The following is a 56021-nucleotide window of genomic DNA, read 5'->3' on the forward strand; positions in this document are numbered from 1 at the left end:
GTCACAATTGTTTAAAAACCGTTCTTTATTATTTGTTGCACAACACATTGAGAGAAATGAGAAGGTAGAGCGGGGGCGGGATTTGGTTAGAGGGGTGGAGGAGGAGGGAAAGGCAAGTCCAGAAACCAAATAAAAATTTAGGATATGCCAGCCTTCTGGTGCTTTGTACAATCCTCTGGGGTTGAGTGTGTAGGTCGCCGTAGCCTTCCCCACCCCTGTGTTCTTGGGCGTCTGGGTGAGGATGCTATGGAACTTGGGGAGGAGGGAGGGCAGTTATACAGGGTTGCAGCAGCGGTCTGTGGTCTTGCTGCCTTTCCTGCATTAGATCCACCATACAGCGGAGCATGTCAGTTTGCTCCCCTATGAGCTTGACCATAGCATCCTGCCTGCTCTCATCGCGTGCGTCCCTCCTCTCTTCATGTTCATGTAACGCTGTACAGGACTCTGCAATTGTTTGCCTCCACGCATTCAGCTGGGCCCTATCATTGCTGGGGAACTGCAAGAGCTCGGCAGACATGTAGTCTCAAGTTCATTTTTTTCCGCCTTCTAATCTGGACCAGCCTCTGGGACGGAGTAGATAGGGGCGTTGAAACATTTTTACTTGCGGGAGGAGGAAAAGGGAGGGTAGTATTTTAAAAGATAAATTTTAGAGAACAAAGGGGACACTCTTTCTCAGTGAAACAGGCAATTCATAGTACACAGCACATGTTCTTTCTGTACAAGGTTGTATTTTGCCTCTTACACTGAAGTGCCTGCCACTTTGGTGTGAGTAAGCCATCACATGCAGCTGGGCAACAGAATTCAGCTTGCAGGCAGTCATGGTAAGCCCTAGGGGCACGCAGGGTTCTGCTTCTTTCACATTCATTTCAATGCTTTCAAACTGCCGGGCCCCCTTTCTCATAGCAAGCAATGCCTGGTGGGTTTGCGATATAAAAGGAGGGCCTGCAGGCTGTTTGGGATGCATTGCTTCACACAACCCCCGCCCCCACCACATGGCTCCGATGCGGCTCTGAGCAGGGATGAACCCTTTAAACTAAACGCGAACAGCCCAGCACGGCTGGGTTTCCCCTCACCCCCACCGCATGGCTCCAATCAGGCTCACTCACCAGAAGTGCTTTCTCCAGGGTCATGGTCCAGGAGCATGCCTTGGGAGTGGGGGGCGGCTATTGGCTCCAGCGTTAAGAATAGTTCCTGGCTAGGGGGGAAAACGGATTCCCCACTTGCCGCCTTTGCACTGTCCTCCTCCTCTTTGTCCTCCAATAACTCATCCTCCTCGCTCCGTGCAACTCCCCCCCTTGCAGGTGTCCACGGACAGTGGTGAGGTAGTGGTGTCGTCACCCCCCATAATTGCATGCAGCTCACGGTAGAAGCAGCATGTATGGGACTGTGACCCAGAGCACCCATTCGCCTCCCTGGCTTTTTGGTACGCTTGCCTGAGTGCCTTGATTTTTGTACGACTGCTCTGTGTCCCTAGAGTAATCTCTTTCTGTCATGGCCCTGGAGACTTTAGCATATGTATTTGCATTCCTTTTTTTGGAACGTAGTTCTGCCATAACAGATTAGCCTCCCCAACATGCAATGAGATCCAGTACCTCCCATTTGGACCATGCTGGAGCTTGTCTGCAAATCTGGGACTGCGTGGTCTCTTGTGATGGTGGACTGTGCATGGTCGCCTGTGATGGTGGGCTGTGCTGATGGTCACCTGTGCTGATGAGCTCGCCACGGTGACAAACAGGAAATGAAATTCAAAAGTTCCCGGGGCTTTTACTGCCTACCTGGCTAGTGCATCGGAGTGAACAGTGTTGTCCAGAGCAGTCACAGGGGAGCATTCTGGGATAGCTCCCGGAGGCCAATAACGCCAAATTGCATCCACGGTACCTGTAACCCAGAACTGTGATCTCGATTTTAGCGCTACTCCACTTGTCAAGGTGGAGTACGGAAACCGGATTAAAGAGCCCTTTAAATCAACAAAACCAGTTTGGTTGTATGGATGGACTCAGTTTTATTTTGAATTAACTAGGCTAATTCCAAAATAACCATGTACTGTAGACCAGGCATCAGACTCCTTGGGACTGATTCTCAGTGACTTCCTTCCTGGCCTTTGGGAGGTGAGGAGAAAAGGTGGTTTTAAGCCATCGTTGTGCTCCCCATTTTCTGGGACTGTGCAGGGACCTGTTTGGCTCCTGATGTAATTTAGATCAGACTCTGCTTTATGTTCTGCTTCCCCTGCTCCCTTATTTGCCCTGTGCAGTATACTCTGGCCATGCCCTCTTCACCAGGGCAGGGAACAGGACCAGTGGAGAGCCTTATGTTGCAAGAGAGGCTCTTTGCACAGGGGGAAATGGGTGTAGTGTGAGAATCAGGCCCCTTATCTTTCCTCCCAAATGCTCTCCATTCTCTATCACTGCTAACAAACCCATTACTCAACCTTTGATTCCTCCCCTCTCAGGCCCTCACTGTTAAAATCCTTGTGCTTCTTCACTAATGTTACAGACTCCAGCAAAACACCTTTATTTCCATATTTAGAAGCTGTTTTGTGTTAATGTATTATCCTTTATTTCTGGTGGATCCCACAGTGTGTGAGGTGTCTTCCAAATGGAGAAGAAGGCATGATAACTGCCTTGAGGAACTGTGCAGTGTGAAGGCAGACCTGTGGGAAGACTGCGAGTAAGGATAAAAGGAGTAATATCCACAAGGAAGCAAGAGCTGTCATAAGTAATGAAAGCTACATTTTACGTAAAATAAGCATGTAAATATTTTCATTGCTTAATCAGCTATTAGGAGGTGATTTATACATATTATGGGAACAAATAGGTCTCTGACTTCCAAGGTAATCTCATATGAAGTTGTATAATATTCAGTTGTACAAGGAGTCTTATCGTTCATGTTAAATGTAGTCCCTTGGTTTGCTCTGCAATCACATGATTTATATTGAAATAGTTCTTTGACGGGAGAATTTCAAAATGAACAACCCTGGAATCAGCTCAGAACCTAATCTTGAAACAAAAGCAGTGAAGTTAAAACTCCTTTTAAAAAAAAAAAAATCCCTAACCCCACTTCACTCAAATCACACAACGGTTACAACCCTTGTTTGTGAAGACAGCCATTTGTCATTCAGAGAGGTGCCCTTTAGCTTACTTTCCAACAGTCTGGTCAAAAAATTAAAACACAGAGCACTGCACTGATCATTTTCTGCTAATTCTTAGAATGGCACAAGCTTGTATTCCAGAGAGAAGGATGTGATCAGCTCTGGAGACTTTTTTTTATTAGCTTCTAAAAACAGGATCACAGTAGCAGGTGGAGATTTCTTTTGCTCTTTCCTTCAACATTGTCATATGGGCAAGGATCCCTATCTAATCAATATCTAAAGTTTCTCAGAATCCCTGGGATTCAGGTGGGATCAGACAATAACCCCCTGCCGAACTAATCTCTTGTTCAATCATGAGCAAAACGGCAAATGAATTAGTTCTCTCTGTCCATCAAAGGAGCTGAGATTAAGAGTTAAGTGTGGAGAGGGAGGGAGAGAATTATAGTATTACGTGCTAAGGATTAAAGAACAGCTATCAGTCACCAGCAGCTGGCTGGAGGTGCACTTTGGCCCTATAAATAACAGGAAAGAACTGTTCTCAGCCCAGTCAGAGGGGATACCACAAGAGCAACACCAGCTGTGCAGCAGATATTCAAGAAGTTTAAGTGCAGCAGACATGGATGTGATCTTTGGTAGAAATAAAGAGGAGCACCCAGAGCCCATAAAGGCAGAGGTGAAAGGTAAGGAAAATCTCGTCCAAACTGGGTGGGTATTTTTGTGTTTTCAAATGAGTTAATCTAGCACTTGTTTCCCCAAGACAACACTGAAAAGGGGAACTGCTGGGTCTAATGAAAGGGAGACTATGAGAGAGAGGTGAATGGCTGTTTAGAAGATTGAGATCAGATCGAATTTCTATCCCCTATTTGCAGGACTTTTCTCACTTTATGGACATTTTTGGATGTATGTTCCTGTAAGTAAGTTTGAAAAGGAGTCACTGAAACTGGTGGTTCCCGACAAAGTCAGGTAGATTCAGATCTGGTGCCACCCCCCTTCCCCCCCCTTTCTTTGTCCTTTCAGTTTCTCTCTTTCTGTAGTCCGTCACTAGCCTTTAGTCACTTTCTCCATGTTGCAGTTCAGAGAAGTGGCTGACATTGTCATTTTCACTTCCTGGAGTCAGAGCGGAACACTGTAACTGTTTGTAGAACTGTTTCTAAAGACAAATAGAAAGGCAGACATAATTAATGCCAAGTGGCTTTATTACAAAGAGAGCAGAACAAACCAGAGAAAAGAACGGTTTTCCTGAGTCAGGATAATTTAAAGTCATGTGATTTAAGTGGGTGATTTAATGAAAAAAAATATATATATTTGTAGAATGCATTTTGGGTGAAGGTCAAGGTTCCTTCCCCACTCTGAATTCTAGGGTACATGAAATTCTTGGGTAACCTGCATGAAAACCCCACTAAGCTTATTTTTACCAGCTGAGGTTAAAACTTCCCCAAGGTACAAACTATTTCACCTTTTGCCCTTGGACTTTATTGCTGCCACCACCAAGCGTCTAACAAATATATAACAGGGAAAGAGCCCGCTTGGAAACGTCTTCCCCACCCCCACAAATCCTCCCAAACCCTACACCCTCTTTCCTGGGGAAGGCTTGATAAAAATCCTCACCAATTTGCATAGGTGAACACAGACCCAAACCCTTGGATCTTAAGAACAATGAAAAAGCAATCAGGTTCTTAAAAGAAGAATTTTAATTGAAGAAAAAGTAAAAGAATCACCTCTGTAAAATCAGGATGGTAAATATCTTACCGGGTAATCAGATTCAAAACATAGAGAATCCCTCTAGGCAAAACCTTAAGTTACAAAAAGACACAAAAACAGGAATATACATTCCATTCAGCACAGCTTATTTTATCAGCCATTTAAACAAAACAGAATCTAACGCATATCTAGCTAGATTACTTACTAAGTTCTAAGACTCCATTCCTTTTCTGTTCCTGGGAAAAGCATCACACAGACCAAGAGAACCTTTCTCTCCCTCCCACACCTGGCCCCTCCAGCTTTGAAAGTATCTTGTCTCCTCATTGGTCATTTTGGTCAGATGCTAGCAAGGTTATCCTAGCTTCTTAACCCTTTACAGGTGAAAGGGTTTTTCCTCTGGCCAGGAGGTGTTTACCCTTTCCTTTATATTTATGACAGAAGTCATTTCAGTAGATACTGTGTCCATGGTTAGTATTTTTGCCTTGATTTGATTGCCACATTTTATCTCATTCTAAAGAGTTTTGTGATGCAGCGAGGTGAAGAATGATTTATAAAGAGTGCTGGTTGTCAGAACAGCAAGTAGGCAAAAGTGGCACCTTCTGAATCAACAGATCTGCCCCTGGTGTGAATTCAGAATCATGTCTGCTGATGTTAGAGACAAAAACAAGATTTTATTGCTTTTCACTCCTGTAGTCATGGCTAACACAGATAAGGGGTGAGCTGGATTCTATGTTCTCTGGCTTGCAATCCTCAACCAGAATTGCTTAAAATCTCACCTGCAAAATCTTTATTAGTAGAGATGCAGTGCCTCAGAGGACCCAACTTGACTCTCAGATTCCAGGTTTAGGTCATGGTGCAGAGACAATGAACACAGAATCCCACATGCTGATTTTTAAAGTCACTTTTCAGAATAGAACACACTTAAAACAGATGATGGTCCAGTTACTTATTGATTGAGGAAACAAAGAAAATCTTTAAACATTCAGTATTTTTTTCAGTCAGCTATGCACACCTCCCCTTCTCTGTATTTTTCAGTGGCTTCTATTATCACTCACTCTATGTACTGACCTCAGTCTGCATCTGAGGCCTTTATTTGGCTTTCCTTCTTTCCAGGAATTTAACTCGCAACTCACTGTGCTATCCTATTGTGAAAGTAGAATGAATTATATTGAAATTATAATTCATTAAAGAAATGCTGCTTGAAGGGTTTGTTGAAATATAGTTGTCAGGAAGAGAAACATTAAGGAGTGTGAGGCAATGGGTCCTCAAACTAATTAACTTAGAGCTCCTACTGAACTAGGAGATTGGTAAACGTTAGTATGCAAATAAGATATGTATGTATATTTGTCAGTTTCTGCTTTCTTTTGTCTCTTATGTTAAATTGGCTTTGGCTTAGCTGTATAAATAAGTTATCTTGAGCCTCAGAGAGGGGCTCACATCTGGGTGCATCAGCAAAGCGCTTTGCTAATAAACAGAGTGGTCTGACAAATTATGTGAGTCCTGAATCTGACTTTGACAATTTGGAGGTTCCACCGAGATGGCAACCGTCTTCTCTGGGGCTGTGTGACTCCTGACTGTTCTTAGGACGGCCGTGGCAAGCCAGCACCTGGGCATTTGGCCCGAGCGGTCCTCCACCAGAACGGAAGGGTACATGACCACAGTGAAGTCTACACCATCGAACCTGTTGGTTCCCACTCTGTTCTGGTAGGGATCCCGGGATCTGACATCAGGAATATGGTCAGGTAATTATTTCTGTGTTTTGTCCGGACTGAGGACTGTCTTGTCTCTGTGTCTATCCGTCCTCCCTGTGGTGTGTTTGAGTCTGGGTGCCGTCTCCGTCAGGGCATCGGCTGACCAAAGGGTTCCTGTCCCCACGGTCTGAGTGAGTGAAATCTGCACAATCGCAGCCGCACCGCGCCTTGGGTAAAACCCTTGGTGTGAAAGCAAGGGCGATTGAGGCAGTAGCCTGTGGGCTCCTTTTGTGTGTTGCACAGGGCATCGCTCTGACAAACCCAACTTTCCTTCTTGTGTGATTGGTGTGTAAAGTCCTCCTGTATGGGTAACCAGGCGTCTAAGTCGGGACAGTTCCCTAAAGGAACGCCGGCTCAGTTTATGTATTTTAGGAAGAGTCCGGACTCCTGTAAATTTCTGGAAAAATGGTCTAGGTTAAGGGGGTCAGGTAGAGTGGCTACTACCACCACTACGCTTCTGTCCCCAGAAGCCTTTACAGCTATTCTGAGGGAAAATGGGCCCTTTTCCCACAGAAATGGTCTATAAGGGACTGCTGCAGGCAGAGAGAGAATCTGATCAAAATTGTTTGACGATTGGGTAATGTAATCAAAATCACTAAAGGATGTAAGGAGTTTCTATTGGAACTTAACTTGGCTGCTCCTGGTTGTGTCTAGTTGTACAAGATGGAAGTGTAATCGGGGTACAGTTGTGTAAAAGAGTAATCACTATGCAAGGGATGTTAGGCAAAAGAGAATTTTGTGTGTGTGTATAGTGCTAAAATCTGAAGCTGTCTCAGCTATTACCTGAGAATAAACTTGTAGCTTGGTACAGCAGAGAAACTATTGCAAACATGGTCTGTTGCACAAGAGGGGAAACTGAGGTACACCACCTCATGAATTTCATAAATGATCAGTGAGTGGGGTAATTCACTAGCCTGACTATAGAACAAAATAAGGAGAGCCTGGAGGTAATTATTCTGTTTTTCCTGCAATTAGCAAGGAAATTTGTAAAAGAAAGTGGTATTATTATGAAGCAATAATCTGTCCCCACCAGGGGGCTGGAAATTGTTTCTTTTGTTTTTAGACTCTACAAGCAAGCTGGCGCCAGTGGAAGAAAAATTCAGAATACCATGGATCTAGGTTTTGTGTTGTTTGTCTGTGGTGTTTGTCTTGTTGCTAGCATTGTTGTGTTTTAATGAACAGAAAACCTCATGACATGGGTGGGGGATGGCTTCAAAAGGCTGACCTTGGGGAGGTGGAAGGGGAAGATGTATATGGGAATGCAAAAAGCTAACTCAGGAGAATCCCAAAATTCAGCGGCCCCTGTTAGGATCTTGGGACAAAGACTGAGTAGACGTCTTAAAAGACAAACTCTGCAACCTAAAACTAAATTGGCAAAGGGAGAGGTTGATTGTTTCATGCAGTGGTGGGAAGAGGCAAATCATAGGTGGACAGAATCAAAACTTGCCTCTCTCAAAGATTCTGGCTTTTATCCCACCAGATGTAACTCATTTTACTGTTGTTGATTTGTGCTCTGCTTTCTTTTCTGTCCCGGTTCACCCTGACTCCCAGTTCCTGTTTGCCTTTTCTTAGAAGGGGCAACAGTACACATGGACCACACTGCCCCAGGGGTATACTGAAAGCCAGTCATATTTTTCCCAAGCATTAGCCCGAGACCTTGCTGACCTTGTTTTCCCGTCCAGGTCCACACTAGTCCAATATGTAGATGATCTACTCCTCTGTTCATTGTCTGCCTCTGAAACTGACTCTTTAGTGCTCCTTACTGCCCTAGCAAATAAGGGTCACAAAGCTTCTCGCTCTAAACTACAATTCTGTCAAGCTTCTGTCACATACCTTGGCTTTCTCCTCTCCCAGGGTTCCTGTGCACTTTCTCCCACCCTTGTCCAAGCTATCCTTCGCTTTCCCCGACCCTGCTCCCCACGCCAGGTCCGGAAGTTTTTAGGCATGGCTGGATTTTGCAGACAATGGATTCCCCAATATGCCTCCCTTGTAAAACCTCTCCAGGAACTCACTCGATTCTCTGTGCCTGACCCCATGCCGTGGCCCCCTGAGACCAATTCTGCCTTTGTTTCCCTCAAACAGGGTTTGGCTTCTGCCCCTGCCTTAGGGCTGCCTGACTATTCTAAGCCTTTTACCCTTTTCTGCCATGAACAATCTGGGTGTGCACTTGGAGTTCTCACTCAGATGTACGGAGAAAAGAACCGCCCAGTGGCTTATTTCTCTGCCACTTTAGACCCTGTTGCCCAAGGCTTACCCCCCCCCCCCGCCTGCGTGCTGTGGCTGCTGCAGCGTGCCTAGTCGAAATGTCTGATTCCCTTGTTCTCCGCTCTCCTCTTACCCTCCTGGTCCCTTGCTGACCTCACCCTGCTCCAAGACTCTGCCCCAGAAACCGAGAGAGAATCCTGGGTTGCCCAGGGTTGCTCTCTACATCCCGATTCCTTTTGGCGATTGCCTACTGGCACCTTTGTAGCCCCCTTTTCACTCTGCCCATCTCTGGCCGCCCTGCTACACGGTGTTTCGCATGTCGGAAAGGAGGGGATGGTCTCTGCTGTAACAAAGACAGGATGGTGGGCCCCCCATTTTAGCTCTTTTGCAGCCTGCCACTGTGCAGCCTGTACCATTTGCCAAAGCCATAATATTGGTAAACCTGTAAAAGTGGCCCAGGGGTTCCGGGGCCTGCCTCAAGCACCGTTCTTGCACAAATGCCTAAGTGTCAACAATATGAATTTATATTGGTTATGGTATGTTTATTCTCTGGTTGGATTGAAGCCTCTCCTTGTCGCAAGGCTGACTCACTGTCTGTTGCCAAATGTTTGTTAAATCTCATTATGCCTGCCAGAGGGAATTCCTGCTACTCTGTCCAGTGATCGGGGTACGCATTTTACTGGACAACTTGTTCAACACCTGGACTGTATATTGCATATCAAACACCTATTGCACTGTCCCTATCACCCACAGAGTGCAGGTGCAGTTGACAGACGAAATGGTGCACTTAAGAATAAGCTTGCTAAAATTTGTGACTTTACAGGATTAAGCTGGCCAGTAGCCCTTATGGACATGAGATCCACTCCATCCCAAAGGCATAAATTCAGTCCCTTTGAAATTGTTATGGGACGCCCTATGCGAGCTATGACTACCATTACTCCCGTTCCAGATTTGAACTTGACTCACAGTGCACTCCTTCAGTATTGCAAGGGACTAATGCAAGCTGTAAGTCACTTCCATTCACAGGTTCGAGCCGCCTGGCCCACGGAACCCACCTCCGACGCTTGCACAAACTTGAGCCAGGTGATTGGGTCTATGTACTGCGCCATCATCGAAAGCACGCCTTGGAGCCCCGGTGGAAGGGTCCTCATCAGGTACTGCTTACTACACAGACGGCTGTTAAACTATCTGGCATCACAGCGTGGATACATGCTTCACAGTGTAAGAAGGCACTATCCCCAGAGAACCAATCATCACCTCAGGACAACGCAGAGTCAATTTTGACTCCAGAAGAAGGTGTAGAGGAACAGTCTGCAATACCTTACAATCTACGCTCTCGTAAGGGTTGCCAGAAGCAGATGACGAACCAAAAAAAAAAAAAAAGAAAAGCAGTATCGAGCCTAGCGCCTGCTGGGCGTAAAACCGTGACTGCGGTTCCCTCAGTTGAGGCTGTCAGAACCAGAAGAGCCTTGACTCCAACATGCGCCTCTGCCTGTTCCTCGGCTGCTGGTATCTCACGGTCTGGGGAGACCACGATGACAATTCTTTTATCCAGCAGCAGGTGTGGATAGCTCAGACCCTTCATATTTCTAATTGCTGGGTCTGCAGCCACATCCCAGCCCACTCTCAAACTGGTGTTCCTGTCCTGGCTATCCCACTCAAGTCCCCAGACCTCACTGGAGGGCCTCATCAGTTTAACAAAATATGGATCAGCAATGACACTTGGGAAGCGGTGGGAATAAATGCATCTAAATGGATAAGTGTGGTGGAGGGAAAAGGTCATTGGTGTTGGGTGTGTAATGGGACAGGGCTGGATCTGGGGAAAAGCCTTTGCCTTCAGCATATTGTGGCCAATGGTGTATGGGATTATTCAAACAAAACTAAAAAGTGGCGGGCCGGGTATGGAGATATGAATTTTTTTCTCAACCTGGGATCAAACAGAGAAATCAATCTCATGTTCCCCCTACAGTAACCTTAGTGAAAACAATACAATCTTTCAATGTCATGCAAATAACACCACTCCTCGTAAGGAGAATTACCCTGTACCCTTTGGGGGATACTCCTCCTCCTTTGCAAACACCTATATGACAAATGGGTGCAACTGACCCTTCCCGGCCTTAATAGGCCATCACTGGGTGTGTGGGACCAGAGCTTATACCACACTACCAGCTAATTGGTCAGGAATCTGTTATCCCGCCCGACTCTTCCCACAATTCCGAGTGCTAGGAACCTTCCCTCGAGAACGCCTCCGCAATTTCAGGCGAAAAAGAAGGGACTTAACAGATGCCCAATGGTATGTCAATAACATAAGCCCCTTAACCTGGGAAGAGGCTATTGGCAGTTCCTTCATACCATTAGGGGGAGTAATACATCATGCAAAAAGGCTCCTAAGGTTACGAGCAGTAGTTGAAATAATGGCAAATGAAACCGGAGAAAGTTTAAGAGCCCTGGCCAAAGAAACAGGGGCAATCCGACAGATGGCCCTCCAAAACCGTCAGGCATTGGACATAGTGCTGGTGGCAAAAGGAGGGACTTGTGCTCTCATTGGAAAAGACTGCTGTGTGTATATACCAGACAACACCAATGAGGTAATAGATCGTGCTAGCCACTTAGAACAAATCACCATATCTTCCCCACGAAGAGCCAAGTTCTTTATGGAAGTGGCTAAGTAACCTTTTCAATTTCTCTGGCATAGGAAACTGGTTGTTTCAGGGAGCCCTAACTCTCTTGTTTGGAATCCTAATAATTTTTGTATGTTTTCAGTTACTATCCTGTTGTATTGTGTCAGGCATGCTACACAGATAGCTGCCCCAAACCAGAGTGCTAATTTGATGATTTTAAATATCACTGATGAACAAACAGATAAAAAATGATTGATATGTGGAACCCAGTCATTGTTGGTCATTGCGTAGCTTGATCAAAAGGAGGGATTGTGAAAGTAGAATGAATTATATTGAAATTATAATTCATTAAAGAAATGCTGCTTGAAGGTTTTGTTGAAATATAGTTGTCAGGAAGAGAAACATTAAGGAGTGTGAGACAATGGGTCCTCAAACTAATTAACTTAGAGCTCTTACTGAGCTAGGAGATTGGTAAACGTTAGTATGCAAATAAGATATGTATGTATATTTGTCAGTTTCTGCTTTCTTTTGTCTCTTATGTTAAATTGGCTTTGGCTTAGCTGTATAAATAAGTTATCTTGAGCCTCAGAGAGGGGCTCACATCTGGGTGCATCAGCAAAGCGCTTTGCTAATAAACAGAGTGGTCTGACAAATTATGTGAGTCCTGAATCTGACTTTGACACTATCTAATAACATGCTAATTTAACATGACTTTACCACTGTAATGTCTGATCACTTGCCAAACATTTATGGATTCATCTTCACATCGCTCAGGGGACATAGGAAAATATCATCTAGTCTTTGCAGATGGAGGGGAAAAATCATCTCACTAGGGCCCTGATCCTTAGGTACTTTAGGCATTACTCTGCTCAGCATTGCAATGTTTGACCTGCTGCTCAGTGGGATCTTCAGCCATGAGTTAGGCTCCATTCCTCCTAGTATAGCATCATAGAATATCAGGGTTGGAAGGGACCTCAGGAGGTCAAGTCCAACCCCCTGCTCAAAGCAGGACCAATCCCCAACTAAATCATCCCAGCCAGGGCTTTGTCAAGCCTGACCTTAAAAACCTCTAAGGAAGGAGATTCCGCTACCTCGCTAGGTAACCCATTCCAGTGCTTCACCATCCTCCTAGTGGAAAAAGCTTTTCCTAACATCCAACTTAAACCTCCCCCACTGCAACTTGAGATCATTACTCCTTGTTCTGTCATCTGGTACCATTGAGAATAGTCTAGATCCATCCCCTTTGGAACCCTCCTTCAAGTAGTTGAAAGCAGCTATCAAATCCCCCCTCATTCTTCTCTTCTGCAGACTAAACAATCCCAGTTCCCTCAGCCGCTCCTCATAAGTCATGTGGTCCAGCCCCCTAATCATTTTTGTTGCCCTCTGATGGACTCTTTCCAATTTTTTCACATCCTTCTTGTAGTGTGGGGCCCAAAACTGGACACAGTACTCCAGATGAGGCCTCACCAGTGTCGAATATAGAGGGGAATGATCACATCCCTTGATCTGCTGGCAATGTCCCTACGTATACATCCCAAAATGCCGTTAGCTTTCTTGGCAACAACGGCACATTGTTGACTCATATCCAGCTTCTCGTCCAATGGCTGCCTAGCCATTCGGTCCCCAGTCAGTAGCAGTGCATGGGATTCTTCCATCCTAAGTGTAGGACTCTGCACTTGTTCTTTTTGAACCTCATCAAATTTCTTTTGGCCCAATCCTCTAATTTTGTCTGGGTCCGTCTGTATTCTGTCCCTACCCTCCAGCGTAGCTACCAATCCCAGTTTAGAGTCATCTACAAACTTGCTGAGGGTGCAGTCCACGCCCTCCTCCAGATCATTAATGAAGGTACTGAACAAAACCGGCTCCAGGACCGACCCTTGGGGCACTCTGCTTGATACTGGCTGCCAACTGGACACGGAGCCATTGATCACTACCCATTAAGCCTGCCGATCTAGCCAGCTTTCTATCCACTTTATAGTCCATTGATCCAGCCCATACTACTTTAACTTGCTGGTAAGAATACTGTGGGATCATAATTCATGAGGAGAGAGTTTCGTGTATGGAAGGGATCTTCAGAATCTGGACGGCTGAGCAGGAAGCTGCCTAAACTAGCCTAGAGCGGTATGCTGAGGTGAGGGGTAGAGAGAAAAGAGGGGCTTAGGCACCTAAGTGGCTGACCTCTGCTTGGGAGCCTCAGCCGCAAATCCTCTCCTGGAGCTAGGTGCCTAAGACAGGTCATCTGCTTATGTAGCCCATGGACTAGCAGTTGAAACAGTGTGTCTGTCTCTCACCTATGTTTCCCAGTGCCCCAGGCTGCCTTTTGTGCAGAAGCTTTGCTGCACCTCCATGCATCAGTGGCTTTCTTCTGTTGCAGGGCGCTGGTAGGAAGCAAATGTTAGGTGTGCTCAGAACTTGCCTACTTGACTGGCCTTTGCTGGCAAGATAGGCTTTCCCCCGCCTAGTCTGAGAATCCTGCTTCAGGGCTTTGGCTTGAGCTAGGGCTGCAAGCAGCTCATTACCTGTGGAGTGGCTTCAGTGCATAGGCAGCTTTGCAAATGTTGACCGGTGGAAATTTAAAAACCTACAAGGTTAGGCAGCAGCTGAGCAGCAGATCTGAAAATGTAAGTGGTGCCAAAAGGGTGGACTTAAGATATATCTACACTGGTTAAAAATCCCACGGCAGCGAGTTGCTGTGTTGGGCTTGCTCTAGGGGACTAAAAATAGCAGTATAGATGTTCCCACTCAGGGGTGGGTCTAAGAGCCTGGGCTCCAGCCTGAGCAGGAATGTCTACACTGTGATTTTTAGCCCCGTGGCGCAAGCCTCACAAATCTTGTTACCCAGGGTTCTTTCAACCCAAAGCTCTTGGTAACTTTTACTCTGTGCAAGGTGGTGTCAGGAAATAAATCGGGGAGACACGGCCGTCCAACCGATAGATGGCTGGCACAAACAGAACAACACGAGTGCTTTCACTTAAAGCTAAACTTTACTTAGTCTCAAGCACTTATACACACGTCCACAACACCCCCAACCCTTGATAATTACCAAAGCTGAGTGTGGCTCTTGAGTGGCACAGCGGCAGCCTGTTTGCCGCTGGGGAACACAAGATGCATCCAGAGGGAGAGTCCAGTCCTGAAGAGTCCCACCACCTCAAACTTTTCCCCCTTATTTATACATTAGTAATAGAATGACATGTCCCTTAAAGCAACTTGTTAAGAAAGCAGTTTCAATGGTCAAGCGAGAGGTTCCTTCTGATTATCGATTAACCAGGTGTGGGTTTTTCCGGAGTTTGAAGCCTGGAGGCCCCAATAGACATTCCTGGGACACATTCTGCTCTTCTAAAATGCTTGTATCAGCAACTTCAACACAATTCTTACCAGGACGGCCGGAGGGGGCGGGGGGCATACTGTCCTCTCTGTGGCACCCAGAAAACTCCCTCCCCTCCTGCCTTGGTTAAACTGAGACTGCTGAATGGCCAATTTACAGCTTGCTGACTTGGCTGCTTTTAGCAATAAGCCATAGTGGTTTCAGGCACTTTACTGGTTTGCCAAAGTCTCCCCGTACAATCTGAGTCAGTTGACCCAGGCTCTGAGACGGGCTGACATGGGTTTATTTTGCAGTGTATCTGTATCCATATCCTGAAAGGTATTTAGGTGCCTATATACACCTTGAGGTGCTGGAATACCTTTAAAATATGGCCCTGGGTTATGTGTACAAGGTCATGCAGGAAGTTTGTGGCAGAGTTAGAAATTGAACCAGGTATTCTAAAGCTTTATACAATACCTTAGCCACAAAACCATCCTTGCCCCATTATATATGCCACTGAAAGAGTTTTGTCTTTGTTGTTTGACTCTCCAGATATCTTTAGAGTATTTTTAATCTGATGTGAGAACATGTTTTAATTAGGCCTCTCTTTTAACTTGAATCTAGATGTTCTTTGAATTGCAAAGATGATTGCCGTTTCTTATGTGAAATATCCAAGGGCAGAGCATAGCTTTACCAAGGCCAAATCCTCTGCCGATCGACAAAGCCCCAAATGCTGCAGAAATACTACCCTTTTTTTTTTTTTGGATGCATGGTAGGAAAGGCAGGTTAGCCTGATCCTTAGGGGTATGAGGGTTGTCTGGGACATGGCCAGTGGACCAAGTTCATTGCACAGATTCCTGTTCCAATGCCCCATTTAGGGTTGGGGGGGGCCCACAAAGGGCCACAGTCACCTAGACTGTCTTTGGAGACTGCATAACCTGAAGTGTTCTGTTGTGCGAATAAGAGCGTTAGATAAAATTCCTATTCCCAGATATTTATACTGGGCTACTTCAACTAAATATACTACTGAGCAAAAATGTTGTATTGTATCTAACTTGAATAGGCTGGATCTCTTACCATATGTCATTTCTTGAGTACTACTACTCCCTCTGAACACTCTCTTGTTCACTCTCTTACTTTATCATCTTCCCTTTCCCCATTTATCTTCTACAGTGCTCTTCACCTTTTAGGTAATTCTATGCATCTAGGGCCAAATCTTGCTCACCTTACTCCAGAAAGTAAATCTGTTCTCTCCACTGGGACTACTTGTGTGAATAAGGCCAATGAAGTTTGTCCCGTGAAGTTTGTATAGTCTGTAAATATTTTAATCATCAATTCGGCTGGGATGTTGGCAAGCCTTTCCGTTCTTGAGTGATTTCACAGCTGTCTCCACTTCTTCACGCAGTATTGGAAAGTCATCCTCCTCTGTTGAATCTGGGCTGCCTAAGACACTAGGATCTCCATTTGTCTGGTGGTTGTATAGATCAGAGCAGTAGTTTGTCCACCTATTGATGTCCCTTTCTTCTGTAAGACTGTTCCCTTCTTTGTCTTGATGATTTATGGAATTCGGAGGAGAAATAGTAATAGATATACTCACCAAGATCTGCAACAAGATTTGGCAGACCAGTGAGTGGCCCTCCACGTGGACACAGTCACTAATCATCTCTCTGTCAAAGAAAGGCCACCTGCAATTGTCAAAATTACCAGACCATAAGCTTAATTAGCCATCCCAGCAAAGTGATGTTGAAAGTCATATTGAACAGATTGAAATCACAAGCAGAGAGCATCATCACTGAAGAACTGGCTGGCTTTCATGCTGGAAGAAGTATCACAGAACAGATTTTCAACCTTCGTGTTCTATGTGAGAAGTACTTACAACACCAGCAGGACATCAGCCACGTCTTTGTTGACTTCAAGAAGGCATTTGACAGAGTATGGCACGAAGCTTTCTGGGAACCATGAAGTACAATGTTGGTGGTAGCTTATTCTTACCGTTAGACAACTGTGTGCCAAGGCCAGCAGTGCCGTTCTCGTCAATGGCACAATAGGAGAGTGGTTTCGCACCACGTTGGAGTCCAGCAAGGCTGCCTTCTTTCGCCCACACTGTTCAACATCTACTTGGAGTGGATAATGACTGATGCCCTAGATCACATATGCACAGTCAGCTCTGGGGGGAGAACAATCTCAAATCTTCGGTTCGCTGATGACGTTGATGGCCTGGCAGGCAGTGAAGATGAACTTGCCAACCTTGTGAAACGATTGGATGAAACCTCCTCAAAATACGGCATGGAAATCAGTGCAGAGAAAACCAAGCTGATGACAGACAAACGTGATGGGATCAGCTCACATATCACTCGGTGGACGAGCTGGAGACAGTGAAACAGTTCAAGTATTTGGGGGCAGTCCTCACTGATGAAGGATCCAAAGCAGAACTTCTGGCAAGAATTGCGCCAGCAGCAGCAGTGGCAAAGCTAAGGCCAATTTGGAGGAGTAAGACCATCTCCCTGGAATCCAAACTGAAACTGCTGCACACACTGGTCATCTCCATTTTTCTGCATGTGTGAGAGACATGGACCCTGTCGAAGTTTGACTCAGACTCACAATTTATCAGACCACTCTGTTTTATTAGCAAAGCTGCTCTGCTAATACATTTAGAAGTGAGCCCCCCGAGTGGGGCTTTTGTCTCTTAATTTATACAGTTTTTGGAGAACAAGTTACAGAGAAGTTACAGACAAAAGAAGATTTTCGTCACCACCCTTCGAGATCCCTGAGACCAGTCACGTATCTTCAATTACCTGCCACCCTTAACAATCTCCTTTAACAGCTTCCAGTTAACTTAACTAATTGCCCTTCACACCTTCCATTCTGATGCCTGCTTCTTAGACGTGCTGGCTCTATCTTAATTGCTTCTCCATTCAAAAGCTAACTGTCCCTACATGTGCTCCCTCAGATACTTTGTAATGTGTTTTGGCATGCCCTCTCATATACAATGTATCCAGCATGTCCCCTTATACAATGCTATACTTATACAATGTTATACTTCCACAATCCCCCCTTTTGGTCAAGGCTACGCCCATGACCAATGACTTACTGGATTCCATACATCAATCGTTCTTTTTCATTACTTTCACTGGTGACATTTAACAACATTAGATTAGCACTCTGGATTCCCCAGACCCTCAGGACACAGTAGCTGAGGATTAAGCTTCTCAAAGGACACATGTTGGAAGCAGGACCCTTTCTGGTTCCGACAACCCCTTTCGAGGGAACCGCTGTCATGGTTTTACGTCCACTAGGCAGCAGGCGCTAGGCTCACTACTGCTTCTTGTTTGTTGGGTCCTGCTGTCTGCTTACCCTCTTCTTCTGGCAACCCTTACGAGAGCGCAGATTGTAAGGTATTGCAGGCTGTTCCTCTTTGTCTTCTGGGGTTGAAGCTGGTTCTGCGTGGTCTTGCAGAGGTGTTTGGTCCCCGTGAGGTGGCGCTGGCTTACACTGTGAGGCGTGGATCCATGCAGCGATGCCGGATAATTTCACCGCTGTCTGGGTGGTGAGCAGTACCTGGTATGGACCCTTCCACCGGGGTTCCAAGGCGTGCTTCCGAAGGTGGTGCCGCAGGTAGACCCAATCACCAGGCTCAAGAGTGTGACAGGCAGCAGAGGTGGGTTCCGTCGGCCAAGCTGCTCGCACCTGCGAATGGAAGGAGCTCACAGCTTGCATTAACCCTTTGCAGTACTGTGAGTTAGGTTTAGGTCTGGGGCTGGGGTAATAGTAGCCATTGTTCGCATAGGGCATCCCATGATGATTTCAAATGGACTCAATTTGTGTCTCTGGGATGGGGATGACCGAATTTCCATAACGGCCAGTGATAAAGCAGCTGGCCAGTTTAACCCTGTGGAACTACAGATTTTTGCCAGCTTATTTTTAAGCACACCATTTTGCCTTTCAACTGCCCCTGCACTCTGTGGATGCAGCCCCCAAGTAAGGGCAGTGCAACACGTGGGTGACATGTAATACCTGGTTTAGATGTTGAACTATTTTTCCAGTAAAATGTATTCCCCTGTCACTAGACAAAGTGGCAGGAATTCCCTTGGTAGGGATAATGTGGTTTAACAGACATTTTGCAATAGACAATGAATCAGCTTTGCGACAGGGAAAGGCTTCAATCCAACCCGAAAACAGATTTCTTATAACTAAAATGAATTCATATTTCTGACACTTTGGCATTTGTACAAAATCACGTTGCCAGTGTAGGAAAGGTGCTTGAGGCAAACCCCAGAACCCTTGTGTTACTTTTACAGATTTGCCTACATTGTGGCTTTGACAAGTAACACAAGCGGCACAGTGGCGGGTTGCAAAGGAGCTGAAATGGGGAGCCCACCACCCCACCTTACTCATAGCAGAGACCATCCCCTCCTTGCCGACATGCGAAACACCATGTAGTAGGGCAGCTAGAGACGGGTAGAGTGAGAGGGGGGCTACAAAGGTACCGGTGGGCGATCACCAAAGGGAATCAGAATGCAAAGAGCAACCCAAAGCACTCCAGGAGTCTTTCTCTGTTTCTGGGGCAGAATCCTGGAGCTGAGCGAGATGAGACAGGGATGGTGGCATTACAGAGATGGAGAGGGGACCAAGAAACGCTTCTGGTGAAGGTTTTATAGTGGCGGCATGTTTTGCAGTAGCATCAGCAAGTGCATTACCTTTTGCCACCTCGGTGTCTGCCGCTGAGTGGCCAGTACACTTAACAATTGCCAAGGCAGACGGTAGTAAAACTGCATACAGGAGGGCGGCAATGTAGGGGCCATTCTTGATAGGGGTACCAGTAGAAGTAAGAAAACCTCGAGCCTGCCAGTGGGTGCCAAAGTCATGCACAACCCCAAAGGCATACCGAGAATCAGTAAAAATAGTAGCAGAGAGCCCCTCAGCTAGAAAGCAGGCACGGGTTTGAGCAATCAGTTCAGCCACCTGGGCAGAGGTCACAGAGGGTAAGGGCGCAGCTTCTATGGTCTCAGAGAGAGAGACCACAGCGTACCCTGCAAGAAGGTGGCCTTGGTCATATCTATAACAGGACCCATGAGTGAATAATACCAGGTCAGAGTTAGGGAGAGGTACATCTGAAAGGTCGGGGCGTGGGACAGTGATAGTGGAGACAGTTGCAAGGCAGTCATGGGGTTCACCATCACTAGGTAAAGGAAGGAGGGTAGCAGGGTTTAACCAGGAGCAGCGCTTAATAGTGATATGTGAGGCTGAAAGCAGCAAAAGTTCATACCTAGTGAGGCGAGCAGAGGAGAGGTGAGCAGTAAATAGAACAGCCAAGTTTGCATAGCAAGTCCCGTCCCAGAAGGTTTGCAGGGGTGGAATCAGAGAGGAGGAATGCATGCTCCTCAGAGAGGGGACCGACCTCAACAGACAAAGGTTTTGAGAGGGGAAAAGAGGTAGGGATCCCTGTAATGCCAACAGCAGACACAGATTTTCCAGATTGGGGAACCTCAGGCAAGTCAGTGGTGCGGACTGTAGAAAGAGAAGCTCCAGTATCAACAAGGAAAGGGAGAGAGAGAGATCATTTACAGTCAGGACACATTCTCCAGTAGGGGACAGAGGTAATAAGGGAGCTAAAACTTTGTGAGGTTCCCCAGCATCCCGTCATTGTTGGGGTGAAAAATAGGGTTGGGGATCAGCTAGAGGAACCAGCAGGGGGGTTCACTTGATTTCCCATACAATTATTAGGTCATCTTGGACACTCTTTTTTCCAGTGTCCAGGCTGTTTACAGTAGTTACAAACCCCAGTTAATCCAGCCTTCCGCAACCCCGTCCCTGTCCCCGTGTGGTCTGCTTAGTCCTGAATAATGCTGTATCTGCAGAGCCATTAACTTTTGGGAGGACTGTTCCTCCTTTTCTTTTAAAGTGAGGTGGCAATGCTCTGCTGCTGCCAGCAATTTGTCCATGGTTTCAGTCTCCCATCCCACACTTATTCATTTTAACATGCTGCCTGTGGCAGGGAGAAGACCATCAACAAATGCATGTGCCAAGGCCCCCTGCCCATTTACATCGGGCTCTTGTACTCCTGAATGTTGTAGGAAAATATCAGTTAGCCGGGACCTATAGTCGCCTGGGTTTTCTCCTTGCCCTTGCTTACAGCAACGTATTGCTGTCCAGTTTGTTTTAGGAGACCACACTTTGGGAATGGCTTGATGCAGGCGCTTCCAAAGAGCCATACACCGGTCTCTGTATGCCGAATCTGGGCCAGTACTTTTTATGGTTGAGTGGCGTGCCTCAGCTGGCCAGTCTGTGGCAGCCAACCATTTTTCATAATAACTGGTAGGAGCTAACAATTTACACAGTTGGAGGAGATCTGGCTCAGAGGGTTCATAGGTTTCACAGATTAACAGAAACTCCTCAGCAAATTTGACAGAGTTTTCCTGTGGTTTGGGAAAACTTTTATCTATAGATAAAAGGTCCGTACAAGTCCAGGGCTTATAATCCCATATGGACTCACTTTCTCCCATCTTAAGAGCTCGTAAGGGTGCCACAACTGTTTGATTAGAGTCTCTCATTAACCTCCCATCAGGTTCTCTTTTCCAAGAAGAGACATCAAGAGAATCTTTGCAGTCTGCTTTGGATTTCTTCTTCATAATGACAGGTTTCAGAGTAACAGCCGTGTTAGTCTGTCTTTGCAAAAAGAAAAGGAGTACTTGTGGCACCTTAGAGACTAACCAATTTATTTGAGCATGAGCTTTCGTGAGCTACAGCTCACTTCATCATCAGATGAAGTGAGCTGTAGCTCACGAAAGCTCATGCTCAAATAAATTGGTTAGTCTCTAAGGTGCCACAAGTACTCCTTTCCTTCTTCATAATATTTTGCAGAGCTGCGAGGCCAATGAGGGTATCTTCTTCACTTTCATTATCTGTAGTCCACTGAAGATTTTTCCTTTTCTGATTTCTTATTTGCGCAGGAGTATGGTGGGGGTCGGGTTTGATCCGGATCATTGCACAGGACTGGGCAAAGGGGAGCGCTCGGACTAGTGGTGGGAGAGACTGCGTCCAATTGAACTGTTAGTTTTTTGATAGAATTTAAGAGAGGTGAGTTTTGACTCAGTCCATCTACAATTTGCCTCTTCCCACCACTGCATGAAGCAGTCTACTTCTCCTCTCTCCAATTTGATTTTTGGGAGGACGAGTTTGCTTTTTAAAGCATCCACTTGATCCTTGTCCCAAGAACCTAACAGTGGCCACTGTAATTTGGGGTTCTCTAGAGCTAATTTGGACCATTTTTCAAGAAACCTACAAGAGTCCGGACCCCTCCTAAAATACATAAAATAAGCTGGAGTTCCCTTAGGGAACTGTTTTATCTTAGACTTCTGATTACCCATCCAGGAGGACTTCACACAGCACTCACACAAGAAGGAAATTCGGGCTCAGCAGAGCGGTACCCGGTGCAACACACAGAAAGGAGCCCACAGGCTACTGCCTCAACTGCCCTTGCTTTCACACCAGGGGTTATACCAAAGGCGTGGTGAGGCTGCAGCTGTGCAGATTCCACTTATTCAGACCATGGGGAGGGGGATCCTTTGGTCAGCCAGTCTCCGGACAGAGATGGCTCCCAGATTCACACATACACCACGGGGAAGACGGATAGACACAAAGACAAGACAGTCCTCAAACCGGTTAAAGCACAAAAATAATAATTACCTGAGACGTCTGATTCCAGAAGCTGGATCCAAGGACCCCTACCCGAACAGAGTGGGAACCAACAAGTTCAATGGCGTAGACTGCGCTACGCTGTGTACCTTTCTGTCTTGTGGAGGATCGCTTGGACTAAGCGTCCAGGTGCCGGCTGCCACGATCATCCTGCAAGGCAGTCAGGGATCACACAGCCTCAGTGAAGCCGCTTGCCATCTCGGTGGGACCTCCACATTGTCAAAGTTTGACTCAGACTCACAATTTATCAGACCATTCTGTTTTATTAGCAAAGCTGCTCTGCTAATACATTTAGAAGTGAGCCCCCTGAGTGGGGCTTGTGTCTCTTAATTTATACAGTTTTTGGAGAACAAGTTACAGAGAAGTTACAGACAAAAGAAGAAAAAAGAATTTAGTCACCACCCTTCGAGACCCCTGAGACCAGTCACGTATCTTCAATTACCTGCCACCCTTAACAATCTCCTTTAACAGCTTCCAGTAAACGTAACTAATTGCCCTTCACACCTTCCATTCTGATGCCTGCTTCTTAGACGTGCTTAGACATGTTTTGGCATGCCCTCTCATGTACAATGTATCCAGCACGTCCCCTTATACAATGCTATACTTATACAATGTTATATTTCCACAATCCTTATGGCAGAATTTGAACAGAAAATACAGGTAGTAGAGATGAGATACTTCCGTAAGATCCTGGGAATCTCCTACTTCTACCACCTCCCTAATGAAGAGGTCCACAACATCATCACCCAATGCAGTAGGTCATACGAAGACCTCCTGATGACTGTAAAGAAGCGCAAGCTGAAGTGGCATGGCTATGTAACAAGATACTCTGGCCTATGCAAGATCATCCTCCAAGGGATAGTACAGGAGAAGCGAAGAAGAGATTGACAGAAGAAGAGATGGAATGACAACATAAAAGAGTGGACAGGAATGGACTTCAGAGACTCAAGCACTGACACACAATTGTCAGGGAAGGAGACAATTGGTTAATTGCTCATAGGGTGCCCCAACAACCATTGCGGTTATGGGAGTGATGATGAAATATTTTAATTAGGATTCTAGCTGTTTTCGCTAAGAGAATGAAAATACATACAAGATCAGTGTTAGAAATAGTCTCTTTCACTGTGTGCAGAGTAACTCTTCTATTGTATACAGTATTGTGTACATACAGTAACAATGTCTTCCAGCTGAGCCCCACTTAATGAAGGCTGAAAGCAATTCCACCATGTGTTGTTAGAGACCTACTTAATTTAACTGATACATTATCTGTGTCTGCCTAGTCCCGTGCCTTGGGGAAACTCTGCACGAACGCATCTTATGGAGCAGGGAAGGTGTTTAGATTATAGGGTTGTTCCCCCCCCCCCCCCCCTTCCAGGTACGAATCCTTTTTGGGGGGATTGAGGTGGAAAGGGAGAGAGAGAGTTAGTGAATTTTTGTGGTTTTTCCCCCTGCAATTCTGTTATACATGTAACAAGAAATAAAGCTTTTGCAATCTGAAAAACCCTTGGAATATATTAAACATACATTATTTATCTACTCTCAGCCCTCTAGTGGCAATACTAAAGAGAGCCACTTTCTTCATATGGCTAACTCTTACAGACTAAAGGAAAGTACATGAGAAGACTAGAATAATAACATATACCCCCTCATACTTCAGCGATGATTTCTTATCTGGCTCTTGTGTTTGCACATGTAACAAGAGTTTTTATGCTGTCAGAGAGTCTAGACTTTTCTGTAGCTCTTGTTAGAACAGTCAAATGTGCATCTGTTATCTTCATCCATTTATTCTCCCTCTGCACAGAATTTCAAACCTAATACCATAGGAAGGTGTGTATGTTTGTACTGTGCCTAGCACAATGGGATCCTGGTCCATGACTGGACTGATTATAATATAAATAGTAGTAATGTGTATCCAGTATTAGTTAAATAAATGTTCTTGGAATGTATTAAAGGCGGGCCTGTTAAAATCGCCTTTTATTAAGGTTGCCTGACTCTTTCCATTATACTAGCTTGTTTTCAGTTGCTTAGAACTTTGCCAGACTTTACCCATTTGGACTGAAATTTTCCATGCCGGGTGTCTGCCTCAGGCTGAATGTGTTTTGAAAAATGTCAGCCAGAATTGTTCAGCCAGTTTTGAGAACAAGGCTGGTTGGACAAGACGTTCTGCGTATTTTCAAAAATTTTGGTGATTTTTTTTTTTAAAACTGTATTAGGCCTGTCCTGCTCCCTGTCTCCATGCTTTGGAGCAAGGACTTGAACTTTGACAGGGGTTTGGCCTTTGTGTCAGGGATGTGCCTTTTGCTATCCCTGTGAAAATCCACGCAAATTTGGCCAAGTTATAAGTCTTTGAAAACATCTGAGTCCACACATGCTCGGTAGAGACTTGGATTTTAGCATTCAGATTCCCTGAAGATTCCATCTGTTCTGAGCAGGTTCCAGTTTGGGCTGAGCAGGATTGTCCCTGAGGTTGCAGCTCTGGGCTGCTGAGTGCTGTGCCAGCTCCAGATCCAAGCCCTGGAATTGAAAGTAGGGTGTTTGAGAGCCCAGGAGAGTCAATGCCTCCTGCTGGGCTGAGGCAGCATGGAAGAGAAAATTGCATGATTCAAACGTAGTGAGTACAAGAGCCAGACCTGGGAGAGGAGAATAGACTGGGACAAAGGGCATGGAGGCTGGTTGGTGGTGGGAGTCAAGGTGGGGCAGGGAAAGATTGGGACTAGCTGAGCAAGGAGATTGGCACTGAGGCAGAGATTGGAAGGAGACCATGGGGGACTTGAACGGGTCGGGGAAGGAGAGAGGGACTGGAATCGGGGAAGGGGCTGAAAGTAAATAAGTGCGGGGAAGACGGGGACTGTCTGGAACAGAGATGGGAACTGAGAACGAGTGGGGCAGGAGGAAAGAGGTCAGAGGGGTGGGGAAACAGATTGGAAAAGGACCTGGGGCAAAGGAGAACTGGGACAGGCTAGACAAAGAGATTAGGACAAGGAGCTTGGGGAGGTCTCACTGACATTGGACAAAGATCCCAGGAGGATGAGTAGGAGCAAGTGGGGATGGAGAATGTGGGGAGTGACTGGAGGCCAAGGTAGGGAAGAGAGAGATTAATTGAGGAGCGAGGACTGGGATGGGGACTGGGAATGTCTGGTTAAAGAGACTGGAACTGGGAGTTGGGATGGGGGGAAGGCTGGGGGACAGGGATTCCAGAGGGGTGAGACTAAGACTTGCTGGGCAAAGAGCCTGGAGTTGAAACAAGAAGCCTGATAAGTGCTGACTGGAAGTGGAGAATGGGACAGGGGTGATGATACAGATGTGCAGAAGAGAGAGGACTGGAGACAGGACAGGCTGGCAGGGGTATGGCAGAAGGAGTCACATTTGGGGAGAACAGGCAGAGGTCTGTGCCTATTAAATAACACACTCCTCCAGAGCCTGGAATGGAACTCATGATTCCTGAGTCTTACCATTCCTCTGCTTTTAGCAAATATCTGTGAAACACATTGTGAAAGTGTTTGTCTCATCCTCCTCTAGTGCTGGTCCACAGAGGATACCAATCTACTTGTATTATCAGTTACTTTTGAAGTGGCCGAGGTCTGAGTGGTGGCTCTAAAGGTTCCATCCCTCATGATGACCGTTGCATCCCTCATGATGTCACATGGTAGAATAGCTGTATTTTCGGTTTGTTTACAACCTTAATTTGGACCCCTTGTGAATATGCATTATGATGCAGTTTTTAATTTGTAAGGAAGATAAATATTTATTTGGAAACAGAGCCAAATAGCCTTGAAATACTCTACAAAATTACTTTTGCCCTTTCGGTTGTTCGGGGAGGAAAACACACACAACCCTTCTTCAAATTAATAAACAAGCAAACTTAGTCAATTAACTTCTCACTATGGGTAATTATTTAAACTTTTACTAAACTAAGTAAGACCACACAATACAAATTATCACATCAAGGTCACAGTTGGAATGAAGCACCTTAACAATGATATGGAATGGAATCACCAATTGATTATAGTAGCAAATGAACACTGCCAGTAATCAAATCATAAAATTAAGACAACAGGTCAATTATTTCAAATACTAAATGCTGGAAGCTTAAGAAGGTGGTGTTTCCTTCTCCGTCCTTGATGTGCCTCCTCAATCTGGTGGGAAACTTCATGAGACCTCGGCAATTGGGCTGGCCCCAGCTGAATAGGAGGGGGGAACATATATCCATCCCCTTTAGAGTCTCTAAGCACTCAGGGGCTAGTTTAGGATGAAGGGAGCTGGCTGGTCCCTCACCTCCCCTTTCATTAATTTAAACCCTGGCTCAGGCCATGTGGATCTGCTTTTTGAACAGTTCCAGACTCTTTCCTCACTTTTTGATACATCAAAGATCTGCAACTCTCCATTCCCCTCTTAGTGCAGAGTGGTGCATACAGACACAAACCAGGTAACAAAATGGTTTAAGGGAGGACTCACTTAGCATGTTGGTTGGGAAATGATTCATGGCATATACTGTTACTTACGCTTTTGCTTACATGTGCACACCGTACACCCTTTAAAAGGGTTAGAGAAAAATCAGAAATATTGCATGGAGACACCTGCCAATAACAAAATAGGGTGGGGGGGGGGAAGAAGAAAGTTTCTTAATAAAAAGAAAAAGATTTGCTCTTCAGCTTTCGTGGCCTTCAGAGCATCAGCACAGAGCTGCAGGTCAGGGGAACAGATGATATCTCTGGTTGGTATCTCATGCTGACCGGTGGGCTTTCTCTGTGCTAGTCAAGCTGGCATAACCAGTGGTGGTCTTAGTCTCCTCCTCGTTAGAGCTAGCCTACAGAAAGCAAAGGCATCAGCCCTTGCTGACATTGTGGTGGAGTAGGAGGAACATACCATTCTCCACATCTACCTTGATCCTTATGGTGGTGATTTTTAACTTGTCCGACCTTATAGCACCTCCCTGGAGCTAATCAGGGGACCACAAATCTAATAACCCAGAAACATGGTCCTCTCCCAGTCATGGATGGACAAGCTTGGCTCTTGGTCAGTTTGGAAAGTTCCTCCTTTAACTGAAAGTTCTCTTCTAATAACCGGTGTTAGACTAGACCACAAGCGTAGGCTACTCCAAAAATGTGATAAGCAGGAGATTGCTTCATGGAAGTATCTCAGTCCCCTCTGCTCCTCTGGTGGGGGTAACAGTTGGGAGTGCACATGGCCCTGAATTTACTAGGGCCTTGACACATTCTTATATGTGACTTATGACCTAGTGGTGACTGCCATTGCTTTTCACCCACTCATATTCCCACTTAGCCTTTCTTAAAATACTCCTAGAGGTCCCTTTTCAACTGCCCTTTGCCCTTTTTACCAGCAAAAAATTAGGGAACAAGTTGTTCATGGCTTAATTAGGTGAAGGGTCACTTTCCTCTTTGCATCAAGGCTGAGAGACAGAGTGGCCTTAGAGCCTGTTAATAACACATCCTACTTAACCTACAAAGAATTAAAGTTTATACCTACTAAAGAAAAATAAATGCTGAGCACTCACAGCTGCAATTGAAGTCAGTGGGAGCTGTGCTTTTAACATAAAGTGCTATATAATACTAAGTATGCTGAAAAATTAGGTCATAGGTATCTTAAATTGGACACCCAAAATTGGTGGATCATTTTGACCTTACTCTCTGTGCCTCAGTTTCCCATTAGTAAAATAGGGATAATAATAGCTCCTCATCTCAAAGGAGTGTTGTGAAAATACATTAATTGATGTTTATGAAGCAGTCAGATACTAGAGCAATACATTTCACAAAAAAGCCTATGAGGCAATGAATAATTAGAGCTGACTAGAGGATGACCATTCAGTTTCAAGACAGCCTTCAAGGTTTCACAATTTGTTTTCATTCTGCATTGGAACAAAATCAGAACCTTTCAACCACTTTCACAAACCAAAACTGTGTTCAAACAGCCATTGTTTGGATAGAAAAGATCAGGAATGCTTCTCGGTGGAAGTGACCAGAAAGACCATCCTGGACCTCAAAAATCTTCCTATCAAAAACTTAGTCAAAATCAGTGCATCCCTGCAAAATGTTTCAGCTTTGATGGACCCAGATATTTTGACAAACATTTCATTGAAAGAAGAACAGGATTATTTGTGGCACCTTAGAAACGAACAAATTTATTAGAGCATAAGCTTTCATGGGCTCTAATAAATTTGTTCGTCTCTAAAGTGCCACAAGTACTCCTGTTCTTTTTGAGGATACAGACTAACATGGCTGCTACTCTGAAACATTTCATTGAAAGTGTTTTGATCAGCTCTATTAATAATTCTGTCTTTGGAGCAGGGTTTGAACAGAGTGTAGTGGGATCTCCCATTGAACAATGAGGAAGACACAAAATATTGAAGAGCTTTTCATTAAATGAGTGCCATCCATTTTGTGCACTGATTGAGGCTGAGGTCTTGTGGGGAAAAAATAGAATGTGATAAAGTAATTTAAGACAATAGCATATGCATATGACAAAGGAAAAACAGGCAAGCTTAATTCTGGCATTTCCTAACTTGTGAATGCTTGACTTGGCAACCTTAATGCTTTTTTAGCAAAGATTTCTTTTGTGAATAACATGTAGTAACTTAGCTGATTTCTTGTTCCTCATGTGTCATAAATCACCAAATCCCTATATCTTGTATTCAACCCTGGACAGCACTTATGTAGCATCAATACAATATTTATAATCTTTATTTACACTCTGAGAATTGACATTTAGTGTTCTAAAGCGCTGCCATCACAACGCTTCATTACACTGTGTAATTTCATTAGTGGGATTGTTACTGGAATTCAACCAGCCTTCAGTTTACATTGGCATCTTGGCCACTGAAGCATTTGATCTGTAAATAACTCCTATAATTTATATCTGGTAACGCCTGGCTTTTGCTGGGAATAGCAAATGGGATTAGATGGATAATTTTAAAATGAAAGTTCAGGAAGAAAATGCTCCTCCCTCATCAATCTCTTATAATTAGTAAACTATGTTCAGGTAATTTCATGTTTTCAGGTTTGCGTATAATGAGGGCCACATGGTTAGGCAAACCTAAATGGCACGAGCAAATACGTAATTGTAAAATCCTGACTTGCATCACCCATGGACTTGCTTACCTTTGGAAATTAGTCCTTTAGTGCACAAGGTCACCTTTGACTTGGAATGGAAGTGAACTGTGTCCTTTCTCTTTACAGGTGAGCTACCAAGCTGGCTGCAGGGGATTCTTCTTCGCAATGGTCCAGGCATGCACACAGTGGGGGAAACCCACTATAATCATTGGTTTGATGGCTTGGCTCTGATGCACAGTTTTACATTTAAAAATGGTAGGTTGCAGCCTTATAGCGCGAGCACCCAAACCAAGTCTTGGTCTCTAAACAGGAGTGTGAGGTTTTATAAATGTGGGTGGAGTCTGCTTACAATACTCGTATATTGAATTGTTTCAGATGCTTAGCTAAAGGTCCTGTCGGACATACGGCTGGTTAGGGGTCCTGCAAAACATCAGACTAACAAGGGCTTGTGTAGCTAGTAAGCATCAAATGAAGGGAAGGACAGTCAATGCAGTCTTACAGACACAGCTGCCAAAGAGAGAACGGGTGCTGGTCTTGCCCTTCTCAGTGTGACTTTCCTTCTCTGAGGTGGAAATGCTGTGCTCACCTCAGAAGGGGAATGTGCAAAGGTGGCTTAAAGTCAGCCTTGCATGTTCCCCTGATCCTGGGGCTTCTGTGCTGGATCAGTCTTTCTAAAGGCTGCTCTAATTTGCACCAGCTACCATTGGCCCCAAAAAGCCATTCGAGAACCTTAGGATTGCTGAGCAGCAGGAATGCCCAGCCATGCCCTTTTCTTCCAGCTACAGCCCTTCTCTGGCTGCAGGGAAAGGGGTGCCTAGGAGCTGTTGTAGTGGCTCAATGGCACAAGATGATCCCCCCCTTACACTGGGGTGACCCTCCCTGGGACAGCTAAACTGGCTTTAGGTCAGATTTATGCTGGTGGCATGAGACAAACTTGCCCTAATGCAGAGAAAGAGCTGGCTCATAGTAACTCATTGAAATATTTTTAAAATGTAAGTCAATTATGTTTTCCTCAAGGATGTTAGTACCCATTAAAGGGCCAGGTCTTTTGACCCTTCCTGAGGTTGACTTCAATGGGAGCTGGGGCGTCTGAGGCTCTCTCAGGCTTGTGCTGTGGGTACTAAGCGTAGAGCTGTGCAATACAGAATATTTACACCAGGGGTAAAATCCTGGCTCCACTGAAGCCAATGGCGAATCTCCCACTGATTTCAGTGGGATCAAGATTTCACTCGAGGCCAGGATTTCTGGTTGACTGATCTAGATACCATGGTTTTGAGTAGACATTAAAGTAAAGAGAAAAGGAGTACTTGTGGCACCTTAGAGACTAACCAATTTATTTGAGCATAAGCTTTCGTGAGCTACAGCTCACTTCATCGGATGCATAAAGTAGACAATACAGTGAGGAGATTTATATACACACAGACCATGAAAAAATACACATAAGATGAGCTATTACCAGCAGGACTGTGGGGTGGGGGGGAGAGAAAACCTTCTGAAGTGATAATCAAGGTGAGCCATTTCCAGCACATTTCCAGGAGTTAACAAGAACGTCTGAGGAACAGTGGGGGGGTGGGGGAGAGGAATAAACAAGGGGAAATAGTTTTACTTAGTATAATGACTCAACCACACCCAGTCTCTATTCAAGCCTATGTTAATTGTATCCAATTTGCAAATTAATTCCAATTCAGCAGTCTCTTGTTGGAGTCTGTTTTTGAAGTTTTTTTGTTGAAGGATAGTCACTTTGAGATCAGAAATCGAGTGACCAGAGGGATTGAAGTGTTCTCCAACTGGTTTATGAACGTTATAATTCTTGACATCTGATTTGTGTCCATTTATTCTTTTACGTAGAGACTGTCCAGTTTGACCAATGTACATGGCAGAGGGGCATTGCTGGCACATGATGGCATATATCACATTGGTAGATGTGCAGGTGAACGAGCCTCTGATAGTGTGGCTGATGTGATTAGGCCCTATGATGGTGTCCCCTGAATAGATATGTGGGCACAGTTGGCAACTAACAGACTAACACGGCTGCTACTCTGAAACCTGTCATTAAAGTAAAGGATTAAGAAACGCAGCTCACAATAGGAGTTGTATTTCCATTTACAATTTCCATTCTGCAGCTGTTTGGAAGCACGTAGCAGCTTTTGCCTCCACCACAGCTGAAGGTAGCCATGGCGCATCCAGGAGGTATAGAGACTTTGCTACTATGCTTCCTTCCAGAGCCCCAGTACCTGCATGATTCCAGACTGAATCAGCTAATAGTACCATCATGTACAGAGGTTTCCTGGACATGGGCAAACAGCCTATTTACATTATGGGTTAAACACCCTTCTTAGGATTTGAACCTAGTTAAGACAGCAGCCAAGAGTGAAACTAGGCCACTGTGCCACTTAGCTTGCAAATCAGGTCTCAGGTATATTTAATGTGCTTATATAAACAATTCTTAAATGAATGTCCAAATCCTACTTACTACCCTCAGGCAAGGTGCTGGAAATGATCAGAAGCAATATTTCCTCTGTCCATATTCTTTTTAATCTCAACCTGACCGTAAAATATGGAAATAGAATATTATTTCATCTGCTTTAGAATATAATGGGGGCTGTTTTTCATTGTGCTTATTTGCTGCACAATATACTAGCTTTGTAGGAGAATTGGGTTCCCTGCCCCCATTTCTTTTTTATTTTCCATTGCTGTGTTGGGATGAGAGATTCCAGAAACACATTTCCTGTCTGCCTGCCCAGTTCAGTGCCTGTTAAGAATGCAGCCATAAACAGAAATGGCCAGACATTGAAACTGCCAGTTTATTGCACCATCTAAAGCAAAGGGAGCTGTGTTTGTTCAGACACACAAGCCCATATGCCTGAAGTGGCTTACTCTATACAGGCATTCCTGTATAGAGCAAAGGGAGCTGTGTTTGTTCAGACACACAAGCCCATATGCCTGAAGTGGCTTACTCTATACAGGCATTCCTTCAGGCCTAGAAGAGTGCTGTCTTTTTTACAAATACTGGAGACTGAAATTTGCCAAGAAAATCAATTTCCGCCACCCCTCCCCCATTGTCTGGGGATACATACTGTTCTCCTGATGGAGGAACCATAGGCTGGTGATTAAAGCACAGAAATAAGAGTTCTGGGATCTGGGTTCTGTGTGTGACTCTCCCACAGACTTATGTGATGACTGGCAAGTCACTTCACCTCTCTGTGATAGTTCCTAGTGTATAAAATGAGAATAATAATCCTTCCCTACTTCACAAGGGTCTGTGAGGCGTAATTCATTGTTTACAGGTGTTCAAATATGTTAGTGATGAGTATCATAAACATGCCCATGAACAGCTGCCTGCAAGTATTCCAGCTCTAGAGAGGAGATTTTTAGGAATGTAACAAAGGGTTATTCTGGACTAGGGGTGGATTAGATGACCTAATAGGACTCTTCCTGCTCTGTAATCATCATCAGAGAAATTACAGATTCTTCTTGGGGACTGTTTTAGTGACAGCATCATTGAGAGTTTAAAGAAACTGCCTTTAAAGCTTAAGTGGTCAAATTTAGTAAAGTGGGATTTTTAAAAAGGAAAAAGCCATGTTGTCTTTCATAAATTTAGAACTCCCTCAATGTTTGTTGTAACAATTCCTTAGGAACTTGAAACTTACAATTTATTCTTCCCGCTCCATCATGAAGATAGTTAATGTAGAGTTGCTTTCGAGTGCTGGCATTTTTAGTTTAAAACCACCTTCTCAACATCCGATACACAAAATATTGCCTAAACATTTTGTGAACCAAGGAAAATGGGTAAGTCAAAATTTGGGCTATCAATGTTGACAGCCCATAAGTATAAACAATGGGAATAAAGTACAGACGGCCCCATTTTCCCCTGAAATTTTTTCAGAGACCCAGAACACCACCTGAAAAATTAGGGGTTGAAAGCAATCCATAGTCTGCTTAACTGGAGGCTAACCAGATGAGGTTCTGCTATAATTTCTTTATCTGACAGGTGTTCTATATTATTTTTCTAAGGAAAATAAATATCTTCTGAGGATGCATGTAATACAAAGATTTTGTTTGCCCTTTTGTCAGGCGAAGTTTACTACAGAAGTAAATACCTCCGCAGTGACGCATACAATTGTAATATAGAAGCAAACAGAATTGTGGTGTCAGAGTTTGGAACTATGGCTTATCCAGATCCATGCAAAAACCTATTTGCCAAGTAAGCAATGTTTTTCTAACGAGGTTCTGCTATCTATTTCTCCAACACAACTGCTTTTCAATTTCCCCTCTGCATATACAAAATAAGCCCCAATGTTTGTATGTAAGTTTAGAATTGACACACCATTGGCAATGCCAGGGATCTAATTCCCAGTCTTTCTATACATTTTAAAAAATTTAATACTTGCTTATAGAAATCAAAGGATTTATTGGCACATTGCAAGTAACAACTACAAATTTAAGTCCTGCCTCTGTGTGCTGGAGTTATTACTTGCAGTACTCCAATAAATCTTTTGATTTCTTTAAGCAAGAATTACAGAAAACAATCAAGCAGTTCATGCCCAAAGTCTTTATTTTAACGCTGTGGTGATATGATAGGGAATATTATTGGGAATAAAAACGTATTGTCAGAGGAAGTATTAATCCACCACTTTCTTACCAAAGCCTATTGAAAAAGTTATCAATATCTATGACCTACTGGGCCAGACTTTCAAAATGTGATCTCTAACTGCATGCAGAAGCATGCACGCACACACACGATAGTGTCTACTCCCATTCAAGTCAATGGTGGTTTTGCCATTGATTCCAATAGGAGCAGGATGGGCCAGATATTAGATGAACTGTTTGTGCATGTAAAAGCAGCAGTTGTGTGTGTCCACACTTCCAGATTGGGTTAAGACTGTTGCTGTAGGACTAGCCAGCAGAGAGAGTACAAATTCAATAATAAACCCACTTCCAATGATTGTGCCGCATAGAGGTCACATCCTGCTCTCCAACAGCAGGCACAACTTCCAGTTCTATGTGTGGCTCACGGGGAGGATAACACTAAACAAGTAACAAACAGAGCCATGATCACGTCTGTCCCATTTGAGAGCGAAAGCAACTTCTCAAAGATTAATGTATTTATATAACATTTTCATCCCCACAGAGCATTCTGCTACTTGTCCCACACCATTCCTGAGTTCACAGACAACTGCCTGATCAATATTATGAAAACTGGTGAGGATTATTATGCTACAAGCGAGACTAACTTCATTAGGAAAATTAATCCTCACACCCTGGAGACATTAGAGAAGGTAAAGCATCCATGTTGGATACCATGTTTTATCTGCTAATGAATACAGTGTCATGCTGACCTTTACAGCCTGGGGTGTCAGGTTAAAGGCGGCCAAATTTGACATAAGTAAATGTGAAAAGATAAAATGTTTTTTTAGCCAGTGCTTCCTGTGTCAGAATAGGCCATTTGGGAGCCATGGAGATTGGGGTGGTTGTTGTTGCCAACTTACAATGTCAGTTATTTTAACTTACAATATTTTATTCTTCATTTCTTTCAAACTACAAAATTCCCGGGGTCTTAGGGTAAGTATTGGCTTTTGCAGTTTTAACTTGTGCATAATCCTACTTGGCTGTAGGCATAATGTCAGGTCTTGTGTTTATGGCATCTGATTATTTTTGGTTGATTAATGATCCTACTAGCTATCCCTCCTATTATGCAACAATTTATATGATGTGTAATTAATTCTCTAGGCCAGTTATATCACAACTTTCTCAGTCATTAGACCATCTGCATTTCCTTATGCAAGACATTTCTTTAATTTTCTAAAAAAGTGAGTCTAGATACATTAAGACATGTTTTTAGTTAAACTTTTCTACTATGTATAACCTCCCAGTCCCTATCCCCAGCTATAATACGGTTTATCGACTTTAAATAACTTAGAAATCTTTTTGCTCATGAAAGCTGCTGGTTTAACAGCCTTGCTGTGTGAAGCCCATTCAGTAAGGGATTGGCAATGGCAATTACCTTTGGTTACACAAACCTTCTTCCCATGTGCCTCACCCTGGAGGTGACCTTTAGGATTAAATGCTCAGCATCCATGACCCATTCAAGCCCAGAATAAGGAAATCCTTTTAGCACATGCTTAAGTCCCACTGAGTTCAATGTTTTTAACTTCAAGACTTAAAAGTTAAGCAAGTTGTTTCCTGAATTGGAAGGCTTTCCTGAAACAGGGCCTGAGTCTTTGGTCTCGTGCTGGGGTTGCCAGTGGAAAGGCCACTAGTGCCAAAGGTAGAGATAGTTTTTGTGATATAGGTTAAGTAATTTCACGTACTCTTTATACATCCTTATGCTGTCACTTGGTTAGGTTGACTACAATAAATATGTAGCGGTGAACCTGACGACTTCTCATCCCCATTATGACAGCGCTGGAAATGTTCTCAATATGGGCACCTCTATAGTTGACAAGGGGAAGACAAAATATGTTATATTTAAGATTCCTTCCTCAGTGCCAGGTAAGAGATGGCTTCTGCTAGTGTCTGAGTTCCTTGTTAGTTAGTTGTTTTCTTTTGAGGGTGGAGGGCTGTGCCACAAACGGTCTAGAAACCAACTGAATCACTGTTTGTTTTTTAACATCACTTCTTTGTACAAAGACATTTGACATTTCACTGTTAAGGTGACAGATGGTAAGTAACTGCATGTAAATTACACTGAAAAAAGACTGATGGGACTCCTGAACTAGCTGCTCGGCCTAGTTGGGTATTTGGTGTTTGAACAGGTTCATCTTTATCACTGTATCCTGTTCATATTTCAGTACCAAAGAATGTCGTTGTTTCAGAAGAATTGGTCCCTACTCCTAGCTTGCCATTCTCTGCATTGTGAGATATGTTAGCGGATGATGCACAGAAAAAAAAAAATGTATCCAGCATGTAGTATTTGAATTTGTAAAATGTGTCTTTCTTTATAAATATACTTTCAGAGAAAAGGACAGTGGGTGAAAATGCCTATAAAAGTGGGGACAGACAGTGTTGGTTAGAGTGAGGCACAATACATGAAACTGTTTCCTCACCAGCTTTGCCAATGCTAGCCCTCACCAAAGCAAAGGCTGTTCATTGGTTTCTTTGCACTCATGTCGCAGCTCATACAGTTGCTCCCCTTTTCTTCTTTACGGTGATCTACTATCTGTGCATTTCTGTTAAATGTAGCAGTGGAGCAGGGCCTGGCTGCTAATGACCAACACACCAGGACTGAACTTGAGCCTTCCAGAGTGAAAAGAATGAACGGCTACAATTTAAGAGCCAGGCACTATAGGTAGGGTTGTAATAGACTCCAATAATCTGTGGCACAGAGGGTGACCAGAAACACAAGCTCACCAGGAGGTTACACTAGCATGGGGCATACAGTCACTTCTGTACAGCTATCAGTACGTACAGTACTTATCTTCTGTCCCCCTCCATGCTGGAACTTCAGGGGCAGTGGCCTGTGAGTAACTCCCCAGTGGCTGGGAGTAACTGCAAAGGCTCAGGTCCTCTGCATGGATGGCCCTGGTCTTATCTGTGTGAGTTGTTGGCTAGGGGGCCAATTCCCCTGATAATCCTGGAGAAGGGAAGGAACTCTGCCCCTACGAGGAGAATGCAAAGGAATCTGGGTGGCAAATACTATGTACATAATTATAGTTTATCTTTCTAATTTATGTTCAGAGAAAGAAAAGAAGTTGTCCTGTCTCAAACACCTGGAAGTGTTGTGCTCTATCCCTTCCCAGTCTCTCCTTCACCCAAGCTACTATCACAGTTTTGGAGTTACAGAAAATTATATCATCTTCATGGAGCAGCCATTCAAACTGGACATTCTCAAGTTGGCAACTGCCTACTTCAGAGGTGTCAACTGGGCATCCTGCCTTTCCTTCCATAAGGAAGATAAGGTACCTTTCCTACTACGTGCCAAGCAGTGGGGGAAGCCAGGGCAATAACCACAACCACTCTCACTCTATACTATATTTTCCCTGGCTGTAAAAGTTCAGTAACTTCCCATTAGAGGAATGTGTTTCCCCCTCTCTTCCTACATATATTTTCAGTAGCTAGCAGGCTCTTTCCTTAAGACTCCTAAACCACCCCATCTAAAATTCCAATAAGTAAATCTCTGGTGTCAAGGTACCTGAGAAAAAGGATAGAAATATCCCACACCAGCAGAGAGATTCTGCTCATCTGTCATGTCAAGTAACCATGTACAATCACCTCTAGTTTAAACAACATATTATGTAATAGTATACACATTTAGGTCAATAAGTGTAGAGACTTTAGGTGAGATTCCAATCCCCATTCTGGCTCCTTTACGTGAGGCAAGAGGACCAGATTGGCATAAAGGCACTCTAAAAACCCTGGATTCGGCTGAGGGAGAATTCTCCTAATGCAGAAACAGGAGAAGGCAAATGCAGGCTGTCTTCTGAGGATGCCCCTGGTAATGCAGAGTTGGAATCATGGGTGAGAGGGCATGTTGGGCCTCTGAATGTAGCACTGTGGAGATTCCGGTCAGGTGAGGCAGGTGACTGTAATTTAGACACCTCCCAGGGGTCCTAAATTTTTTTTATGGGGGCCACTTCAGCTCCCAGAGAAGCCCTGAATTGGGAGGGTGTAAAGCTGGATTGAAAGCCGCCGCCTCACCCCACCTCCAGCCTGCATGCTCTGTGCTGTGCCTCTTACCCAGAATCTCGCCTCTTAATGGCGCAACCTGAGTACTCCAAATCCATCATTATAAATAAACCAAATGTACCATCATTGAGTTGGAAACACTGGTTTGCAATGAAATAACTTTTTTTTTTAAATTAAGTATTCGCTGCTTATTAAACATTAGTGTGTTTGCCATCTTTCAGACTTGGATTCACCTCATAGACAAACAGACCAAAAAGGATATATCCACCAAGATTTATACAGATGCCATGGTCCTTTTTCACCATGTGAATGCTTATGAGGAGGATGGCCATGTTGTTATTGATGTCATTTCCTATTCAGACAATAGCCTGTATCAAATGTTCTATTTAAAAAACTTGAATGAAGGCTTTGAGGAAAACACCAAACTCACTTCCATACCAGCCTGCAAGCGATTTGTGGTACCTCTGGGGTTTGGCAAGGTAATGTTCAATCTATTGTATTTGAGCAGTAATTTTGAATAACTCACTAAATGAAAAAGCGTATGAAGCATTGGTTTGCCAGGCCACATCCAAATTCCTGATTTTTTTTAAATGATAGCCACAAAATTTGGGGAGGTATGTAATTGTTTGTGTGCACAGGGCAATTTATATTTGCACAAGCAATGGGCAGTTACCTGGTGCCAGCTTCTGATTCCTTTGTTCATGGAGAAAGGTCCTATTCAACTTGACTAGTCTCTTCAAAGACTATGAAACTGTTTGTGGGGCAAGGTGCTACCCCACATGAACAGATGTATCAATATGGCTCTTGATTGGCAGGTGCAAGCATGGGTTTTTGCACATACACTCTGATGCACGTTAGTGGAAGCCTGTGAAAAATTATTCCCGCCCCCCCACACACAGAACCCCCGCAACCTACCCACCAAACTCCTCCCTGAAAAAAAACTTAGCTGCTTTTCAATAATAATTTTATGAAGATGATGGGATTTTTATTTCAATGAGAGCTTTACTAAAGCGGGGAAAAGGATCAAACCTTTCTGTAGCTTTGAAACAGCTTATCTGTTTAACATCATTGTTTTGTAGGAAAAACTCATATTCTGCTCAGCAACTTGCCAGGCAAGTTTCAGCCTGATTCAGTTTGGAATGGCTGATACTGTCTGCCTTGTTGCGCCCTGGAAACTGGGTCTTGTTAATGCCATGAAAACAGTTCTGCAGCAATGCAGGAGGATACATCTGATGCATGGAGAAGAGGTCCATAAATGGCTAATAGCCAAGATGGTCAAGGATGAAACCCTGTGCTTTGGGTGTTCCTAACCTCCCACTGCCAGAAGCTGGGACTGCACAACAAGGGATGGATGACTTGAAATTGCCCTGTTCTGTCAATTTCCTCTGAAGCATGTGGCACCAGCCACTGTCAGAAGACAGGATACTGGGCTAGATGGACTGTTGGTCTGACCCAGTATGGCTGTTCTTGCATTCTTATGATGGATCCGCTCAAATTGTCCTGCTTTCCTACCTTGCAATCTAAGAATTCAGCAACATTGCACAGAAAGACACTGTACCGAAAAATCTCATTGAACTACTAATATGAACACTCTGTGGCATTTTCATTAAAGTAAATATCAGCGTTAAGCTTTTTAAAAAACACCAAATGGCATCAATGTACATGGTGTCTGTTTAACATTGTCTGTTGAGGATAATACATGGGCTAGATATACACACACACACACACACACACAGACACACGCGCACGCTTAAAATGAGAAGCCATTACAATTATTTTTTATACACTGGGATTTTCAAAGGAGTTGAAGGGATATGAGAGCCCAAGCCCTAATGACTTAGGTGCCTCACTCCCTTAAATGCCTGTGAAAATCCCAGCCTTAAGCCCTAATTTCCAAATAACATGATGAATTTACACTGCTTCTGTGATAAAGCAAAAATACCATCTGGGCTGACACCTTTATCAAGATTGACCGAAAGCTGATTTATTAGAATCCCCTGCAAATTAAGGGCTTTTAAATGGAAATGCTCATAGTTTAATAATGCAAGATAAATGCCTCTGAGAAGGCAGCCTTTTGAAGTTGGATCGTCTGGCTTATGCCAAATGGAACCTAATAGCAATTTACATACAGTAAAATCAACCTTGATGAAGGTCCTAAATTAGAAATATGTCCTTTGAAATGTCTTGTTGTTTTTAGCATCTCTCTCTTGCAGGATGCAGAAGTAGGTACTAATTTAGTCAAACTTCCATCAACTACTGCAACTGCTCTGAAAGAAAAAGATGGAAACATCTATTGTCAGCCTGAAATGTTATGTGAGGGTGAGATGTGTTCATTAAAAATCTTCCATTGTATTTTCTCAAATGTAGGTGCATTATAATAACAGACTAGTGTGATATCGAGGGTGTTCGAAGTGGGGGTGTTGGAGATGCGGCAGCACCCCATGGCTTGAAGTGGTTTCCATCAAATACAGGGATTACAGTTTGGTTCAATGGCTTTCAGCACCCCCACTATAAAAAATTGTCCCAGCACCCTGCTTGTATCTCTTAAATACTTCTATATAATCTAGCCCTGATCTAGCAGTCAGGTCCTGGAGGTGAACAGTGGGGTTCTGCATGGCCACATGGGTTCACCTCGGTGACCTAACTACTAGATCCAGGCTAAATGAAGAATTAATGCAAGTCTAATAGGAATAGCTGTTCAAGGAACAGTAGATTATGAATGCTCAAAATATCATGACATTAAGGTTACAGGTCAGATCTGAGATCATAGGATCTAAATATGCAAGATTATCTATATGCATACATTTATCTATTTTTACTTTGGGGAAGAGATCTCCAATTACACCTCACAGGTAAACACACTATATTACTATGTATTTATTGAAAAATGAAAGGTAACTGAATAGTAAGGCTATAAATACATTGGGGGATTATGAGGCTGAGGCTAAACCATGAGAGTGAAATGTTAGTGATTTATGAATTTGTATCAACTATATACTTGTTCAGCTTTCAGTTTTTTAAAAATATATCCATATATCTGTACATAAAGTCTAAACAAAACTTAACTTAGACCATGCCAAGGCATATAAATTGCAGAGGTTAAGTGAAGATCTTGACGATATTTACTTCTTTTTTTTTTTAACGTGTCTTACAGAGAGGGATAGCTCAGTGGTTTGAGCATTGGCCTGCTAAACCCAGGGTTGTGAATTCAATCCTTGAGGGGGGGCCATTTAGGGATCTGGGGCAAAAATTGGGGTTTGGCCCTGCTTTGAGCAGGGGGCTGGATTAGATGACCTCCTGAGGTCCCTTCCAACCCTGATATTCTATGATTCTGGGTACAGTTGTGCTATTTTTCTTCCTTGTTATCAGTATGTATGTTTCACTTTACCTGTAGGAATAGAGCTGCCTCGCATCAACTATGATTATAATGGCAAAAAATACAGATATTTCTATGCAACAGAAGTTCGGTGGAGTCCAGTTCCCACAAAGGTATAATATAACACTGATTGCATATTGCATGACTGTATTCATATAACCCAAATCAAATTAAACTGTGTTCAAATACTGAAGGCAGTTTATTTCACTAGCTAACCTACATGGTCCAAATTATGCCCTGACCTACAACCATAGTGAAGCTGCCTGGTTGTGAGGTCAGAATTGGAACACTACTAACCTGTGGTTCTGCTCTGTACTGTGAATGTTCCAAACATAAAAAATCCACATTTCTTAAACAAGTAAGTCGCAACAATATGTTTACGTATCAAATTTACAAACTCCGGCACTTAAAAGCAAAAGGATGAAAAGTTAAGGACATAAGTCCTACATTGCCCACATGACAAAAATAAAACCAATTGGGCCAGATTCTCAGCTGCTGTAAATCCGTGTAGCTTCATTATGGAGCTATGTCCACTTAACACCAGCTGAGAATACGGATGGTTGTTATTACCACATACAGAGATGCCTATTTCATCACAACGCACCCTTCACTCTGACCCTCTGATGTTTTCAGGAAGCTTTAACTTATGTTGCAGCACCAGCCCTAGACTGGAAGAGCCCCAGCCCCACACTCCTCCATGATACCAATTTTTAAAGAGAGACTTCTTAGGACACAAGTACACTGTAAGCTAGAAAATCCTGTTAACTGAGGGTAGGAGAAAGTTCTGTAGACAAGCTGGCTCTTGATGCTTGTTGCTCATTCAGCACAATCTATCCTAAAACCTACACTGAGAATATAAGGCCAAGCAGATAGAGCTCACTATTTGTTCCTGTTTTTAATTATCCCAGCTGATTACAAAATAAAGTTGGATATGTAATATTATATAGTCGATGATGCAATAAAATGTTTGTCAGCGTATCTGGTACTAACTCAAACAAATCAGCAATTTTGTGATTTCTAACAAAGATAATCATCCTTTACAGATTACTTAAATACAACCATAGTTGTTGAGTTAGAATTTGTTTTGGTGGGTTTTTTTTTTTACATTGCCTAATCCTTTGGGCATCTGTGATATGCAGTAGATGCAATGAAGACATCTGATATTGTTTTGTATATTTTCTCTTATAATTTATTTAAATACCTTTAAGTTCTAAGTCAGGGATCTCTTCAGATTTGCGGTTCAGACGGGGAACAGTGATTTACCTTTAGCAATGCAGATGCAAACAGAAGATAACGGAGCTGAATGTGAAATAGTAACTCTGTCATACTGGGCGTTGGGTGAGATGTGGAGATATTTACAGTACATTGGTGAAATCCTGGCCCCATTGGTTTACTAGCTACTTAACCATCACAATGAACAGACTTTGTTTTTTGCAGTGTGGTTGTAGTTGTGTTGATTACACAACATTAGAGAGGCAAGGTGAGTGAGGTAATATCTTTCATTGGACCAACCTCTGGTGGTGAAAGAGACAAGCTTTCAAGCTGACAATGCGTTCTTCTGCTTTATGTAAGCACAAAAGCTTGTCTTTCACCAACAGACACTGGTCCAATAAAAGATATTACCTCACTCACCTGGTCTCTTTGATATTGTTTTAATATTTGTTCTGTTTAACTACTTAAGGTTTTTTACCTCGGTGAAGACTGAGGTCACACCAAAAAGAAAAATGATTGAACCACAGGACTAAGGATCAGGAGGTTCTGAATTCTGTTCCTTGCTTTGCTATAAACTTCCTGTGCGACCTTGCGCAGGTCACTTAAACTTTGTGTCTCTGGCTCATGTTCTGTAAAATGGGGATAATTGACTCACCTGACACAGAGATGTCATCTGGCTTAAATAACTAACTAATATTTGTGAAGTGCTTTGAGATCCTTGGTTGACAGGTATAGTTGTAATGTAGTAAAACAGTATCAATTTCTGCTCTAAAGTGAAATTGTCTCCTATTAAATACAAAGATTCTGTGGCTATACAGCACTAAACCTGACTGAGGAGCCTAAAGTTTTCCAAATATTTCATCTGTGGCATGCTGGAGTAATTATATCTCATTGCTTCCTGACTTGCAGTACTGATCCCATCTTTTTACCCAGCCACCCTGTTGTACGGTACACAGAACGATTGTGAAATTAAGAGCTAGAATGGAGATTGAAGAATTATTTTTGTCTTAATAATTTAGATAACAAAATGTGATGTTCTGACAAAGAAAAAGCTCAGCTGGGAGGAGGAGCACTGCTGGCCAGCCGAGCCTGTCTTTGTTCCCAGTCCTGATTTAAAAGAAGAAGATGATGGTAAGAAGACTGCTCTTCTGATAAATTGGGGATAAACATATATATAAGTATGTAGAGCCCTTCGCTGTCAAGATGACTTGCAATGAAGAATCAGAAATTTTAACTGTTTTATTGTCAATGACCTTTAATATGAAATCTCTTCCACTGAGCAATGGTGCCACAGGGTAAGTAAAATTAGCCCCAGTCATTGTGCTCCTGCAAACAAAGATGTCTGCTACTTCTTCTCCCTCGCTCTGTAGCCCATGGAGATGGAGGTCCTTAACTTCTTTCACCATCTGCCCTAACCTCTTTCTCTCAATGGCATATTTTCCCCATTAATGGTAATTTTTTCTGTTAATGGTAATTCACATTAGGCGCTCTTAGATTTTTCTCAGTATTATTCTTCCATCTTCTCCTTGGTGAGCCATGAGGTCAAAGACCGTAAGGTTATCCTTCCAAGATATGCTTCGCTCAGAACCTTCCTCACCTAGTGTCCCATTACCAGCCATTGGCGATATTTGCTGCTAGCAGTTGCAGATCGGCATTATGCCATTGTGGGCAGTCCTGTCATACCAGCCTCTCCATAAACTCGTCAAGCTCAGTCTTGAAGCCAGTTAGGTTTTTTGCCCACCACTGCTCCCCGGGGAGGCTGCTCCAGAACTTCACTCCTCTGGTTAGAAATCTTCACCTAATTTCAAGCCTAAACTTGTTGATGGCCAGTTACATCCATTTGTTCTAGGATCCACATTGGTGCTTAACTTAAATAACTCCTCTCCCTTCCTGGTATTTATCCCTCTGATGTATTTATAGAAAGCAGTCCTCTCTCCCCTCAACCTTATTTTGGTTAGGCTAAACAAGCCCAGCTCCTTGAGGCTCCTCTCATAAGGTGGGTTTTCCATTCTGAGGATCATGCTAGTACCAGCTGTACCATCCTAATAATTTTGTCAGGGATTTTTTCCTTGAGGCCCAGAGGCCATCTTGTGATTATACGATCATGTGCTTTCCTATAAAGTCTATAAAAACTATGTATGTATTGTGATAAACTCAGGACAAATTACTGCAAAGGGGGGGGTGGTGGTAGAAAGCAGTCCCAGAAGATTAAAAGGTCCTCCTCCCTATCAACTGGGGAGGAGTGACTACAGGTCAATCAGGTTCAGCTGAAAAGGGGTTACCAGAGAATAATTAGGATCAGCTGAGAGGGAGTTACCTGAGGTCAGTTAGGATCAGCTGATTCCAACTAAGGGCTGTGTGAAACCTTTTTAAACCCTCCCCTTTGGGGAGAGAGAAAAAAGCTACCAGTAGGGGAGGAGGAGCAATCCTCTCCAGGAAGAGAGGCTGCATTCCCTCCCATAAGGGAGAAAAACAAGCACAAAACACTGGCTGAGAGAAGGATGGACTGCCCCTGTGCAGTCAAGAGGGACTGTTTTACCCCAACCACGAAGGTGCCTTGCCACAATATTTTGATCATATTCCCATTTTTTCCTCAAGTAGTGTATGAATTGAAAATACTTGATCCACAATGAATCTGTTTTTCCAGAATCCACACTGATCATCTCCTACTATTTCCTCTCTTGAAGCAATAAGTCTCTGTAAGAGTATCCAAAATAAGATTTTTATAGGCTGTAATGAGGAAGATGACATGCTAGTTCTTACATTTCATTGTGTCACCCTTCCTCAAAGTTGGGCATATGACTGCTTCCTTCCACTCCTGCAAAGGAACAATGGGCCAAAATCAGCTGGTGTGTATGCTCCCAAGCTAGACTTTAAAAACAACTGGATTTTTCATGTAGCCTAGTGGAGCCATCTTTTATCAGGTTGGCATCAAAGAATTCTTCAAAACTGCTAGACTGAATGGTCTGAAGTTTGAAGCTGTCTAACTACAGACCAGGTCCAACAGATGCAGTAGTATTGCAAGCTCCCACATCATCTCCTGCCAGTGCTATTCTGGAGGAACCACAGGGGTGGGTGGGGAGTGCAGTCGGACCCATTCAAGTCCCTAGCCTCACAGCTGAGATGCCCAACAATGTTACCAGTTGTGATGTGTAATTGAGACTATTGCTTCAGTGTCTTTTCTTTGTGGCATACACCAGGCAGACCAGCAACAAGATGGAGGCATTCATTAGTTGTTTTGTTTTAGCATTCTTAGGGCTTGTCTACATTACCCACTGGATCAACAGGCAGCAATCGATCCAGCGGGGGTCAATTTATTGTGTCTAGTCTAGACGTGATAAATCGACTGCCGAGTGCTCTCCTGTCTACTCCGGTACTCCACCAGGGTGAGAGGCATAGGCAGAGTTGACAGGAGAGCGTCAGCTGTTGACTTACTGCGGTGAAGACACTGCAGTAAGTAGATCTAAGTACGTCGACTTCAGCTACATTATTCATGGCAATAATAGATCGATTTCCCCGCCCAGCGTAGACCAGGCCTCAGAGTTTTTGATCCACAAAGCAGTTTTCATTGCTGTCCTTTGTTATCCAGACTTATCAGTTGATGATGTTGCCTTTTCTATTTGGGAAAGCAAGTCTGTCTGTCTGTCTCTCTTTTTAAATACATTCCTTATTTATACTTTTTTTAGGTCTTATTTTATCCTCCATTGTGACATCAGATCCCAGGAAAGCACCCTTCCTGCTCGTCTTGGATGCTAAAACGTTCACAGAGATGGCTCGGGCCACAGTTAATGTAAACTTGCATCTGGACCTGCATGGACTCTTCATACCAGAGAAGGATTTGAATGCAGAGTATGAATAGAAGACTCTTCATCTTACTACATGAAATTAAAATGCAACAACCCACCTCCTGACCCTAGGCAAATACCCCATTTGTCATTTGCAAACCACCTTATGTCATGGCAAAGAATAACCAAATACTACATCTATACAGTTACTTTTCATTACAAATAATAGTGATTTGCACAACAGGCAAGTAACTGTTGCAAAAAAGCAATATTTAACAGAATACAAAACAAGGCTGAACGCTGACCACTCCTCTCTCTTACATCACACCTTACAAGTTGTATACACTATGTGCAGTGAGCTGTGTTTTATTCTATACATCACTGACTATACTGAGCAAGGGGAGGTACTGTATTTACAATATGGCATACAGCAGGAGTCAGGCTTGCCCAGTTTGTATAACTTCCATGGATTGTTTCAAGACAGCATATGATCAAAGTTCTCTCTCTCTCTCTCTCCTGTCAGAAATCCTGATATTTTTAAGGTTTCAGAGTAACAGCCGTGTTAGTCTGTATTCGCAAAAAGAAAAGGAGTACTTGTGGCACCTTAGAGACTAACCAATTTATTTGAGCATAAGCTTTCGTGAGCTCCAGCTCACTTCATCGGATGCATACTGTGGAAAGTGTAGAAGATCTTTTTATACACATAAAGCATGAAAAAATACCTCCTCCCACCCCACTCTCCTGCTGGTAATAGCTTATCTAAAGTGACCACTCTCCTTACAATGTGTATGATAATCAAGGTGGGCCATTTCCAGCACAAATCCAGGGTTTAACAAGAACGTCTGGGAGCGGGGGTAGGAAAAAACAAGGGGAAATAGGTTACCTTGCATAATGACTTAGGCACTCCCAGTCTCTATTCAAGCCTAAGTTAATTGTATCCAATTTGCAAATGAATTCCAAATCAACAGTTTCTCGCTGGAGTCTGGATTTGAAGTTTTTTTGTTGTAATATAGCAACTTTCATGTCTAATCGCGTGACCAGAGAGATTGAAGTGTTCTCCGACTGGTTTATGAATGTTATAATTCTTGACATCTGATTTGTGTCCATTTATTCTTTTACGTAGAGACTGTCCAGTTTGACCAATGTACATGGCAGAGGGGCATTGCTGGCACATGATGGCATATATCACATTGGTGGATGTGCAGGTGAACGAGCCTCTGATAGTGTGGCTGATGTTATTAGGCCCTGTGATGGTGTCCCCTGAATAGATATGTGGGCACCGTTGGCAATGGGCTTTGTTGCAAGGATAGGTTCCTGGGATATTTTTAAGTATGAGCTACGGCAGTAATGATTCATAGAAATCTGTTGCTTTGGTGCTTGACTTCTAAAGCTCCAGTAAGACCAAAGCGAAATGTCTAAAGTGTTGCAGCTTTTTGATCAGGAGCCTAGAAAACTTTTGCAGTATTAATCATTTTGTGGCATTAAAAAAAGGGAGCGGGTGGTGAGCTTTGTGAAAGAAACTGAAGCTTAAGTAACTTAATTTCAAATGGAACGTATGCTTTTATTAACACTTAATTATATTTTAATGGTATTTAAATTAATCTTTACCTTGCACTGTAATTATTTGTTTGTTTTTCCCTTAGGAATATCTGATATGGCATTTAACTGTATTGTCTCAAAGATAAATGATGATTTGTCTCTTTACTTGTAATGTTGTTATATGCATATCAAGGGACCGTCTTCTTGGAAATGAGGCACCTATCCCAGGTTCTCAGAACCGGCACTTACCCCCAAGCTATCCCAGTTACTTAAACACACCCCGCTCCTAGAACACCACCCAAAAGGAGTGAAGTTTCAGGTGACAGTTTAACTCTCTCAGGGGCATGCAGCAATTATGATCACACACCTTGCACAGTCTAACACCTTTATGCTTTTCTTTACTTAATCATACAAAGCACAGAAAAGTACCGATCATACAAAACAAAAGCATGTCCCTGCTTCAGTTTCCTCACTACCCTAGGCCAATGGTCCCCGACCTTTCTGTGGGACTAGCATATTCCTATTTCCAGAAGACTGTGGTGGGCACCAGACACCATGCCACCGAAAAGTGGCAACGGCAAGAAGCGTTGCCACCGAAATGCCGCTGAGAAAAGGCAACACTTCTCGGTGGCGGCATTTCAGCGGTGTGGTGTCCTGCGGGCGCACACAACTGCCCCACCGGGCGCGATTGCACCAGCGGGCACCGCGTTGGGGACCCCTGCCCTAGGCCATTCTTTGGGTGCTCCAGAGTCCCTGGGGCCATCTGAACTCAGGAAAGCAGGCAGGGACTCCTGGCCCCATGCAGTTTCTATATGCTATGTGACCTCTCCCTCCTGGTGCCCCTTACCCAGCTTTGTGACCTTCAGGGCCGGCTCTAGGATTTTTGCCGCCCCAAGCAAAAAATTTGCCGCCCCCAAGCTCCAAGAGCGCAACTGCCCAAGCCAAAAAAAAAAAAAAGGAAGACCGGAATGCTGCCCCTGCACGTGTTTGGTTGGCTGGTGCCTAGAGCCGGTCCCAGTGACCTTGCACTCTCTCCTGCACTGTGTTTCCTCTTCCCATATGACCCCTGTTCCTCTGTGTTCTTTATTTTAAACCCCTCCTGGTCACCTGGCCTCCTTTGTTCTATATCTGGTAAATTTCCACTGCTCCTACCTTACCCCCTCCTTTCACACAGGGGAAGAGAGATAACTTAGGGCCTATCTGCACAGCAAGTATAACTGTGCACTAACAGGTGTTGTCTATCATTACTCTGGCTAGGCATTTGCACCATGATCAGTTTGGAGCATCTGTGTTCTAATATGGGTATGCTGTTGTTGCAGTGGACAGGACAAATATTCCCTAATGTGATTAGAAAACTCTTTTGTCTCCCCCCATACTTGCAGTTTAAAAAATTGTTAGAGCACAGCGGTGCCAAAGCACTGCAGACAAGCATGGTAGTATATGACTATTTTTGTACTGTAACTGGGCCAGGGGTGAAATTAACTGAGGACACCTACTGATACGGGCTGGGGGGGGCCCCCCTCTGGCCCCCAGAAGGGGCGGAGCCTCGAGCAGAAGGGGCGGGGCTAGGGTCAGCATCCTCCAGCCAGCCCTTCCTTGCTGCGTGGCCCTTGCCGCCCGGGGCCCCAGATGCCACTGCTGCGGTAGTGACAGGGGCATCCAGAGCCCCGGGCCCTTTTAAATCGCTGACCCCAGGACAGCTGCTCCCTTTGCCCCCACCAGGTCCATTGGCGGTGTGGGGGGGGGCAAAAGGGCCAGGGACGTTAAAGCGCTACCGGGTCCTTTGCCGTGGCAGCGCATTAATGTCCCTGCTCCTTTTGCCTCCCCTGAGGGAGCCCCACATGAGAATATCCCACAGCCCCGTGTTAGGGCACTCAGGTGGCAGATCCCTTTTCAAAGTCCTTCTCCCCACCCAGGTGGAGGGGGACTTGAACTGGGGGTCTCCTACATCCCAGCTGAGTACCCTAACCATTGGGCCAAAAGTGATGAGGGAGTTCAGCCTCTTCCTCCCTCCATTTTGTGCAAGCTTGCCTATAAGGGCCTGGTTCAGTAAGTGAGCTATGAGCACACTTATGGGATCAGGCCTGTAGGCAGAGGAACACCTACTTTCCCCTAGTTTGTGCATCGCTTTGTGGCCTAGGCATTTGGACACCTGGCATGGAGCTGCAGTGCAGATATGCAGAGGCAGAAACATAGGCACAGAGGGAACGTTTACTGCAAAAACGTAGATGCCAATGTTTTTGCGAACCCCAGTCAAGCCTGATTCTGGGATTTAGGTACCTAAAGTGGCAGTTCGGCACCTAAATCCTCTTGTGGATCTAGCCCACAATATCAAAATGGCTTGAAGCCAGCCTCTAAATTAATCATGCAGTTTTGGGCATCCAACTATTTGCATGCCCTCGAATAGATTTCTACCCTAAAATTTAACGAGCCATTTCACAATGTGATGTGCATGCACAAGTGGTAATCTTTGAGGTTTTCAAGACACACATACACCACTCCACTCCCAGTGTCCTAGAACTTGACCCACTAAGGAACAGATTGATTACCCTTTGTGATACAGCATGGCCAGAAGGCAGCAGGAGAGTGATATAGGAGAGATATGTAAGTCCCAGGATGAGAAGAAGCCTTATTCCCTGTAGAGGGAAGAAGGGTTTCTATAGATTAATTAAAAGCACCTGAAGCCAGTTAGAGCACCTGAAGCTAGTCACCTGATTAAAAAATCCCTGCTTCAATCAGGCAGGGGAAGGACTTAGTGCAAAGGAGAGTTTGGAGAAGTGCTGTGGCTAGCTAGAAGACCAAGACCCTAGGTAAAGAGACACCCGGCTTGTGCAGAGAGAGAGGGCAGGAAGTCCCAAAAGCTGAAGAGCAGGAGAGGGAAGTAGCCCAAGAGAAGGAAGCACTAGTTCAAGTGGTTTACCACTATCCCTAGGGCCCCTGGGCTGGGACCCTCCCTCTCTCCTACCCTTCTCTGGGTTACTAGTGGGACAGTAAATATGCTAGTTCAGGGGCAGGAAACTGTGCCTGAACACCCACCCCCCACAAGAAGAGGAAATGTGGGACCCATCATAATCGTACTGGCAATTTGCCACACATTTTATAAGTAACCCAATAACACCACCAGTGTGGAAAAATACACTTAAAATAAGAGCGATTACTTCCATTCTTTGGAGAGTGCCATTTTAAAAGAAAGCCAGTCTACTGTCCTTTATCTGCAAACATTCATGTAAAATAGCTCTCACCTTTAAAACTTGTTGGGCTTCAGCCTTCAAGTAAAAAGACAGGTGTTTAACCACCACTGCAGGCTTCCCTTTAGTAGCGATGTGGGGTGTGGACTCCATCTGTAGTAGGAAACTCATTGTTCATATTTGACTACCAAGTCTATGGTAATTATGTAGAGCAAATGTGATTCTTAACTCAGTCAACTTCTTTAACCTAGTCAGCTTTGGGACTTTCTGACACTGGTAGACATAAAATGTGGTACAGGAAAATGTTTTCCAGGAATAATTCAGATCTGTCTACTAATTTCTAAATAAGTATTTGGGATTTATGTTGAAGGTAGAAAAACAGTCAAAAGTCATTGTAAGACTTATTTTCTTTATTCATCGCTTTATTATTCCTGAGCTGCTCCATACATAGTTGGGCTATGTAATGCAGGGCATGTTAACATGATTTCTACTGTCTGATTAAAGTGAGAGAGAAACAGTACAAATGAAGAAAATTTTCAGATTCAACTAAAAGCCACTTACCAACCCAAAAGTGTACTCCAGGTCCCATTGACTTGAAAGCAAGATGGTTTGGGCCATGTCATAAATGTAAAGGGAAGGGTAAACCCCTTTAAAATCCTTCCTGGCCAGAGGAAAAATCCTCTCACCTGTAAAGGGTTAAGAAGCTAAAGGTACCCTCGTTGGCACCTGACCAAAATGACCAATGAGGAGACAAGATACTTTCAAAAGCTGGGAGGAGGGAGAGAAACAAAGGGTTTGTGTGTCTCTGTATGCTGTTTTTGCCAGGGACAGAACAGGAATGGAGTCTTAGAACTTTTAGTAAGTAATCTAGCTAGGTATGCGTTAGATTATGATTTCTTTAAATGGCTGAGAAAAGAATTGTGCTGAATAGAATGATTATTTCTGTCTGTGTGTCTTTTTTGTAACTTAAGGTTTTGCCTAGAGGGATTCTCTATGTTTTGAATCTAATTACCCTGTAAGGTACCTACCATCCTGATTTTACAGGGGTGATTCCTTTACTCCTATTTACTTCTATTTCTATTAAAAATCTTCTTGTAAGAAAACTGAATGCTTTTTCATTGTTCTCAGATCCAAGGGTTTGGGTCTGTGGTCACCTATGCAAATTGATGAGGATTTTTACCAAACCTTTCCCAGGAAGTGGGGTGCAAGGGTTGGGAGGATTTTGGGGGGAAAGACGTGTCCAAACTACATTTCCCAGTAAACCTAGTTAGAGTTTGGTGGTGGCAGTGGTTATTCCAAGGACAAAGGATAAAATTAATTTGTACCTTGGGGAAGTTTTAACCTAAGCTGGTAAAAGTAAGCTTAGGAGGTTTTCATGCAGGTCCTCACATCTGTACCCTAGAGTTCAGAGTGGGGGAGGAACCTTGACAGGCCACAACTCTTTAAATTCCTAGCCTACCCATCCAAATTGATCCCTTTGGAATCAAGAATAAAATAACCCAAAAAGTTGCTCCAGCAGAATTTTGGAAGAAGTTTCTTCTTTTAAGATGTAATTTGTGGCTGATTATGACAATACTGTCACTTTTAGGCTAAAAATATCAAGGGGTGTGTGTTTTTGCAGACTGGGACAGGGCTCACTGATTACTCTGGTGTGGCAACTTGGCATAAATCTATGCCTGTGGAAAGGATATGTGGTAATCAGATGTATATCACAATGACTTGGACTCCTGCCATTCTTCACTATGAACAAAACTGAAAGGCTTCATTCTCCTCTTGCACCAATATAGATCAAGAGACTACCAGTGTAAGTCAGAGAGAATCTAGCCTGGTGCCTTTGAACTGTAGTAATGTAGTTTAACTGGCCCCAATTGAATTTAGAAAACAAGAAATTATCGTGCAGCAGAATCAGGCCAGTCAGGATATAATTACTCCAAAGATGTGACCATTGGCCCTCTAACTGGTACCAGTACTCATGTGATCTTTATCAACTAACCCAAACGTTTCATTAAATGGCCCAAATAGCAAAGCAGGACAATTATTTTGTCCTACTAAAACTGTGTATTATTTGTTACACCTTCCCTTATTGACCTACATATACAATATGAGGAACCAAGTCATGGTTTACTAATTTGAAGGAAAACCAGACACACAACCATGTTTTCCCTACATAATAACCCACGCCGGTGGCAGTAGAAACATAACAACTTACTTGTTTTTGAATAAATCAGGCCACGTAATGACAGCTTTCAAACTAATTTATTCAAAGCACTACTCCCTTGGTTGTGCAAGCCCCAAAGTATGAGTAATAATGTCCCTTTCAATATATACTGCAAGGTGCAGAGTGCTTGCAACTCCCACCCACCTCAACAGTTATGGGGCATTGGCACCTCCTGGGGTCTCCCCACCCAGTAACTTGGACCCAAAGCAGAAGATTTAGCCTGCTGATATTTAAAAATATATATTTATCCATGTTTTATATCACACTGACCATGTAGTGGAAAGTATTTCACTGCTGGGGTTCTAAGTCACATAGTCCCCTCTATTTTTGTGCTTTCTTTCTTTTATGTTGTACAAGGACATTAAGCACATACTCAATGTCTGTCAACATTCTTTTTCAGATGTGCACAACAAACCTGGAGCATGATATTTTTGTTCTGTGACACCCATTCAGCAAAGCACATGAACAAGTGTCTAACTGTAAGTTTTGGCTTCAATGAGCCTATTCACATATTTAAAAGCTAAGTACTTGCTTCAGTGCCTTGCTGTATCAGGGCCTATGGTGCAGATCTCCCAGCGCCATCACTAGATCTGCCTTCATGAAGAGCAAAATATCATAGTCTAGGGATGCTGTGTGGCTCGGAGAAGAGAAAGTTGCCTTTGCAAAACCACTCATTATTTCTCATGTTAAAATTTTATTTAAGGCTATTACATTTTGATTCTTCCGGTAGCAGGACTATTGAACAAGACACCATCAAGCTGTTTAAGCCATACATTTAACATATGATAAAAGATAGTATAAATTTATGTCCTCCTGATTTCAAGTATATTTTTGTTGTTAAAATAATTTCTGATATCTCCGCTTTAAAGAAAAGCGAGTAACAAAAATATGCATCTGAGCTGGTATATAAGGGGATCAGACACCCTGTAACTTTGATAGAGTAGCATCACAGTTGTTAAGACATTTTTATTCAGTGCCAAATTGTAATTTTGATATCACTTAAACACTGAATGCTATTAAGGAAAGGAGAATCAGCTGGAATCAGGCCATTTCCTAATGTGCAATGAAGGCATGTTAAATATATGGCCTAAAAATCTTGTGTAGAGTCCTTTTTTAAATAAAGTCTCTATAACTGGAAAAGGGCCAGCTTCTGGTTCCCTTCTGGGAATGTTACTTTAGCTGGCAGCTGCGGCTCTGAAAAGAATGAATGAATCCAAATAAATCTCGCTTTATTTATTTCTTATTTTCTTAATTTTTTTCTTGTTAATGGTTAGTCTTTAGTTTCTCTTAATGTGAAAAGATGTCTTTCTAACAAGTGTCAGATTTTATAGGAAAAAACATAAATATTGTAAAAAGCAGAATAAAAAAGACTGAAGATGTGAACCTGAATTTGGGCGACTGATTTCCTGAACCCCCCCAAAAGGAAAAACTGACTCACCAGCCTTATTTTATTTTTGCCTCAGCTTATTGCCCCTCCATTTTAAAAGTACCCTAGCAATACTGCCTTCAGGGATTTCCACTATCCAATAGCTCTGATAGAAAAGAATTGAAGGTCCAATCTCACGTGTTGCTATAAATTCTCATTGACATCAAACCCTGGGGGTTCTCCTGAGATTATCAATGAGGAGGAAGAGGTGGAATTATATTTTAACTTTTGAGCTGAGAACACAAGTCCATTGAAGCTGGACTAAACCCACCATTTCATTTCCCAAATAAAAATTAAGCTAGACTAAAACCACCAATATATTTCACATTGGGCATTGGATGGTGTGAAATTCACTGGTGGTTTAAGACTTCGCCCTCAGCACAAAAACTACCATAACGCTCCATCCCTTCCCCATTTTTGGCAAATTTCAGCATTAAGAGCAAGAATTGAATGGTATGAGCAAAGAGACAGAACAGACAGATCCAGCTCAAAGTTGAGGCACATTGGCAGGAACATTTAGTGAAGCTTACCCAGCAGTGCCTGTGCTGTAGCTGTTCTGAAGCTGAATTCTTCGATCTCTAACCCAGTCATGCTGCCACGTTTCTCCTGTGTCTCTCAACGATGGTCAAACAGACTGTCACCTTTTTTCAAAGCCAAATTCACTTTAAAGGAATACAGGCCAAAATTATTTTTATTTTACAGAACTATTTCCTCACCTGTGTTGCAAACAACACTTTGATTAGACCTGGAAGAGTACTTATATCTAAATTTTCTTCACTCTGCTTTCCATTCTTTTCCGCTTCAACAAGGTAAGTGAGTCAGTTTCTTCTTTGGGACTCATGCACTAGATAGGATGTGGCATTGTTTGGTTGGAGATTCTGTGAGGGGAACTTTGGCCATTTTAACTTTGTTTTTTTTTTAAAACTTTTACAACCCTAAAGACCAATAGAAATATTTGTATACTGGAAAACAACACACAACAAGACACACATACACAATCCTTCCCCCCACAACTTCCCAAATTGAACATTGGGCTGAAAGTGACCTGATAATAACCCTTTAAAACAGTTTGTGATCTACAGAATTTGCCTTCATGGCATTGCACGCCAGAGCCATATACAGAAGTGGTGTGCTTCTAGCTAGCTAAAGCATCCCCCAGGACATGTATACCTTCAATAATAGAATGTAGAGTTTGGAAAGGGCTGAGTGCATATCTTTCA

At 43.6% G+C, this 56021-nt stretch overlaps 1 protein-coding gene across 2 annotated transcripts; it reads left to right on the plus strand.

Moving 5' to 3' along the window:
* The first annotated feature begins 3641 nt into the window (after positions 1 to 3641).
* Positions 3642 to 48134, plus strand: BCO1 (beta-carotene oxygenase 1). Of its 2 annotated transcripts, XM_077831309.1 has the most exons (12): positions 3642 to 3768; positions 6316 to 6531; positions 29559 to 29687; positions 33507 to 33636; positions 34564 to 34711; positions 35777 to 35924; positions 37110 to 37330; positions 38279 to 38536; positions 40271 to 40376; positions 41452 to 41546; positions 43665 to 43776; positions 46332 to 48134. In XM_077831309.1, exons 3-12 carry the CDS (start codon positions 29609 to 29611, stop codon positions 46502 to 46504), a joined length of 1470 nt encoding a protein of 489 aa, XP_077687435.1. In that variant the 5' UTR covers positions 3642 to 3768; positions 6316 to 6531; positions 29559 to 29608; the 3' UTR covers positions 46505 to 48134. The 2 variants fall into 2 exon arrangements, with proteins under 2 accessions (XP_077687435.1, XP_077687434.1); XM_077831308.1 differs by lacking the exon at positions 6316 to 6531 and having other exon boundaries at positions 3655 to 3768.
* Positions 48135 to 56021: the final 7887 nt, after the last annotated feature.

Source organism: Eretmochelys imbricata, chromosome 12, assembly GCF_965152235.1.
Source record: "Eretmochelys imbricata isolate rEreImb1 chromosome 12, rEreImb1.hap1, whole genome shotgun sequence".
Classification (NCBI taxonomy): Eukaryota; Metazoa; Chordata; order Testudines; family Cheloniidae; genus Eretmochelys; species Eretmochelys imbricata.

Coding starts and splice junctions, on each gene's coding strand:
- BCO1 (XM_077831308.1), top strand. CDS start 3,705: ATGGATGTGATCTTTGGTAGAAATAAAGAGGAGCACCCAGAGCCCATA. Junction 3,769..29,558: donor CATAAAGGCAGAGGTGAAAG/GTAAGGAAAATC, acceptor TTCTCTTTACAG/GTGAGCTACCAAGCTGGCTG. Junction 37,331..38,278: donor CCTTCCATAAGGAAGATAAG/GTACCTTTCCTA, acceptor GCCATCTTTCAG/ACTTGGATTCACCTCATAGA.